The sequence below is a fragment of the Artibeus jamaicensis genome, unplaced genomic scaffold (genome assembly GCF_021234435.1).
Source record: "Artibeus jamaicensis isolate MK-2021 breed Jamaican fruit bat unplaced genomic scaffold, CSHL_Jam_final scaffold_754, whole genome shotgun sequence".
Lineage (NCBI taxonomy): Eukaryota > Metazoa > Chordata > Mammalia > Chiroptera > Phyllostomidae > Artibeus > Artibeus jamaicensis.
Window position 1 is genome coordinate 2,358,202 of NW_026522054.1, and position 53,969 is coordinate 2,412,170.

General features: G+C 52.8%; 1 protein-coding gene across 2 annotated transcripts; it reads left to right on the forward strand.

The window, feature by feature from the left end:
- The first annotated feature begins 12,903 nt into the window (after positions 1 to 12,903).
- Positions 12,904 to 53,581, forward strand: STUM (stum, mechanosensory transduction mediator homolog). 2 transcript variants are annotated; one of them, XR_008390526.1, is made up of 4 exons: positions 12,904 to 13,265; positions 47,530 to 47,709; positions 51,312 to 51,508; positions 52,044 to 53,581. XR_008390526.1 is itself a non-coding variant. In XM_037138764.2 (4 exons), exons 1-3 carry the CDS (start codon positions 13,070 to 13,072, stop codon positions 51,344 to 51,346), a joined length of 411 nt encoding a protein of 136 aa, XP_036994659.1. In that variant the 5' UTR covers positions 12,904 to 13,069; the 3' UTR covers positions 51,347 to 51,371; positions 52,044 to 53,581. The 2 variants fall into 2 exon arrangements, 1 of the variants encoding a protein (XP_036994659.1); XM_037138764.2 differs by having other exon boundaries at positions 51,312 to 51,371.
- Positions 53,582 to 53,969: the final 388 nt, after the last annotated feature.

Sequence of the window (53,969 nt, forward strand, 5' to 3'; positions counted from 1 at the left end):
GAGCACACTAAAGCCCCACAGAGAGGTTAGGAATGTGCCTGAGGCCACACAGCTGGTGAACAGAGGAGAAACATCAACACCAAATAACAATGGTTGCCTGACAGATAACTCTGTGCAAGGCATTTGGGGCTGGCTGTCGTGAACAAGCTGGGCTTTGTGTTTACAGAGATGGTAAACCAGCCTCAAGAGGAGAGAGGCTTGAATACAAACTGTTCTATCATCTGAAAGTACAGGGTAAAATGGTACCAAAGAGGGAAAACAGGAGTCAAGAGGAGGGGCTTTAGGAGGTTTTGATGGGCTCCAAAAGAGAATGTGAATCAGAGGCCCTATCTAAAAGAGACCAGAAACAGACACAAAAATTGCGCTGGCTGCACACTGCTGCACTGAGATTTAGGAAAGGCCAGGGGTGGGAGACAGATTGCCAATAAGAGTCCCGCTTCCTACGCACCTAGTGAGCCAGCTGGTCCAGGAGAGGCCCAGAGTGGCTGTGGGGAGGGGTGGCCGCTCACCACCGCAGGCATCTGGCCGTGTGATCATGTGGAAGGCCTGCAAGGTGGCTCACCAGTCAGTCTCTCCCCTTGAACTGTGAGCTCCCAGAAGGCAAGGACTGTATGTGCTCAGTTAATGCTTTTGGAGTGAACTCAAGAGAGGGAGGCTGGGACAGCATCCATTCTAACATGTCACGTTGATTCTCCCTGTTCAGGATGCTCTTATAACTTACAATGGATCTTGCTGGGTTTTTTTTTTTTTTTCACTTCTAAGTCGTTATTGCTAATGTCCCCCAAACCTCTTCTTTTCCCCTCAAAAAAAAAAACAAAAAACAAACACATCTCTTCCCAAGACACTGGGGATGGCCCATGAGTGGCACCCTCACAGCTTTGGAGAACAATCGGCATATGTAAAGCAGCATTTGAGGCTGTCTGGATGGCGTTTGTAGGGTAATAAAATAAAAAGTAATTTATAAGTGGCAAGGAATTTGAACTGGAGCATGATTCCATCTTTTTGCAGAAAGCCAAGCTGTTCTGCATAATTTGTCATCCAGCCAGGGCTCTCGGACTTGTTCAAGCCAAAGGCTCCTACCTCCTCCTCGTCAGTCACTGGCTCCTTCTAATTTAATTCTAAGTGGCAGGGCTCCCAGTATCCCCAGAGATACATTTGCTCTCTCTCAGCTGAGCCAGCTGGTCTATGCTCTTTGCAAATGGCTGACCTGGGATGAAAAATCTTGGCTATGCTATCCCAGAAACTTGTTTCCCCCAAATTCTATCAGTGGTTTTCAGTTATCTATCTATCTATCTATCTATCTATCTATCTATCTATCTATCTATCTATCTATCCATCTATCCATCCATCCATCCATCCATCTATCTCTGCATAACAACCCACTCCAAAATGTAGTGGCAAGTCCTGGCTAGTGTGGCCAAAAGGGTCACAGGTTCGATTCCCTGTCAGGGCACATGCCTGGGCTGAGGGCCAGGTCCCCATTTGGGGGCATGTAAGAGGTAAACGCACATTGATGTTTCTCTTTCTCCCTTCCCTTTCTCCCTCTCCCTAAAAATAAATAAAATCTTTTAAAAAATGTAGTGGCTTTAAAAAAATCACAATTTATCATTTATCATGGCTCTGTGGGGTGGCTGGGCTCAGCAGGACAGTTATTCTGTGCCATGTGTATGGTTTAGGTCACTCTTGGGGTTGCATTCAGCTGGGAGCCCATCTGTGGTTGGAGCAGCCAAACTGCCCTTTCAGCCTCCAGAGCCTCTCTCCACCTGGCTGCCCATCATTCATTCAGTAGCCCAACTAGCTTCATTTAGCTGGCTTCCCAGAAGGAACATTCTAAGACAGCAAGTGGCAATTTGCAAGTGTTTATCAAACCTCGTGCATGCTAATGAGCAAGTCACATGACCAATAATCCCAAAATCACAGAGAAGAAAACATGCCATTAGCTTCCTTTCAGCTCTGAATCTATTTAAAAGCTCTTCTTGGCTGGCCAAGAACATCTGCCTCCCAGATAGCAAGGTCACACACGGGTCAGGCCGCTTTCCAGGGAGTTTGGTGGGGAGGACCTAGTCTTCCAGGTGGAAATTATCTCGGTGGCTGGATGTTTAGGGCCTCAGTCTCTATAGACTGGGAAGCCTCTTTGTACTTTCCACTGACTGACAGCCACACTGGGAGTGAGAGGGTGGAACTTCCTGCCCAGGCCACCCTGAGGAAGGCAAACAGGAAGCCCTGACTTGCCACGGACAGGAGTGTCTAAACAAGCTTTTAAGAAGCCATTGGGATCCACACAGCCCCTCAGGGGCTTCTGGGGAAGGAGAGAGGCCACCTACCTCCCTGTACTCAATCGCAGCAGCTCTGCTCTTGTGTCCTTGGAGACTGATTTTTCTTGTAGTATTTTTTGTTTGAAGAAAGGGTTCTCGGGCTAAAAATAGATAGATAAATAAATAAATAGCTTAAAAGTCACCCAGAGAGATTCCATCCATAAGAAATGTTTGGTCAGCTCAAGAGCACTACTGCATGTGGGGACAAGGGGAGCGTGGTGTCACACGGTGTCGGGGAGGGGAAAAGGGCCCCACAGGATTTGCCACTAAGGGGTGGGGCCAGCTGGGGTGAGGGGGGAGCAGGCAGCTGCCCACCCAGGGTGCTGGGGCAAGGTCCAGAGTCAGCTCAAGCACCGAGCCCCAAGTCTGCGCCCATTCGTCTGCTGGGACAGCCTGGGGGTGTCTGGCCTAATGAAGCAGGGGTGCCCCCAGGTCCACTTAAAGGTGGCGTGAGACCTGCAGATGGCAGAGCCAGGGGCAGGGGTGCTAGGATGACCACTCCTGAAGGGTGCTGGTCCTGGACGGGATCTGACTGGAAAACCTCTGACTCTTCCTAAGCTCCCAGCAGCCTCAGCTCCGGATGGGCCTGGACACCGGACACTTTGCTACAGAGCAAAAGTCCCACTTGGCCGTGGGACACAAGATGCTGCCTCCCTCATAGCAGCTTCAGGGAACGGCTTTAGGGGTCCGAGGGTTAGGGTCTCACCAGGCTGCAGTCCAGGGGTTAGCTGGCCTCAGTCTCCTGTGGAGGTTCAGCCAGGAAGATCGCCATTCTAAGCTCACTCAGGCTGTGGACAGGGTTTGTCTCCTTGCTGCTATGTGACTGAGGGCTCCTGCTTCCGGCTGGCGTTTGATTGGAGGCTGCCCTTGGGTCCTAGGCTGCCAGCTCCCTGCCCTGTGGGTCCCTTCAACATGGTGGCTGACTTCATCCAGACTGCGAGGACAGCCGTTCACCCCGGGGAGCGCCCAGCCCCTGTTAAGGGCTCTCACCTGAGTAAGTTAAGCCTGCCAGGGATACTCCTTTTAGAGTAACGCACAATCAACTGATTCAGGCCCTTCCTGACACCTGCAGAATCCCTTCACCTTTGTTATATTCCATTGGCTAGAATAAGTCACAGTCCCACCCAGGGTCAAAGGGCAGGACTCATGGAGGCCACCCTGGGGTATGTCCCCACAGCCTCTTTTGAAGATGTTATTTATTTCTTTTTAGAGAGGGTAAGGGAGGGAGGAAAACATCAATGAGTGAGAGAAACATCAATCGGTTGCCTCTCCCATGTAGCCCAAGCAGAGACTGGGCCCGCAACCCAGGCGTGTGCCCTGACTGGGACGAAATGGCGACCTTTTGCTTCATAGAATGATGCTCAACCAACTGAGCCACACTGGTCAGGGACCCCACAGCCTCTTTAAAAATCCCCAGGCCCCAGTACTCTGATCTCTCCCCTTGCTTGCTAATAAGACCTCCAACTCCCAACCCCAACCCGTGCAGGACATTTCCCAGCCCCACCCCCCTATCCCCCATCCCCCAGGCATCTGATGAGGTGGAAATACACAGAGCAAAGCAGTAAGTCCCCTAGAGTGGGCTCGACCTTTGTCTGAGAACGTTGCCTTATCCCAAAGAAGTGGCTAGTTAGTGGTGGACAATTTAGGGATTCAGGACTAGTGAGGGGTAAAAATGGTCTATTTGGATGCTGTGAAGGTCAGTCCTTCATCACTCTGCTTGGATGACCACTTCCCTTGTTGCGCTGTTGGGGCACCTGTTACAGGGTCCTAGGGTCATGTCTTCTTCCTCCCAACAAACCAGAGGACAACGGGCCTGATCAATCACCTAAATTTCGTGTGCTCACGTTTTGCAAAAGGGGTTACTAGAGAAAACTGGTGTCCAGGGAATGGTCCCGGTCTCCTCTGTAGGTGTTAATAAGGATACTGTAATATGTACTGTTTACTGAGCACTTACTATGTGCTCAACTCTATGCTAAGTAGTCTCTGCAGTCCTCCGGCCAACTTCATGAGGCAGGTACTATTGCTATTCCATGTTACCAGTATGGAAACTAAGTCTCTGAGGGTCCGAGTCCCTTGCCCAAGGTCACATAGTTGGTGACTGACAGAGTAGGATTGCCTCTCCGTGGAATGTCAGACTCCAAAGCCCACATGACAGTGCCTCTCAGGGGCCCGAGCACTTCCTGTCCTTGGTATTGCGTGAGCATGTGCCCAGCACACCTCCCTAGGGTGCAGCCACACTGGGGCTCTCTGAGGCAGGCCCCAAGAGCCCTGGAGTGCAGGGGCTGGCAATGGGGCGGGAGGAGCTGGCCCTGGGCATAGGCCTAAGTTCCTTTCAGCGAAAAATAAGGTGGGGGTGGGGTGGTCTCTTTGTAGCACAGCAGCCCTCCTGAAGCCTCGGAGATACCAGCTGAGTGCTGAGTGGTTAAGAGGGAAACAAAACAACCTATGCCCAGGAACTAACGCCGAGAGAGAGACCCCCGTCTTAGTGCCTGCCAGAACAAGAGAGCTTCACGTCCCCATGTGTCATCACAGGAGAACTGAGACCACACAAAAGCTGCCCCAGGGGGGGTCGGGGAGAAGTGGGGCTGAGAAGCTGGGAGCTGGGCCGGCAGGGCTGCTGGGGAGGGGCTGCCAGGCTGGGCCTCCCAGGTTTAGGGGCTGAGGGAGTTCAGTCGGTGGACTTGGCAACAGGTTAGTAAAGAGATGCCGGGTCTCTGCTGTGACCTGTCTTTGGTGATCGAGGACGTCCAGGACAGACAGCTCCTGCCTTCCAGGTTAGTTGGGCTTTGTGGTTGCTTTTCTTCATTTTGTTTTCTAGTGTGTTACTTTCTTGGTTAAACGCCAGAGTCGTGAATATAACGGCAGACGATCCAGCCACGTGCCCAGAGCAGTTACCTTTACGGTAAGAGGGGAGCGTCCTCGGTCTCTGTGTGTCTCTCTCTCCCCTGCTTCTCTTTTGATCTCCCCTGGTTTCTCCCTTCCTCTAGACGAGTCATCAGTTCTAGGACTCCCACTGCTTCCGAAAAGGCAACCGTGATTTGGCTGTCTGGGGCAGCTGAATGACACAAATTACACGTGGAGATGTGGGAATTGATTGGTGCCTGAACGAGTAGGCGAACTCGATTCACATTGATCAAGCACCCAGGAGATGCCAGCCTCTGTGCTCAGCCCGGCGTGGGAGGGTGTTGCAGGGAAGAAGAGCTGGGGGTGGGAGGCGGGGGCTGCGGAAGCCTGAGATTGATGTGAGGCACGTCCTCCGAGGGTAGGAGTAGTCGGCGTCCCTGCCTTGACCGACTTCACTCGGGTCTCTGGAGAGAGAGAGAGAAGGACCGGGAGCTGGAGCTTCCCTTCCCAGGGCACCTTCCCCATCTGTCCTTCTTAGCCACCCCTCCTCCATCTTCGGTCCCCGCCATCATGCCCCCTGCTGCCTGCAGCCCCCTTCTGTTCCCGTGAGAAATGGCCCCAATCGTGTGTAGAGTTTCCAGATTAGGCAGGGGGCACCACCTCTCAGACAGTCCTGCCCTCTCTGCCTCTGTCCCCAGGTGGAGGAAGAGACACCCTGGGAAATGGAAGGGGGGAGACTTGGAGGAGGAGAGGCGTTCGTGAGTGGGATGATCTCGGGGGGATTCTTGCCCACCTCAGAGATCCCTTTTTCCGTGAAGGTCAGGATCTTGACCTCCAGCCCGAGATCAGAGGTCTGTTCTGCCCTCTGCACCCGCAGCCCTGGAGGTACGGTGCTCTGAGGTGACCCTGTTTGTTCTGTCAGTCCTTCAAGTTAATGTTCCAGTTTCCTGCTGCTGCTACAGAGAAGCACAAAACTAATCTCCCCAGGTGTAGTCAGGAGAGCTGATTTATAAATTGATTACAACTTAATAGATTTTCTGTATTAGAGGCTGAGTGGAACCAATGAGTAATTGGCCAAGCGAGGCTGGCCTGTTACACAGGGAGACAGAAAAGAAAAATGAAACGCCAACAGCCAGGGGAGAAAGGGAGGGGGTTTAGGATGGGAGGAGAGATTGGCCGGGGCCCGGGGGGCTGGGAGGCAGGAATCCAAGAAGAAGGAGCGGTGGGCCTGGAGCAGGGAGAGAGGAGGGAGCAAGTGGAATTTAGTGAATACGGGGAGAAAGCTTTTGGGACCAATCTAGTGCAGCTCCTTATTGAACATTTCCGAGCCACATCTTTGCCTGTAAAATGGGCACAATTAGAACCTCCCTCCTGGGGGGCTGTGAGGGTGCAATGAGATTGTGTATGTGAAAGAGCTGAGTATGGCGCCTGCTACATAGAATCGGGTGCAGTGCGTTAAAGGGAAGAGGGAGGAAACAGGAGTGACAGGAGAGAGACGACAGAAATGTCACGAGAAAGAGAACACTGGCAGACACTGATTTCAGCAACACCACAGCTGCCGTGGAAGAAATTGCTACCTGCCCTCAACGTCCACATCCCCTTTTCCATAGTCATCGGCTTTTTATTTTTGACCAGAATAGTTTCCCAGCCTCTCTTGCTGTTAGGTAAGGCCATGTGACAGATTCTGGCCAATGGATGCAGGCCTAGGTGCCGCCTTTGAAAGGAAGGAGTACCTCTCTCCTTCCACCTTCTTCCTGGCTGGGGCACCGTCCTGGACCACGTAGACAAGGAAACACCCAGGGATGAAATGGCAGCGTCGAGATGGAAGGGGGCTGCGTGCCTGCCTCCGAGGACACTGGTCCCGATGACACTGGGGGAACTGAACACCTTTACTGCCCTAGAATTATATGAAGGAGGGAAATAAACCGTTATCTTGGTTAAGCCACTCTGATGTCTCATCATCTTCTTCTTTTTCTTTAGTCCTCACCTAAAGACATATTTATTGATTTTAGAGAGAGGGAGAGGGAGGAAGAGTGGGAGAGAAATGTTGATGTGAGAGAAACAGATTGGTTGCTTCTCATACGTGCCCCAAACCTGGGACTGAACCCACCACCAAGGAATGTGCTCTGACCAGGAATTGAACCCGTGACATTTTGCTTTGCAGGATAACACCCAGCCACCTGAGCCACACTGGTCACGGCTGTTGCATCTTCATAACATGCAGCCCAATCATAACCTAACTCAGTGATGTCTGATCAAACTTTCATACCTGATGAAGTGTTCTGTATCTGCACGGTCCAACATGCTAGCCATAGACACATGTAGCCATTGAGCACTTGAAATCTGACCAGTGCAACTGAGGGACTGAATTTTAAATTTTACTGAGTTTTAACTAACTTTAAGTAGCCACATGTGGCTAATGGCTACGAGATCGGGGACATGGCGACCAGGGTCCCAGATGTGCTCCTGGCTGCGTGGTCTTCTCTGCAGACAACGCTTCTGCCTTTTAGGCTGCTTTCCTATGTTGGGAAGAGGCTGCTGGGGCCGGCTCCTCCTTGCCTTCCCTGTGGCTCGGCCTCTGGCCTGTGCTTTTTAGCAGGGGACTAGGAATCCTTGGTTGTTAAGAGAATGAGATTCTGCTCGGTTTCAGCTGCTTTCAGATCAGAAAGGCCTTTGTGGGCAGAAATCTCCTGTTCTGTCTTAATAGCATTCCAGTTTTCTTGGTAACCTGGTCTGCCACCGCAGCCTCACCAACATCAGAAAAAACGTGCAGCCGCTCGCCTAAGAACTGGGAGTTGCCAAGGTGAAGCCTCCGTCTGAGTGTCCGCTGTGGGACTCAAGGAGACAGTCGTCTCCTCCCTGGCCTTCTAGAGCTCATCAGGACATGTTTTTCCCGGATCACCAACACTCTATCTAAATTCAGTGCGGTAATAATTCTTCCCTTGGTCCTTACAGACTGTGTAGGGCAAGGAGCAAGATTGTTTAACAGTAACCCTGGGAGCTGGCCCTGAAGCGTTGGCTGGGAGTAAAGATTTTGGGCGAGGAGCAGGTCTGGGAATGAAAGCGAGGTCCAGGATGAGCCCTGCGAGTGGGCAGCTGGCTGGAAGGGGAGGCAAGGGTCACAGGGGTTAGAAGTATGGGCAGTTTCATCCTGTTACAGGGTCAGGGGCAGGCTGCAAACCCGTGGCGAGAGCTGACACTTGATGGTCCCAGGTTGCAGCCAGAAAGGAGGGTCCAGAGGGAAAGAACAATGGTTAGTCGAGCAGCTACTTGGCCTGTCCCCCTGGAGACGGCCACGCCTGCTCTAAAGTCGAGCTGAGTAAGGCTGAGTTCTAACTGAGTAAATCGGACCCACCCATGATAATCTGCCATTGATTAACTTAAAATCAACTGATTAGGGACCTTAATCACATCTGAAGAATTCCTTCCTGAAGCACCTAGGTTAGTATTGGATGGAATACCTCTGAGAAAGTGCACATCAGCTACAAGACAACCACTGCCTCCCTTCCATCCATCAGCTCTTGAGGGAGATTATCACCTGCAGCCCACCCTAAGAAAAAATAGATTAGGAAGGGGACCCTGGGGACTGTCATTCAGCCTTGACAAGTTGCTACATCAAAACCCGTCACATCTATAGCTTCCCTTTTTTCTGCATAAGGTAGTTTTGGGTTGGGTTTCTGTCACTTGGGATGAAAAGCCTCCTGACTCAGTTGCCATTTATTGAGTGTCTTTCACACGATATTTCACTTAATCCTTATGTATATGTAAACAAGGTCGACATTGCCGCCAGTTTTGGAGACTGAGGCTCCCAGAGGTGAAGAAATTATTCAGAGACACAGTGCTTTCAGCAAAGTCTGTCTTTCTACTGCCGATTCTTTAGCGCCAGCCTGCCTAAAGGAGCAATCCCTGTCGGTATATGAGTTGCTTTTACAGTTTGGAAGCTGACTGTAACACAATTATTATTTTTTTTCCAGCTAAAAAAGGTCCAAAGCTGAGGTACTTTGTTTGGCTGCTGACAGAACAACAGCAGGATAAACAGACTTTATTTTCATGTCCCGATGCCTGGCTTACATGTGTTGTTTGGCTGATGTAATCGACTGTTCGGTCTGTTTTCCCCTGTCATGTTTGTGTCTGACTGAGGGGGGGGATTAGTTTTTAAGATTTTAACTACTATTCGGAGGTCTCTTCCCACCTGAAATGGCTTAGATCTTAGTCTCCCCTTCAAATATCAGCCACGGTCGCAATGTCAAATGGATGTGGTATAAACTCCTTGCAAGAGTGGCCAAGGAAAGAGAGAAAGCCTGAACGAACAATACCAGGGCTGAAAGAGGAGGCATTGTGACGGACGTGATAGGTTTTAAAAAGATAATTGGAGTCTATTATGACTGATGTTATGGCAACAGAACCGACAACTTCAACCAAATGGATAAATGCCTCGAAAACGGACACGGTGAGACTTCTGCACCGGGACTACAGAGAGCTGATGCTCTTAAGTGCCAAGTCCAGTGGGCACTTTGGGGTCTCATGTGGCTTCTCTGTGGCATTTGACACTGCTGACTGCTGCTTCTTAAAGCCTTCCCCTTCTGGCTCCATGAAACACTCTCAGCGCGCTTCCTTTTAAACCTCTTTGTCCCTCCTCCTTCGTGTCTAATTTACAGCACCCTCTGGGGACTCTCCTGGGCCCTCAAGTCTCTTTATCGCACATTTGTGTGCAGGGCTTTCGCTACCATTTGTGTGCCAATGGCTCCCAAATCTGCAACCCAGATTTCTTTACTAAACCCCAAGCAGACTGACTCTCCAGCTTCTTCTAGGCAATTGCCTATGCTGGCCAGCCTCTGCCTGCCACCCCTTGGATGTCCCTGAACTCTCAGACTCCACCTTTGCTCCTCACTAATAATATCCGGTTTTCATTGGGGAAGTATCCCTCCCCCATTCCTCATCCATGTGGGCCAGGCAGAGTCTCCCTCTTGTGGGACCCAACTCTACCCGCTCTGGTGCATCCTCCCCACGGTTGACTGAGTGGCTTCCCCTCGCAAACCACATCCCTTTTATGGTGGTTTTAAAGGCAGGGTCCAAATTCTTTGATATTGCTCCATTGAGAAGTGTCCTCCGCTTGAATCTGAGCAAGGTTTGCAACTGCTTCAACCAAATAGAGATCACAGAAATGACACTGCGTGACTTCCATGGTCTTGCAAGGCTGGCAGTGGGGGTCCTGGGGCCCCCTCTGGGGAAGTTTCCTCTCAGAACCCTGTCACCACGTAGGGAAAAGTCCAAGTCACACGGAGAGGCCGTGGGTAGGCGCTCTGGCCGACAGTCCCAGTTGAGCCGGCTTTCAAGTTATCCAGGGCAGGCACCAGACCTGGTAATGACTTCGGAAGTGAAGTCTCCCACCCCAGCTGTTGTGGCCACCGCCATTCGAGCCTTTGCAGCTGAGTCTCCAGAGGTGAAGGAGCAAAGAGGAGCTGCCTCAGATGTGCGCCGTCCCTTTTCCAGACCCACAAAGCGGTTGGGCCAAGCCACTAAATTTTAGGTAGTTTGTTACAGAGCGCACAGTAGTGACTGGACCACTTATGCTACACCCCTGCTTAGAGTATTTCAAAGATTCTCCATGTCCCCACAAAAGTAGAGTCCAGTTCCTTTGCCCTTCATTACTCGGCTCCTGCCCCACGCCCCCCAGCGCCCTCTGCTGTCCCTGTGCACATGAGCCCTGGTCCCAGCCATGCTGCCATTCCTGGAATGTTCCCTAGTCCAGGCTTCCATGCCGTTGTACATGCTGCTGCTCTGCCTGGATGTCTTTTGAACCTCCAGGTCAGAACCACCTGGAAAATCGGGGCATGTAAATCTACTTCCTTCCCTGAAGTCCTTCCTTCCTGGAATCATTGAGTCTGTGTGGCCCTCCGACAGTTCGGAGGCTCTGTGAGAGAATATTTTAGAAATTAGGGTTACGACCTAGGTCTCTGAATAGCTAGATAGATTCCGGAGCCAGATTGCCAGCATGCAAATGCCAGCTCTGTCACTTACTAGTGGGTGACTTTGTAGCAAGTTCCTTAGATGCTCTGGGCTCCGTCACCCCCATCTGTGAAATGGGGTAATACGTAATACTTCAGAGAGCCGTGGTAAGGATCAAATGAATTAACACGTGTAAAGTGCTTAGAATGGTGCTTGGGTAAATAGCGTTTCTGTAAAACAAGTCTCCTGCAAAGAGTTAACTCTAGTCACTGCTCAAGTCTCACTCAGCAGCACCACATTCCTTGGAAGGCCCACCCTGCTGCCTCCCCCACTCCAGCTGCCTTTGCAGACAGGTCCCTGTTTTCTCAGCACCTTCAGCTCCTCATAGTCACATCCGTCACTGACTGTAATTCTATCCCTGGGGTTGTTCGTGGCCTTCCTCTGCCAGATCCTTACAGGCAGGGGCTGAGTTTGACTCCTTTCTCTCTCCCCAGCAGCTAAGTCGAATTAGGCCTTCAATAAATGTGTAGTAAATTGAATCTCGCTTGGATTTTTACACAGTAACTCAAGCCCAGAAAAGGCTAAATGAGTTCTTCTTCGTCACACAGGAGGCTGAATAGAGACTAAGACTTTCAGTCCTATTCATTTCTGACTGCCAGACCTAAGCTGGTTATTGCACGTGTGTGTGTGTATGTGTGTACCAGTATCACCACGAACCCCTGCTGACTATCTGCTCTTAAAATTATTAAATCAGACACCCATAAAATAATCCATCATCTTCTGGCATCCTTCCTGTGAGCCCCTGGGCTACCATTCAATCATTCTTACTCCTGGAGAAAGAGGATTACTGGGAAGGAAGTTGATTTACATCCTTCCAATCTTCCCAGGAGCTGCTGAATTTCTGGATAATTCCGTTGCATCGAACCCCTCCCTAAAGTGAAAGGCATTGCTTCCATGGGTTGACTTTCTCCAGATGTGGAGGTGAGGGCGGCATTATTCACAAAATCTAGTTCAATATGGGGCTTCCAGCTGCCACCGGGTTAGACCGATTCCTCTTCTACCAACTGCTGCATTGTCAACACCAGACGGCGCTGTGTCCTCGCTGGCTTTTTAAGCACCACGTCCAGCCCACACAGAAGCCAGGTTTTCCTCCAAGACGGTTCAGGGGTTGGTGCCCAGCTTTACCTCTCCGGTAGCAGGCCCGTTTCCTTTTGCTTTCTGCCTGCGTGTAGGGGAGGGTCCCATTTCAATGTCTAGCAGAGACCTGTTTGAAAAGCTGTCTCCCGCTCTATGCTCTATAACCGAGACTGGGATTGCTTTGGCTCCACAAAACAAGACCTTTTACATCAGAATGAATCGAGGGCCTACTAGGCACCAGGCGTCCTGCCTTCCTCGTCTCCTTCTCCCTAACGTTCAGTACCTCTTCCAGATTAAAGGGCTGGAACTCCAGCCTCTCGCCGACCCTGCCAGCCGAGAACACTCGGCCAATTCTGTGTCCTTGGGGGAGGTTACCGTCCAAGTCACCTGTCTAGGGAGGGCGAAGTATGTCCATCCCTCCCAGTATCTGGATGGACAACGGGCTCCCTCTGTGTTCCTCTTCCACTTTCTTCCCTTCGCCCTGATTTGTAAGTGGTACTTTTAGGGGGGTGGGGTGGGGGGCGGAGAGAAGGGCGGGGAAGGGGCCCGGCGGGGAGGGGCGTCGGAGTGCTGTCACCAAGTGTCACACCGCCCTCTCCGCCCCTCAGCCGGGGGTGTGGGAGCGCAGCTGAGCGCGCGGCAGAGGGCCAGGCGCGTGGGGACGCGGGCGTGCGGGTTCCCTGCCAGCTGCGGGCACCCGGAGCACGCTGGCCGCCTGAGCTCGGCGCAGGGCCCGGAGCCCGGAGCCGGCCGTCCCCTGCCCACTGGGTGCTGGGCAGCAGCCCGGGCTGCGGCAGCCCGGCTCCCGGGGAGCGCGCCCCGCCATGGAGTCTTCGCACAAAGACGCCGAGACGGCGGCAGCGGCGGTGGCAGCAGCGGACCCCCGGGGGGCGTCCTCGTCCAGCGGGGTGGTGGTGCAGGTCCGCGAGAAGAAGGGCCCCCTGCGCGCCGCCATCCCCTACATGCCCTTCCCGGTGGCCGTCATCTGCCTCTTCCTCAACACTTTCGTGCCAGGACTGGGTAAGACTCGGCGACCCCCGCGCCCCGGGCTCCGCCGCAGCAGGGCAGGCAGGGGAGGGGACTGGGAGAGACCCTCAGGTGGCGCCCGCCGCTGCAAGCGCCGGCCCCGCGCTCCCAGCGCCCCCTGGCAGGTGGCAGCAGCGCGTGGAGCAGGCGCCCTGCAGGGCGCAGGGCCGCCCGCCCAGCCTTTCACCTTCTCCCACCTGTTAACGAGGTTGTCCGGCCGAAGAGCCGGAAACTTTGCGGAGAATGTTGCTGCCCGGCGGCGGCGGCCAGAACTGCTCCCCTCCAAGTTCCCCCAAATCCTGCCCCTTCCCTCCCCCACGCACCCTCCCGCGAACCCCTTTCTCCAAGGACCCCCAGGCTGGGGCAGAAGGAGCACTATGGCCACATGCGGCGCTGGCCAAGTCCTGGGAGTCCGAGAAGTCGGCGGAGCTGGGAAAAAGGGGGACAAGTCGGGCTTGGGAGACACCCCGCAGCTCGCGGAGTGCGGACCGTGTGGGGGCGAGAGCTCTTTAGCCAGAAGCTCCTTCCTCCTCTTTCCCATCAGCAGAGATTCTGCCGGCACCGCCCGTGGTGGGTGCGGGGCATGCTTAGTTTGGATACCTGTGGGTTTGGACCACACATGGCCAGAGGTGATCCCAAACTCCCTCCCATCCCTTCCGTTCCTTCGGAGGGGAGAGTGCGCCTGTGAAATTCTGTGCTGGAGTCTGGCCGCCTGGAGGGACTCTGACGGCACCCATGTTCCAAATTTTAACAAGGGCCCATCACAGAGATGGGGGTGAGGAAGGGTGCGCCAGACAGGGGATGAGAAGTTTTCCTGACCCTCATCTATCTCCACTCCCCAAATCTCTGCACGCTCTCTCCCCACTTCCCTGCTTGGCACTCGCTGTTTTCCGTGCTAAGCGGTCCCGCCTCTCCAATTCCGTGCCCGCTCCAGGAGCAGGCCTGCCCCTGCGTGCGAGCCAGTTGCCAGCATCTGGCTCCAAGTTTCCAAGAACCGAGGTCAGCTAGAAGTGGTTTTCTGTTGTACGCTGGCCTTTCTCACAGCCTCGCAGCGCTGAGGAGAGCACACCCACCCACGCAGGACGTGTCCACTTTCCCCTTACTTGTCTTTCTGCCTGCTGGGCTGCGGCGGCCAGAGCAGCACATCTGAGCAGGGGTTAGGTGGTCTTCAGCTGTGCTTCCCCGTTCTGCGATGTCTCCTGCAGCTTAAGCCTGCCTTGTCACACAGGCTGGCTCTCTGCACCTTTAGACGCTGTGAGGTGCGATCTGATGTGGATTTGGCTGTGTCCGCAATTCCCACCTGCTGGAGTGTAAACATATTGCCTGTCCCTCTCTCCGTGTTGTGACGGTCACGAGCAGGGCTGCATCTCGAGTCCATTTTTTTAAAGTGGTGAAGTAAATGCCACCCTCTGGTCCTCTGAGGAAACAAACGAATTGGTGTCAGGTGGGAGGGGCCGTACCAGGGCCCTGCTGAGGGAGGGCGCCGCCCCCAGGAGCCTGCAGCTGCCCACCTGTGCACCTGGGCCCGCCCTCCTGTGTCTCACCTCACTGGGTACCTTTGCTGTCACTGCCCCAGCCCCCAGCCCTCTGTACCCTGCATGCTGGGACCCAGCTTTCCCCTCTCAGAATCCTTAGGATTTTTGTAAGAAACCTTTCTGGGAAGCCAGAAAGTAGGGAAACTACAGAAAAAATAAAACAGGTGAGTCATGGGTGTACGGACTAACGAATTTTCAGGGATTGAATCTATGCATTTTTTTCCCCCATTTTGTCTTGGTTGTCATTGTAGAGTTGACCTGGTGCACAGGCCTCTGTCCCTCCCCGCACTGCAGGGGTCCTGATTCCTGGCAGCGTCTGTCACCTGTGAAGCGGGGACGCCTGTCTCTCTGGGTTACTGGGAGGGTGGAATGAGATTACTTGGAGCTCGCTCAGGGGTCCCGTGCTCTGGGGGTGGTGGATCCCTCTTCGCTTCACCCTGCTGCAGAGCTGACACTGTGTGTGTGTGTGCGCACACGCACATGCCTTTCTGGACCTTTCTCCTGTGTATTTGTTGGTCTCTCGGCTCACCTTGACCTGCATGGGGTCCTGTACAACACACCAGCCCAGGCAAAACTGGCAGGCAGTCCCCTCACCCCGCCCTGCACCTCTCCGGGTCCTCTTGGCTCGTCTGAAGCTCCGGTGAAAACTCAACATTCATGTCTGGCTCTGCCCCTTGAGGAAATGCGGATACTTTGCATCCACTCACTCATTCACGGCACAGACTCAGAGCACCTACCACATGCCAGGCACTGGGGATGTGATGATGAATAAATCAGCCAGGACATCACAGGTTATTGAGAGCAATTGATGGGAACTTTGTTTAAATCTGACAAATGCTGTGATGGTAGCGGGAACAGTGTTTTAGCCACAGTTAATTTCTTCCTCGGTTGGAGGTCAGAGAAAACCTCCCGGAGGAAGTAGTATTAGGTCAGACCTTGCAGGGAAGACCCATCACGTGACCCCAAGCTTTTCCCATCCTCACTGTACCCCTATTCTCTGAAGACCAGGCAGACCTTTGGCCCCCAAAATCTCTTGTTGAAGCTTCCTTCCCTCCTGGGGAGTGGATGGGAAGCAGGCATGATTTATGTTCTCTGACTCCTCATTGGAACAAAATCAAATTTTAAAAGTGGATGATGGTAAAGAGAGTCCCCCCGGTTCCTATTCTGCCGCTAAAGACCACAGTGCCTGTGCTTTCATAGGCCCACAAGTAGGGCTTGCACATACAAGGATATGCAGTTACTCAAATGCACAAGGCAAGTTCATTGCTATGCTCCCAGTCGGCCAGAGAGTTTGTCTATTGGTCAGGGGTAAAATTACACTTTCACGTTTAAAAACTGTATCTATCTTCTTGACTCGGTGCAGTGAACATGTTGATAACTCCGATAGTGTCAGGGAAAGTGGGACGGAGGAGAGCTTCCATTGGCCCGTCAACCATTGCGTCAGACTAATGTTGGCCATTCATCCACTGCTGAATATTCATAACTATTTAATCTATGCCTAATATACCTCCTACTCTTTATAACACTCAACTAAAGCCTCGCTTCCCCAGCAAAAGCGCCACAGGCTGGCTCAGCCTCTCTCTCTCTTTCCTCTAGTCCTACGACTCTGATATTTCCTGTGTCCTCCCTGGTGGCATTTTTTTTTTGTATTGTTGACTTTCTGTTACTGTTTCAAGAGTTTATTCTTTATCTGTAAGTTCCTTCGGAGCAGCAACCATTTAAAATTTCTCCTTGATATTGCATATCATTTGTGAGTACATATGAACTAGAATTATACCCGAGGAACAGGCATCAGAAATCATCTGGTCCAGCAGCTTTATTTGGTATAGAAGTGAGGCAGGCCAGGACCTGGCAGTTTATATCCAGGGAAGGACCGAGGAAGCCTATATCCTACTCAACCTTTTAAAGAAAGTTATTTGAGGATGAATTTTAGCAAGACAACAGTGTAAACCAAGATGGAAGATAAGTGATCCAGGAAATAATATATCCAATTTAGGACGATCCATGAAGGCAACCCCAGGATAAAACTGTTCGCCAGCCTGGAGAGCAGTTAGTCTTCATTAGACCAGGTTTGGGGGGGGGGTTGGGTAGTTTCTAGGAAAGTGGTGTCTGAGGACGGCGTGGGGGGTGGCATTTTGAGAAATCAAAGTTGTGATGGAACGCAGAACACAAGCAAGAGAAACAGAAGGAGATTAAGAACTGTGCTAAAGGCAGAAAGTTCTGCAAATGCATTAGGATCCCAAAGTGAAGGAAGCCGGCCAATGAGACCAGAAAGAAGGTCAGTAGGCTTCAAAAAGAAGAATAGAAAGAAGCCAGACAGCAGAGAGAAAATTGGGAAGATTTTAGGGACATTCTGAAGGCGGCACCTGTTTCTTCTACCAACAAAGGAAAGAAAAGTCAACAGAAACTTCTGGAAACTCCCCCCCCAAAAAAAATTGTCATGAAAGACATGGCTGTCATATGAAGCAAATGAAGATGTGGCCTGATTTTGAGCACGTGGTGGGCTGTGAGAAAGGCTCTTTTAAGTGCGGGGTCCTGTCGCTGGACCAGTGGTGCACACTGTGGGCTCTTAGGTTCTCTTTGGCCCTGCAGCAAAGAACACTTGCTTAGTCATAAAGACATAAAGGCTGCTCAGTGCTTTGCAACTTCTAAAACCGAACGCAAAGCACTGAAGTCTACTTAAAATAGCTATAAAGGAGGGCATAAAGACTTTCCACCTTGACAGTACAAAATGAAAAGCACAGCTTGAGGAAGCTGGCACGTAAAAGACAAGAGAAGGGCAAGCAATTGTGATAGACTGAAGTACTGCTGCCAATTATTCAGTGTCCTCCATGGCTTGGCACGCCCCCTGTGGGCGGGGAGTACTTCCTGCCCTGCCCCTCGGTGTCAGGTTTGGGTGTGGGATTTGCTTCGGCCAATTGAGTGTAAGTGGACGTGAGGTAAGCCATGCCTGAGCAGACACTTCAAGGGGCATAGTTCTGCCATGGTTCTTGTGCTTCTCTCATGAGAGCAGCAGGTCTTGGGTGGGAGCCACCCTTTAGTTGGGTCCCTAACAGTAAGAGGACGCCAGGAGCAGAGCAGGACGTAGTACGGGAATGAGAAATTAGCCTGAGTTGCTGAGAATTTTTTGTTGTGTAGGGTGTTGTTATCGTCTTAGCACACCCACCAAAGCGGACTAAGATGCACAGGGTAGGGGAAGAGGTGTGAATGCCCTCCTCACATGCAGTGGGGGAGCGAGAGATGCTGTCTGTAATCGATAGAGTAAAAAATAAAGGTTGCCGAGGTAATCAGTAGATGCACTGACACAGTGACCTGTTGGGACAATGGGACAATAGCGACTTGCTGGGGTAATGTGGGGACAAGCGTAGAACGGAGCTGGGGGTGAAGGAAGTAGGCTAAGTCATATGATACCGTAGTAGAAAGTCCACATAGGATGCCTAAAGTTGATACAACATGAAAAGGCAATATAAACATCCTTTGGAGATTAGCGCAATAGCCAAAGAATTCCCACCCTCTCTGGCATCATCAATTTTTCTTTGTTTAATAGCTCATCCCCGGAAGCATGCACACAGGCTGAAATTCTCTCCCATCTTTTAAAAATAGTCTCTCTGGACCCTCCACCCGCCTCTGGCCATTGCCCTTTTCTCTTCTCCCCTTTACTGTTGACCTCTTGTCACCAGTCACTATTTTCTGTCTCTTGAACCCACTCTGATCATGTTTTGCCCTATCGTTCACCTAAACTGTGCTCACCAGATGGCCAGTCACCTCCAGGCTGCTAACGTTTCCAGTGGTCAGTTCTCTGTCTCCGTCTTGCTGGACCTCTCAGTGGCACTGGACACAGTACTCGCCTCCTTCTCCCCGAATTGCTGCCTTCACTTGGCTCCTGGAACGCCATTCTCTCCCGGTTTTCTTTGTACTTGATGAACTTGGGAGTCCCCCAGGGCACTTGATCTTTTGATCTTGATCTTCTCTTTGATCTTGATCTCTTCTCCACCTACACACTCCCTTGATGTTAGTGCTCAGTCTCCTGGCTTTCAACTTCTTCCTAATGATGACGACTCCCAGATCCAGATCTCCAGCTCGGACCCCTCCCTCGAACTCTGGAGTGTTCTGTTCAGCCAACTTCTCAACGACTTCCCCTGGAAAGCAAAAGGCATCCCGGAGGTGACTCATCCAAAACCAAACTCCTGATTTTCTTCCTCCAAAATGCTTTGCCCTCATCTTTTTCTGTCACAGCAAATGGTATCCTTTCAGAAGCTCAGGCCGAAAGCTGGGACTCATCCTTGACTCCCCTTTTCCCCACACCCCACACTCAATCTGCCAGGAAAGACTCGCAGCTCTGCTTTCAAAATCCACTCAGTATCTGACCACTTCTCACCACCTCTCCTCTCCCTCACTGGTCCAAGCCTCCATTTTCCGCTGAATGATTTCAGTGGCCTCTTAGATGGTCTGCTTGCCTTTACGGATGTCCCATAGAGTCTGTCCTCCATGTGGCAATGCCAATGATCTTTTTAAAACACGAGTGAGTCAGATCATGTCACTTTTGAGTTGTAAACCCTCCAGTGGCTCCCACGTCCCTCAGAGTAAAAGCTCAGGTCCTTATGATGACCCACAAGGCCCTAGGACAGAACTTTCCAAAAGAAATATAAATGAGCCACAGATGTGATCTAAAATTTCCTAGCACCTGTATTATAAAAAAATAAAAAGGAGCCCTGGCTGGTGTAGCTCAGTGGATTGAGCACGGGCCTGTGAAGCAAAGGGCAGGCCTGTTAAGCAAAGGGTGGCTGGTTTGATTCCCCACCAGGACACATGCCTGGGTTGCAGGCCAGGTCCCTAGTAGGGGACACATAAGAGGCAACCACACATGGATGTTTCTCTACCACTCTTTCTCCTTCCCTTCCCCTCTCTCTAAAAGTAAATAAAAAATATAAAAATATAAAAATAAAAAATAAAAAGGAACAGGTGAAATTAACAGTATACAGGGGTAAGGAAAAGTTTACAGTTGTAATACAAAGAAATAATACAGTAATTCATAAATAATAGTGCAACAATAAACTCTGTTTTGTGTACTCACAACTGTAACCTACTTTTGCCCAACCCTGTATTACACTTAACCCACTGTGTCCAAAATGTTACCATTCAGTGCATATCAATATAAAAATTATTAGGGTGATATTTTATATTCCTTTTTTACGTAGTAATTTTTCGGAATCTGGTGTTTTACACTTACCACCACCCCAGTTTGGACTAACCCCATTCAAGTGCTCACTGGCCGTCCACGCTGCTGTACAGGACAGGGCAGTTCCATAGTGTCTGCCCCCACTGTTTCTGATTTCATCTTTTTTTAAAAAATCCTCACCCAAGACGTTTTCATAGCATTTAGAGAGGGAGGGAGAGAGACAGACAGACAGGCAGACAGACATCAACTGGCTGCCCTCTCGCATGTGCCCTGACTGGGGATTGAACCCACAGCCTGTGTGTGTGTCCTGATAGGGAATCCAACCTGCGACTCCTCAGTCTACAGAGGACGCTCCAACCACCTGAGCCACACCAGCCAGGGCTCTGATTCTATCTTCCGGTCTCCCTTGGGCTCGCTCTGTGCCAGCCCTGCTGGCCTCTTTGCTCGTTCTCGGAAAACATATCAGAGGCGCCTTCTCACCTCCAGGCTTTGCGCTGGCTCCTGCTTGGAGGATGCGTCCTCTAGAGAGCCACGCGGCTCACTCGTTCACACCCTCAGGTCTCTGCTCCAATGTCACCAACCCAGGGAGGCTTTCTGTATCAGTTTGCTCGAGCTGTCACGAAACACCACAGACTTGGTGGCTTTCACAACGGAAATTATTCCCTGATGTGCAGTCCAAGAGCAAGGTGCTGTCGGGGCTGGTTTCTCTGGGGGGGGTCTCTGTTCCAGGCTGCAGATGGCTGTCTTCTCTCTGTGTCTGTGTCCTAATCCCCTCTTCTCATAAGGACACCAGTTCTACTGGGTTAGGGCCAACCCTGAAGACCTCATTTTAACTTACGGCCTCCTTAGAGACCGTATGTCCGAACACAGCGCATTCTGAGGCACTGGGCATCAGGGCTTTGGTGTAGAGGTTTTGAGGGGATATGATTCAGCCTATAGCACTTTCCCAGACAATCTTAAAATTACAGCTCTCCCCTCCTCGCCAAACTCCCTATTTTCTCCACCTCGTCTTCCTCAAGAGCACTCTCACTATCAAGCACACTGAATATTTTACCTTTTTAATCTGGATCCTGTGCCTCACTTGAATGTGTCCCTGCACTCGGGAACAGTGCCTGGTCCCTAATAGGAAATCAATAAGTATAAGTCGGATGGGTCAGTGAATGAATGAGTGAATGAACCAGAGTCAGAAGCCATCGCCCTGGGGAAGGTGTGCTCAGAGCAGGGAGAGCTGGGGCCGGGGGCTATGGCTTTTTGTTAAAAGCCCCCAGTCCCTCTATTTAATTAAAAAACCATGTGCATGCATGACTTAATTTTTTTTAAAGGATAAGAATCAATGCTAGGCAAGGAGAAGAGGGTTTTCACACACTGCTAATACGAGTGTGAATTGGGACATCTTTTCTGGAAAGCAGTTCAGCAATTATATCAAGAGTCTCAAAATATTCCTACACTTTCCCTTGCTGATGTGGCTCAAGTGACTGGAGCATCATCCTGTAACTCAGAGGGTCGCGGGTTCGATCCCCAGTGAGGGCATATACCCAAGTTGCAGGTTTGATCCCCAGTCGGCGTGTATATGAGAAGGCACCCAATCAACGTTTCTCTCTCTCTTCAAAGCAATGAAGAAACACGTTCTCAGGTGAGGATTAAAAAAAAAAAGTTCCTACCTTTTAATTCAGTAATTCCACTTGGAGTTTATCCGAAGGAAATAATCAGAAACATGAGCAAAATTTACGCATAAAGTTGTGCCGTGAATCATTGTTTACAACATTGAAAATCACAAACAAACTCAAACGGTAACAATAGAGCAATGGTTAAAAAAAAAAGGTGGCCATCCTTACACTACAGTGTTCTGCACCCATTAACATTCAAAGAGCATCCACCCGAGTTTCCGAGGATGTGGCCCCGCCCATTTTAGGGTGTAAGCGAAGGACGGTTGAGCATCACGCTGACAGTATGATCTCAGATGGTTTTTATTCCCTTTATTCTAAGGTGCCTCCTTTCCCCCCATTTGGGATGTTTCTGACCTAGAGATGTGTGTTATCATTGATATTGAGAGAAATGATTTGTTTCTTTTATTTTTTCCCTAAAAACTTGTTAAATTAACGGTGCATTTTATGACCAATGGCATCTTAAAATCAAGGAAATATAAGGTAGATGATAGTTTGGTAGATAATATTGGAACAAAATACATTAAAACGTTTACAGGTGGTGAGAATATGGGTAATTATGTTCTTCTTTATACTCTTCTATAGTTTAAAGATTTTCTAAAATGAGCGTAAAAATGTGTGGCTTTTATAACCAGAAAAATGAAATAAGCATTGTTTTGAAAACGCGTCCTCCTCACAGGGTTGCGACTCTAATAAAACTATGGCGGTGTTTGGACCACAGGGCAGTGCCGTGAAGTATCTGTGACTGTCTGTCTGCCCCCACCGTGTCCACACTCCCCATCTATGCGCACATTGCAAGGTCATTCCTAACCCGATGAACACACGTCACTGTGCAGTGTTATCACGCAGTCAGAGCCCCCCTGTCACTCTTGGGAGCCTCTCATGACACCTGCCCAGTGAGGCTCCCAGGGGGTGTGTGCCCCATCATGGGTTGGGTCCCAGTTTGGGCAGCGGCACTTTGAGGGGTGACTGGGTCAGGTTCAATAACACCAACAGCTTCCATGTTTCTCCTGAGGCCTTGCGAGGGACTGAGCTGCTCTGGGGAGTGGGCGTGGCCAGTCAGCAGGTGACACTGGGGAAGTTGGCATCTGGGTCCAGGGTAGGCCAGGTGCTGAGCAGAGCACAGGGGACTTCCCAGTGCCCTCAGAGGCAGGTCACTGACTGTAGGGATGTGCTCTGTGCTCCTGCCGTGTGCCAGGTGTGGGCTGAGCCGAGACACAAAATCAAGGAAGACCTGGTCCCTGCATCCAGGGGCTGACTGTCTGCTGGGCAGGCAGAGTGTGCTTTAGGGAAGAAAGGGGGAGATGGCTGCTGCGGCCCACCCGACGGGTGCGCTGGGGTGACAGAGCGGTTCCGGTGAACAGGGCTCCAGGGGAAAGAGTAGAAGAACCCAGAGGGCACTGGACTAAGTTAGGTTTCCAGTTCTGTGTCAGATTCTCAAAGCCGTATCATGGAAAGTGGGTGGACCAGTGAGCTGGTTTCAGTTCTTCAGTAGCATCGAACCTTGGGCAGGTCACTGAACTTCTCCAGGCCTCAGTCTCCCCATCCATAAAATGGAAACAATAATTCCTGCTCAGCCACCTCGCAAGGTCATCATGTTCTATCAATAGGAACCCCCCACCCCCACTCCCCCGCCACGGTCAGAAAGGGTTATCACTACTGATTAACATCAGCAAAATTTCCTTGTTCTCTTGATCATTTTTGGTGTTTTCCTCGGAGTGGCACCTGGAGTGGGCGGGAGACCAAAATGCACTTCTGCCCCTTGTAGCATCCTGGTCCCACGCAGCTCCCAGAGCTGAGACCCGGGCATTCCTGGGCACTAACCGAAACACACACACCTGACACACACCTCTAGGACTTGGTTTACCACACCAAGCAGGATGCTTGCCATTACGCTTCCCAAACCCTGGGCCTGAGGCACCTCTGAGTGGGAGCAGCAAACTGGGGCATGGTTGTCCCCACAGGATTTACCTCTTGGTTCTTTATGAAAATGAGAGGGCTGTTCCCAGGTCCGTGTCTGACCGGCCCAGCCCCACGAGTCGGCACGTGGTAGTGGTTTATGGCCTTGAAGCCCCGTCACCTGCGCCAGGTGGAGCACGTGTGCTGTGGGCTGCGGGGTGTTCAGCCTGGGGCTTCCCAGTGCGCACGGGCTGCAGGGTCTCGGTGGCCCGGCTGCACAGGCTTTCCCCAGCCACCGTAATTAAGGATGCCCTGTCCAGGGAGGAGCTGGGGCAACGGCAAGGGGGCATTATCTGCCTGATCAAACGGCAGAACTCAGGAATCGATGATGCACTCCTTATAGGAAAGTGCTGAAATTACAGTACAGAAGTCATTGTTTTTGGAAGGAATATAAAAAGGCATGAGACCAGGGCTGTCCTGGAACCTGGGGTGTGTGAGGCCACGACCAGGGCCCCCTGGTGGAGTCAGGAACTCAGTGGACTTCGGTCTTTGCTGACTGAGAAGCTTGACCTGGGGTTAAGGATAATTTGGTATTTGGTACAAGAGCCCGTCGTAAACCCTCAACAAAGAAATGGCCTGTCTATCCCAGGGCCAGGCAGCTTTGGGGTGACTCCAGCCCCTTCATCTGACAGATGTGAGGCCTCCTCTGGCACCCAAGGCTCTGAGTCACAATCTCACCCTCACTCACCCGAGGCTGAGACCTTCCTGCCCGTCACAGCTTCCGGCTGGTACTGGGTGTTTCCTTACAATTCGTTGAACTTAACGAGCAAGCGAACCGGTGTTTTATAGCGACCTCAGAGGGGCGGGCTCAGAGGATGACACGTGACCTCGCAGTGACCTATCAGTGACCGCATCACACCCTGCCAGCTGGACCACCTTCTCACTGCCCGGCCTTGTCTTCCCCAGCTACCAGCTTTACTGAGATATATTTACATACCATAAAAGTCACCTTTTCAAGGTGTAGGGAACTCCTTCCCCTGCCCTGCCTTCCATTCTCGCTACTTGACCCCTTCCTGGACCTCAGAAGCTCAATGTGTGTCACGAACACCGTAGGGCAGGTGCTTTTGGGGAGGAGCGACTGTTTGGGAACCTCTGTGTCGCGGGGGGTCTCAGAGTCCTGCCAGTGCAGGCATCCCCCTTCCAAGTCCCACTCTGGCGCCGCACATGGGCCAGACACAGGCCGCCTGGAGGCTTCCAGAACAAACACTGTTTGGGAGGTTGTCATATTTTATCTTCTGTTTTGTTTTAAAAAGGATTTCACCAAGAAGGAAAACTTTCTCAATGAAACCGTCATAGCATGGCGCCAGGAGCAAGACTTCCACGTGGGGCATTTCCGAGGGGCAGACAGCTGGGCTCTGGCCCTGGCCGTGGGTGCTGCGTTGTTAGGCCAAGCCGTGGCAGGGAGTGGCCTGGGCAGTTCCGACGGGCTCCGTGTGGCTACGGTATTACATTAGTTTTAAGAAATTTCTATGTGAGCAGATTAAGCACCTGTCTGCTTGTGTCTCTGCTGGGACCATTTCATCCTTCCGCTCTGAGACCTTCAGTAGCTTCCCTGTTGTTCTGGAGCTAAATTCATCTTCCATGTTGGTCCCACGAGGATTCGATGAAGTTCACGTACTCTTCGCCTCCCGTTATTTAATCAAACTGGGCAACTGGCTTTTACCAGGTGCTGCAGGCATTTCTGCTCCTGCCCAGAATTCCCTCTCTGACCGTCCTGTCTACATCCCACACCCAACCTTCAAGGCTCATCTCCAAAGTCCCCCTAAGCCTTTCTTGATCAGTGTGGTGAGCTCCTCCTTCCTGGGATCGTCAAGCCACTTGGGACACTTCTCTCGCTGTCCTTAAATCCTGGTTCTTCAGTTGTCTAATCCGATCCTTGAGGGGCTCTGCTTCCCCCACTTCCGCCTCCCCCAGCTCCTGCACCTTCCCAATGGGCACTGGTGGAAGTAAGGATATATACCCTACTGACTTCCGGTGGTGCAGCCAAGAGCGGGTCCTGGTTCCTGTAACCCAGAGAGTCCCCATTCAGAGGACACAGGCTGACATGTTGCTTCTCAGCAACCCTAGCTCAGAGGGAGGGGCAGAGTTCGCAGGGCTGCAGGCAGGATGGGGGCAGGGCTGTAGCACAGCACGTCCGTCCCTGAGGAGTCCTTGGTGTTCTGGTCACTCAGGGGAGGGACACGGGCACAGGGTCTGCACTCTGGGGGGATTTTCTGGCGACAGGCACAGCGGTACTGAGAAGAGCCAGGCCACCATCCCTCTTTTCGAGTTGTGTAGCTAATGACAAGTGGCAGGTGGAGGGGAATGGTGGAGGTGATCAATCTTAGTAAACTGCTTTAATAAAGATTAGTTTGGTCAATAGCCATCAAATTAAATCTAGGGGGAAGTTTTGATGAGGAGTAGGATGCTGGCTGGATCTTAAAGTGTCTTTCCGCAGAATCCTTATAACTTGCAAGGGAAAAAAATCCTACCATGAAGAAACCAGAGAGCACCGTGACCGGGTGGAAAAGCCACCTTTCCTGGACCTTGTGAGCATGGTGCTGGGTGGGAGGGGCCAGTCACAAAAGGCCACATGCTGTGTGATTCCACTGAAATGAAATGTCCAGAATAGGCAAATCGGAAGAGACAGAAAGTGGTTGTGGGGGGCGGGAGTGGGGGAGGAGGGCAGCTGAGTGGACCTGGAGAGCGACTGCTAATGGATACAGGTGTTTTGGGGACTGATGAAAATATTCTAAAATTGACCATGGTCATGGTCACATAACCCTGAATATACTTGAATCCACTGGATTAGTAAATGGGTGAGTGTTACAGTATGTGAATTCTATCTCAAGAAAACTGTTCAAAAATTAGCATCAGTGAGGAGGGACAGACAGACACCACAGACCTCCTGAGGTGGTGTCCTGAGAGGGACACATCCCCCATCTGTGGTCTTCTGGCTGGAGTCACAAAACCTGAACTGATTCATGGAAATATCAGAAGAGCCCAAATTAAGGACATTCTACAAACTGTCTGGCCTGTATTCTTCAAAAATATCATTGTCGTGAAAGATTTTAAAAGACTTAATACATGACAACTAAATGCAAGGCATGACCTTGTATTAGATCCTGTACTGGAGGAAAAATGAATACCGATAAGGACACTCATTGAGATAACTGACAAAATCAGAATATGGACTATAGATTAGATAAAATATTCTATCCAGATCACATCCCTAAGATTCATACTCATACTCTGAATATGGGAGAGAATGCCTTTGTTCTTTGGAAACACACTGCAATATTAAGGGTTGAAGGGCGATGATGTATTCAACCCATTCATAAATGGTGCAGAAAAATAATATGAAGAGAGAAGGAATGATAAAGCTCATGTGAGGTGCAATAATTGGCAATCTAGGTAAAGGGAAGACAGGAGTTCTTTGTATTATTCTCGAAACTTCTCTGTAAGTTTGAAAGCACCCTATTTTGAAATAAAAAGCTACAAAATCATGTGGTTCAAAGCCAAACCCACTCATACAGTTCAGGCATAGCAATGGCACCTGAATCCAAATTACTGCCTCTAAAAGTTACCGTGTTCTTTATCAGATCTACCTACCAGGTCTGATTCACTCAGGGGCCATCTGGAGCCACAGGGAGAAAGTGGTGGTACCAGATTGGCTTGCAGGGCCCGCCCAGACCCCCAAAAGAGATGTTCCCAGGGACCCCGAGTATTAAAAGCCCATGGTGACCGGAGCCCACTGTGGCTGTTCAGGGTTGTGAGCTGCCCTCCTGCTCCATCGGCACAGGCTTCATTACAACGGAAGTGAATTTCCCAGGAGGTTGGAGCCAGTGTCCACAACTCGGTTCCCTTGCAGGGGCTGGTTGGAACTAAATCGCCTGCATCTGTGGTCATCCTTTGGGACCGATCAGGAATTTAAATGCTTCAGCCAGGGCTGGACCAGATCCCAATGCTACAGAGCTATTTGGAGAATTCTTTCTTTTCTTGGTCAGTCCTCTTTTTTTTTTTGACATCTCGGGATGGAATCCCTCAAAGAAACTGACCTCAACCAACAACCAATAACCAGGCCGTGCCAGGCGGGCGTGGCAGAGCCACACCTGAGCCTCGGCTGCTCTGAGGGGTCGAATTGAACATTCAAGTGGAATCTTTCTGTGGCCTGACTCAGAAGGGGAAAAAAAAAACCCATAATCATCTCAGGCTCAAATAATTGCAGTTCTGAGGCTCACAGCAGAAAGTGGGGCAGTGGAGGGTGCACCAAACCATGTAGGTTGGGGCTTGACCAGAAGGTTTGGTTGGTTTTGGGGGTCAGTGCCCAGGGCCAGATGCTGAGTCTGATAGGTCCCGAGAAGACGGGTTTGGGAACTGACCCGGGAGACAGGAAAGCAGAGAAAAGCCCCGGCTTTGGCGAGCTGACTACTTGGGCCCATTCTTGGGCGGGGCTGCTGTGTCTTTTCTTTTTCTCCACTAGCTTCTCACCTAAGCCCAATGCAGCTGATGTGGCAGGATGTTCTCAATCCCCCGGTGCAGGGTCCCTGCAAGACCGGAGAGCTGGGGCTACCTTGTGTCAGGATGCTTTGAGAGTGACCGAAGCACTTCTTCAGGCAGACCGAGGGGAGGGTGAGCGGCGATGTCTGCCCAATGCTGTCTGCATCCCATTACCCCACATTCTGCATGGGGTTCCCCACCTACCACTCCCGGACAACAGGGGTTCGGCACCACCACCAGTCGTGAGAGGAAACACACATGGTTGTTCACATGAGTCTGAAGACAATTAACACCAACTGGGGGAGGGGTGGAGTCATGAGTAGAAGGCGCGCTAAAGCCGGGTGTCTTCTTTGGGGTTATCTGGTCCACCTCCCAGTCTAATTTGGGGTTTTCTAATGTATCATGTGGGTTCATCTTACCTTTTCCACTCCACCTTTTTTGTGCCTTGCCCCAGTGTGCGGGCCAGTGCAGGGCCCTCCGCAGGGTCCCAGCCCCACCTGCTGACCCCTAATGAGCTGGAAAGACGGTGCGGCCTCTGCCAGGCCAAGGTCCACTAACCCGGCTCCTCGTTCCAGCTCTGTCGTGACAGCGTCCTCGGCCCCATGGTGCTGTTTGTCTGCGTCCAGGTTCTACTTTGTACCCACCTGGTTAGTGTTCTTGATTTCATGTTTGTGCTGTAAAAGGAATAAAGTTAAGGTTTTAGGTACCATGCGCCTCTGTGTCAGGAAGGAAGCGGAGGCTCTGCTGCAAGCCACACAGTCTGAAGGAGTGAGTCTTGCCTTGCAAAGGTGGGCAGAAGAGGCCGCTTTTGCCGCCTGTCCCTCCCCTGCCGCCCCCAGCATTCTGCACCCCTCCCCGGCCTGTGCTGTGCCAGGAGGCTCTATGGCCTGCCTCACCTGCTCCAGGTGTGTTGACTAGTGGAAGGCACTGGCAGGATGGGGGGAAGGAGAGAGGTTGGGCGTTAGCTCCTCCAGCTCTTTGACCACGACCGTGGCCTCTGTTCTGCAGCCCCCCTTCCTCCACGCAGCCCTCTGCAGACTCAGACAATACCCACGTTCCTCTCCCTGCCCTCTCAGTTCACCTCCTCACGGGTTCCCTTGGGCCTTCCCGGACCTCTGCCAACAGTCCCTTCGCGAAGCCCTGGGCTCCAGCCTGTCCCCTGCAGCGACCCCCACCGGCACAGAGACCCTTGTTGCCAGCACCCCATGGGCTATGGGGCCCTGCCCCACCTCTTGGCTGCCCCCTCCACCCCACCCGCTGCCCCTTCCCCCTAGTTTTCCTAAAGAAGTTGGTTTCCAGCACAGGCTTCCTCCTGGAAGCTCTGGAACAGCCAGTACACGAGCCAGAGCCTCCTGTCGTCTGAAAAGCGTGGGCGTCCAGCTTCCAAATGGCTCTCAGCGCTCGTGAGATGCCACATTCCCACGTGGGCCGTGGGAGGGGGCCGGGTGGGGGAGGGGCGGGGGCCGGAGACAATGCTGAGCTTGACACGGGGTCCAGACCAGAAACCTTCTTCCTGCGTTTTCTTTTGTGATTTTTCATGTTGTTGCCTAACGACGGGCAGCAGCCCGGCTCCTCGTTGGGCAGCTCTGGCCCCCGGCGCTTGGCTCGGAGACCTCCGGGCTGCCCGCCTGCGCAGCGCGTTTCCCAGCGCTCAGCCAGGGTCTTCTGCCCCTTTGCTCCGCGGGAGCCCCAAGCGCTGCTGCCCTCCCTCCCCTGGCGGCACTGTCTTTTCTTACCTGTTCACTGCTCCGCCCACCTCGCTCGTTCCGCCCCCGCAAGGGGGGACCCACAGACCTGCGAAGAGTCGGGAACTCCCTCGCCATTCTCAAGCGGCTGTGGGATATGTTTTCATCTTTCTGATCATTTTGGAAGATGCACTCTCTGCCCAGCCTGTTTCCTCCTTACCCTTCCTGCGATTAAAAAACAAAACAAAACAAACCACCACTGAAAGCAAGTCACCATCTCAGTCCAGTGTGCTTTTCACTCACTGGGGCCCATCATTCGCTTTTGTGTCCTCCATTTATTATTTCCTCTGCTCCTCCTCCCCTTCCCCGCTTTGGAGATGGAGACCAGCTAAAGAATAAAATGGTCTGTCGTAGTTTGATTATTTTTCTTCCACTCACGACAAGAACCTTCATCGTTTGAGCTGTCAAAGTCCTGATGATTCCTTGACATGAGGACAGTCATCAGAATATGCTGGTAGGTTCTAAGTCTTTACAAAAGACACCCAAAACTAGTGTTTCGTCTACTTCAAAGGGTCCCCTTTGATAGTCATACCAATTAAATTTTTAAAAAGTATGAAAGTTCTAGCTGGAGACTTCTGAATCCGTGGTTTTTTTTTTTTTTGTTTTTTTTTTATTCCTCTCCTGTGTGATTTGTGTGCAGACTTCTGAGAAGCAGGTTTTATAATTAGAGATTCAGCCAGGCTAAAGCACAGCGGCAGAAGCTTACGCAACTGCTAAGAACCTATGAGTTAAAAATGGAATTGTCTTGCAGAGCGGGGAAGGTAATAATATCAGTGATGTGAAAATAGAAAGTAAGAAATTAGTATTTCAGCAACTCAGGTCTCTTACCCACATTTTTCTGCACCAGAAGGTCTCAGTGTCATTTTCCAGACTAAATCAGAAGTGCAATTTCTTATTAGAAAAAGAAAATTCAACTTTCACTTGCACAAAGTCAGCCCTCTGTCCCGTTAATTTGGTGTCAGGAACCCTTTTTCCCGACTTTTGGTCATGCTATCATGAAACACATTTTGTATTTGCTAGAATCCGTATGTTCACTAATGCCCATAAGGAAACAGATTTTATGTTTTTCTAAGTGGGTTTTGGTAATTTGCTATTTTAAAAATACTTCTGAGACCTTTACGGTTGCCATGGCGATATGATTTCCATAAACATGATTTTCGTGGGGCTTTTTGCACAGTGAGGGCTGAGGTGGGTATGCAGAGTTGGGTGGGGAGTAGGCGTTGGGTTTGGCAGTCAGCCCATTGCTGCTTCCCTCAAATGCTGCAAATCTGACTCCAAGAACTCCTGTTTATGGCAGAGACGGGGCTCTCCAAATGACACAACGGACGGGAGGCACTTCTGGGAGGTGGACCTCACTGGGGAGGAGAGGCCACTCTGCTCCCAGGGTGAAGCCAACAGGTGGCGGACTGTGCAAGCCTGCTCCGCTGATCAGGGGCCCCGTCCAGGTCAGAGTGACCTGCAGTCTCTCCCCAAACCTTGGTTTCCCAAAGCCCTGGAGGACCAGACCCGCTGGAGCTGCACAAGTGGTGGCGAAGAGGCTGAGAGTTCTTTTTGCCTTTTATCCAGATTCATCAGGGGAAAAAAAATCCCATTTTAGTGCACAGTACTGCTAGCATGCTGAACATTTGCAGTGGACAGTAATAGGAAGGAAAAACATAACATTAGCCGTTAAACAAGAAAACACGTGTAACAGATAGTTTCATAGCCATCTCGAGTGCTAGGGGTTGAGGGAAAAGAGGTAGAGGACCCGAGGGAGCTGAACTTTCTGTCAACTATGCTAGGTGCTTGTTTTGGCTCACAGAGAGGCTTTGTTTGGCTCACTGTTAAACTTCATTTCCCAGAAAACAGAATATGCAAGGAGATCCAGGGAGAAGCAGAACAAATAAGAGAAAGAATTTTCTAATGACTAACGATGTTTCGGAAAAGCGTTTTGTAGGGATTATGACCAGTAAGAGGAGTTAAAGGCAGAAGGGTGTTCCCGTGAGAGAATTCCACCAAGGGCTGTCGGTGCGTCATTCAGCACCTGGGCACCGTACAGAGGTTTGAATCACACAGAATCATGAATCACAAGGAATAATAATTACTCAAAAGCCATTGTGTTGACTGGTACAATTTACGTAGTGCTGGAAATTCCGACCGGGACACCCAGAGGAGAACAGCCAGACTTGCTGTCTGATGGAGTGCTGATCTCCATTCCTGGAAAGCCAGACTGTGATGCCTGGGAGAGGGTGTGTGTGTGCACATCTGGTGTGTGCACCTGTGAACCTGCACACCTGGTGTATGTATACATGTGTGAGCCTGCATGCTGGGTCTGTGTGTGTGCAGGCGAACCCGCATGTTCCTGTGTCTGCATGTGTGAACTTGCATATATGGCGTGTGTGCACATGTGAGTCTGGAAACCTGTGTGTGCATACATGTGTGAGCTTGCTCTCCTAGTGCCCGTGCACATGTGAGCCTGCACACCCGGTACCCTGAATGTGCCTGGGACAGGGGTGTGTTCAGAGGTTTGCACAAGTCCAAAAGTTACAGAGCGCCAGCTCCGCCACTGACAGTCTCACGCTCCCGCAGTGGGAAAAGGCCAGTGGACTGTCCATTCTGCAGACTCTGTGGCGGCAGCAGCTGTTGCTGACTTATTATTTAAGCGTGTTTATTGAAAGAGAAGGAGTGATGAATGTGAGGCATTAGAGAACATTTTGTGCTTCTAGAGTCAGGAGGCGCTGGGTAAGGCTCATGCCAAGGCTGCGTCCCGAGGGTGCAGAAGGGAAGGTGGGCACCTCTGCTGCCAGGGCTGCCCTGCCTGGGATGGGATGGCTGTCAGCCCTGGCAGGGATGACTTGTCCTGGACCAGGCACCAGACTGTAGTAATGCTTTCCAGGGCTGCTTTGAGGGCTTCCCAGGCATTTATTTTGCCCTGAAATATCCCAGATGAATCTGGCATGGAAAGCTGCCAGAAAGTGGTTCGCTGCCCCGGCCTGGGTGGGAATCAGAACCAGAATGGTGCCTGCAGGACCACTCCAGCCTCTTCCCTTTACACAGGTTTAATTTAAAAGCTTTTTAAAAATAATGCATCAGTAGTAGGCAGCTTGGCTGAGGCTAGTGGGTGGCAAAGAGGAGAGGACAGCAGCCCCAAAACCTGGGGCTTTTCTGCCTGTTGCCCCCTCTGGTGGCCACTGTCCCTGCTCTGGGGGAGGAGCACCTGTCCTTGACCCCTCAGGGCTATGCAGTAAGGCCTAGACGGTCAGCCTGGTGGGGAGCTGTGCCCATGGAGTTCCTCCCTGATATGTCCCTCCATGTTGCATGTGCCAAAGGCTGGGGCTGGCCCTTGCTCGCCCTGCCAGGAATAGGGAGATTTCATTCTCTGGGAGGGAACAATAAGTAGAAGCTGAAACCCCTGCCCCATTGCCCAGAGGCTTCCAGAGCAAAGGACATTTGACTGCATAGAGCCAGGGACCCTGAATTTATTCATTTATTTTTGGGGTGCTTCCCTAAATCCCTGGTGACTTTTTCTGGTTATAACGTCTTTATGTTGCTGAGGGCCTCAATCCCACTGTACTACGTGATAACTGTGACCTTGAGCCAGCTACCTAACCTCTCTGTGCCTCAGTTTCTTCACCAGCAAAACAGGGATAATACTAGTACACACTTCATAGGACTCTTTTGAAAGTTAGATGAGCAATTATACACAAAGTGCTCAGACTAGTGCTTGGAGCATAGTGAGAATTACATTCCCCCCCCCCCCCCCGGTTCTAAAGGATTTTTAAAAAATCTTCCACTTTCCCCAGCCTCTGTTAACCACTGCTATACTCTCTGTTACCGGGAGTTTGGCTTTTTTTTTTTTTTTTTTTTTAAGATTCCACATGCAAGTGAGATTATGTAGTATTTCTCTTTCTGTGTCTTATTTCACTGAGCATTATACCCTCAAGTTCCACCCATGTTGTCACAAGTGGCATGATTCTCTTCTTTTCAAAGGCTGAACTGTATAGATAATAGACCACATTTTAAAATCTATTCATCCATGTAGATCGTTTCCATAGCTTGACTCTAAGGCTGTAATGAACCTGGCAGTGAAGACGGCTCTTCAAGATAGTGGTTCTATTTCCTTTGGATACATCCCAGAAGTGGGATTACTGGATCATCTGGTAGTTCTATTTTTACCTTTTTGAGGAAACTCCATGCTGCTTTGCATAATGGTTGTAACCAATTTGCTTTCCCACCTACAGTGCCCGGGGGTTTCCTTCCTCCCCATCCTGACCAGCACTCGTGAGTTTGTGTCTTTTATGCTGACAGCCATTCTAACAGGTGTGAGGTGGTGTCTCCTTGTGGTTTTGATTTGCATTTCCCCAGTGATGAGCCACGGTGAGCATCTTTTCATGTTCCCGTTGGCCATCTGTCTGTCTTCTTCGAAGGAATGTCTATTCTCTTCCTCTGCTCACTTTTAAATTTAAATAACATATTATTATCATCCTTGGAACTGCTACTGGCGAGAAGCCCACCCTCCCAGTCTAGGTCTAAGAGGAGTCTGCTCAGTCCTGCTCTGCGCCACAAGCACCTCCTGGCTCCTCACAGGCGCTCAGTAATCTGGGGACGGAAAAACCAGCCAGGAACGTGGCTGATGTGTGGTCCAACAACCTCAGTGTGATTTGAATCCCCGGGGCAGCTTGTTAAATGTCAAGTCCACTTCCAACCCTCAGAGAGTCTCATAGAGAGAAAGTGGGGCTGGGGAACTTGTATTTTTTTTAAAAGAACCCCATTTGAGAGAAACTCTCGGGAATCTCACTGTGTGGCACTGTGGTGCCCTGAAGCTGGGGCTGCAGGAGAAGGAACCCAGGAGTGGTTGTTACCAGAGGTGGCCTGCGTACCCAGTTGTCCCTCCCTTTGTGGATCGAGGGGTGGGTGGTGTCCCCCAGAGCCCTTGTGGTATAAACCCCAGGAAGACTGGAGCCTTCTAGGGAGGTAGGTCATGGTTGGATTTGGTCTTGTAGGGGTGCCCAAACTTTTGGCATCTCTAGGCCACGATGGAAGAAAAAGAGTTGTCTTGGGCCACATGTTAAATACATTGCGACAGGTAATCACACAAAGAAAATCTCATAATGTTTTAAGTAGATTTATGAGTTTGTGTTGGGCCGAATTCACAGCCATCCTGGGCCGCAGGTTGGACACCCTGGCATGTCTAACTTGGGGCCCCTCTACAGGAAATAGTGAGGCTAGTGGTCCCTAGAAACCCTAAAAGGAGCCCCCAGGACAGGGCCACAGCTCACAGGTCCCTTGCGGTATCTTGTCCCCTTGGCTTGAGCTGGTCCCTCCTAGGAGACCTCGTTCACAAGCTGCCTGCTCGGAGTCGGCAGGCATCTTTAGCCGGGATGGTGCCCTCCTTTCTGCCCAAGGCCATCACCCCAAGCTCTGTATGGGTCACTGGAGCAGGTCATCAGATTTTCCTGGGGGCTCACATTGAGGCCCTAGGTGGCCCAGGAGAAGACACAATGGAGTTGAGCGAGGAAGAATGTGTTTTTTGTTTAAAGAAACATCTGGGATTTGTTTCTTAGCAACAGGACTCATCCAACACCCACTGGCAGTGTCAGAACATCTGCCGGTGTCCGCAAGCACCACATAAAATACAATAAAAATCTGCGGAGCAGGAGAGACCCTCTGAGCATAGCGCCACCAACAGGTGGAACTTGGAATGAATGCAGGTGGAACTGCTGAATGAATGCAGCAGCCCATGGTTTAGATCGGAGAGCTCCAGGCCAGGAATGTTCTGCCCCAGGTGGGGCAGTTGCTACGCTGCCTCCCTCCACCTGGCTTCCTGTACCTGCAGCCCCAGTGTCTCATCAGATGGCTTTTAGACGAAGCTTGTATCTGATGAGCGGCAGGTCTGAGCCTAGTGGGGACATTAGAGTCAAATCTAGAGATTCTGAGCCTTGTTTCGGTACAATCAGGCCCTTTAGCCGTCTAGTCGTCTTGTATCGCTTCTCAAAATAATACTGTTTTTAATGCATCTAATGCAGAGACTTACACAGAAAACTAAGGATATTGAGAAACAGTTATCAAAATATTTTTTTAAATTTGCATCTAGAAACACTGTGCTTTTGTATTAAATAAGAAGATTCAGCAGTGCGTCTAATTAGTGCTATAATTCTAAAATAGCGACAAGTGTCAACATTTTGAAAAACTGACTCCTCAGCTTCAGCGTGGTGTGGAAATATCTGCAGTTTCTATTGGTGACGCGTGCCAGGTTCTGCTAATGCGATTGTGCTTGTGGCCTACCTCCATGATAAAAGGAAAAGCTAAAACTGGGTTAGGTTGGTGAAAATAAAGAAGTCATTTTTTAAAAATCCCAGTTCATGGATGCCCGGAGGGTTTGTGGATTCCCAGTTAGGACCTCTTCCCTTCTTTATTGTTTACCTGAGGTCTCTTAACCAAAGTTGCCTAAAAACCTATGTGGTCAGAGCTGCTATATGGCTGTGGACAGAACAGAGAGGCAGCAAGACCCTGTGGAACAAGCACAGCCAATGGGTAAGTACTGAAGGGTGCAGAGGTGTTATGGTTGCTGTGAAGGTCGTGACCTGTGTCATCCAAGAATCCCTGTGCCATCACCTTCCTCCACAGAGGAGCATTCGCAAGGAGGGTGATTCTCGAGTCAAGGTCATTGAGATGTAACTTGACCTTGGAAGGATGAGAGCCCTTGGCCGTGAGATTCTTGGGAGACAAGGCTAAGGCTTTTTCAGTCTGTCGAATATCTACGACACTCATTTAACAACATTCAACAAATATGTATAAAGTGTCTAAGATGTAGTAGCCATCTGAACCCAAAGTGGGGAGAGGGTAACAGTTCTGGGCAGCCAGCCAGGTGGCCAGGGAGATGGAAAGCAAGTTGGTCAGGTAGCATAAGGAGCAGAGCTGGCCTCACTGTGGGGCACCCAAGACACTGGCCAGAGGGGAGCCTGCTCTGCTGAGCCCTCCTGAGGGCAGGCCTGCAGGGGTTTAGCTGGGCAAGGAGACCGTCCGGAGATCCCAGAGTTGCTGACTCAGCCACTGGGCAGGATTCCTGGGAGCCAGACTCTCTGGAGGCCTGCCCCAGGGGAAGCTCACACAGGCCGCTCCCCTAGCCCCTGAGCAAACCCCTGGGAGGTCCTGCCCCACCACTGAACAGGAAGTCATGAGCCCCGGGGAGCCGGATCTGGCAGAATGGCTACCTTCTGCCCCACAGGGCCAAGGTCGAAAGGAGTTAGAGATGGAGAGGTTCTTGGGCCACAGGCCGCCCAAGCATCTCATTTTATAGACAAGACACAGAGGCTCACAGGTGAGAGGGCCTCTCCCAGGTCACAGGGTGGTGGCAGAGCTGGGCCAGAGCCAGGCCTCTGGACTATGAACCCTGAGCCATGGGAGGCGACCACTCTTCCCTCTCCCTCCCACGGGGAGGCAGGCTGGAGACATGCCTGAGTGCTGGGCCTGTTCCAGGTTCTGGAGCTTGGCTCCTTGTTGTTTTAATAAGACTCCCTGACCCCCCCCCCCCCCCACCTGACAGAATGCCCACCTCAGGGGTTTTGTAGGGACTCAAGGAGACTTTGCAGGCAGAGCCCAAGAGCAGGGCCGGCACAGGGCCCAGGGCTGGCACCCTCTGGGAGGGTGAGGGTTGTCACGCTGCACTTTGGCTCCCATAGGAAGGGGGAGGTCCAGGGAAGGGAGGCAGAGAGTCAGGAGCCATCTCCACCCGGGAGCCGTGGGCTCCTGGAGAGACAGATGGGCCTGTCTGGCTCTCCAACAGGCCACTTGCTCTCTGGACCCAGAGCGGTGCCCAGCGTGGGTGGTGTGGGAGGTGAGTAGGTTGGAGGTGGGCCAGCTCCCTGAACTCGGCAGCTAGGCCCTGCTGGCCCTGGGTCGTGGGGAGCTGAGTGGGGTGGTTCAGTGGCAGTGGAGATGTGTGGGTGAGAACAGGCAGTGGGCCAACCTCCAACTACACGGTTCTTGCTGGGGACAATGTGGGGGTAGTTCTGGGAACCTATTAGAGGACGCGGTTTCCCAAAGTGCCATTTCTGAGAGGGAAAAACATAACCAACCACATCTACAGAACTGGGAGCCTTCTTCCGCAGTCACCCACTTCCAGGCCCCTTTCAGGCGATTAGAGCCTTCGCAGCCCTCCCAGCACAAATTCGGCTTTCGCGTCTGCAGTCTTCTTGCCCTAATAGGAAATATCTGGTGCTGTCTTTCTCCCCAGAGCCTGCCTTGGCCGCTGGCCTAGGCCCCAGTCCCGCCCTCCCCAGCTCCGAGCCTCCACCTCTCTCCTATTCCTGCTCCTTTGGAGTGCTGGAAAGCAAAGTACTGCCCGGGCTTGCAAAGCCCCAGATAAGCCTTACCTCCACCTAATGAGTTCTGCCTCCAGAAATCCATCAGCTGCAGAAGTGCACTGTTTGACGCTGTAATTCTCTCCCCGGCTCAGTAATCAGCCGAGCGTCCCCAGAAAGGCTCACAGCACCTCTCCCCACCGCTCCCTGCCAGGTGGATTCATGGTCGGGCTTCACTCCGGGTCTCAGAAGCACCTCGTTAGAGGGGACGACACAAAGTCTCCTAAAGCTGTTGGCCAGGTGGCTGCAGGAGTGGAGTTCGAGGGACGGGGATGGCCCCCGGTTCAGGGGTGGGCATGCCGAACGTGTTGGGGTCCCCCGGCCTGAGTGCCCCTAGGGGGCCTGGAGCCCTGATTTGGGCTCACACTACCTTTCTACCGGCTGGATCTCCCGAATCAGCTTGGCAATCAAGTCAGGGAAGGAACAAGGGCTTCTTCCTGGACTTTAACAGCTGCAATGAGTTGAGTTCAGGCACGGAGGGATTATCCGTGATCAGAGATCCCAAGGCTGCTGCCTGGGTGTTACGTCCCAGGTAAAGACTCACCTCTCGCTGAGGTTGCCAATGGCTAGAGGGTTTGTAGACGCCAGAGGTCATTTTCCGTATTGTGGTAAAATATTCACAACATCAAATGTACCATATTCGCTTTCTAAGTGTCCAACTCTGTGGCGTAAGTGTACTCACAATGCTGTACAGTCACCACTCATCTCCGGAAGTTACTCTCCGTCACTTACTGAAACTCTGTGCCCCGGAAACACTAACTCCTGCTACGCCCCACCCCCCACCCCGGTCTCTGGTAACCTCTAGTCTACTTCCTGTCTCTGTGGAATCACACAATATTTGTTCTTTTGTGACTGGCTCATGCAACGTTAGCATAATGTCCTCAAGGCTCATCCATGTTGTAGCACATGCCAGCACTTCCTTTTTCAGGGCAGAATAATATTCCATCACAGGGATACCCCACATTTTGTTTATCCATTCATCTCTTGATGGACACTTGGGTAGGGCATTTTAAAAAGGCAGTGATTGTTCTAAGGGGCCCTAGATGGCTAGCTGTACATCTCATCATGGTCTCTGGGGTTGATTTAGAGCCTCTGGTTGCCTGGGAGGGGGTGTGCCCAGAGGTGATGAGGAGAGAGGCACAGCTCCCTGGTAAGTCTGTGTGTGGTGGGCATTGAGGCTGATTCCCAGCATTCTTTGCACCAGGATGACCAGTGCGAGCCACTCTTGGAACTGCATACCTCTGGTGGGTGACCGGTTCTGACATGACAGGTGACACAGTGGTCAGAGGGTTGTTTCCTTAGGCTTAAAACGGGGCCACGGGAAGATGTTATCTTCATTCTTCCAGACGTTGTCGTGTTGGGATTGAGCTTTCTGGAGCTGCTGTGGCCGGGTGCCAGACCAAGGCCAAAGCCACCGCCAAGAGTGTCAGTGCAGAGACAAAGAGCCCAGGCCCTTGGCGGCCCAACTGACCCGCCCATCAATCTGACCTCTGAACTGCCTTTGGACTTCCTGTCATTGGAGATGGTAGAAGCTTCCTATCCCTTGAGCTACCATAGTTTGAGTTGGTTCTGTGTCCCTTCCAGCCCAAAGCAGCCTAAGAAACATCAGCTAGGAGTAGCTGTGTTCCCTGCTAGACCCTCCAGTGGACCGTCTGTGGGAAAAAAGCATAAAAACCGGGGTAATTTACCAGTCTCGAGAATGACACCAGCCTGCCATTAGTTGTAAGGTAACAAATAACTCACCTGGTACACTTCGTATAGGCCCCGATGTTCCGGGGCCTTGGGTGATGTGCCACAGGCCACCGCTGCCGAGGGCCCCTGGGCGGGCTGCAGGGAGGCACTGTCCTTCCACAGGCCTGGTGTGTGTGGCACCTGGGGACGGCTCCCCACAACACTCTCAGGGATGAGCACCCCCTGGCCTCACACACGTTGGGGGCTGCAGGCCCAGGGACCCTTGTCCCCACAATAAGGAGAGAGTGACACGAGGCCACCAAATGCAGTGCTGAGCACAGGGTAGGTGCTTTGTAAATGTCATTTGTCATGAGGTGATTGAATGAGGGTCACCCGTGAACCCAGAGGTCTCAGTCTAGCCCCCGAGGATGAAGGACACCTGGTGAGGCAAAGTGGGGGACGCAGCACTTGGGGTTCCCGCTCTCCGTTCCTGCAGCCGCCGTCCCCAGGAGCCCCTTTCGGGTTCATTGCCCTGCAGGTTCTCTCCGCGGTGATCTCGGAAAGGCTCCCTGGCGGCTGTGACCTTGGGCAGAGCCCTGCTCAATCTTCATCTCAGTGTCCAGCCACCCGTGGAAATGTCACCTTGCCGGGCTATTGCTTCTCCAGAGATGGAAGCTGTGTCATCTCCTGTAACCAACGTCACCGCTGCTGCCCTTGACCATCGTTCCACCCGAGTGACCACCCTTAGCGCTCGTTCTGTGGAAGGTGGAAGGACAAAGCTCGGGGCCGTCAGTGCCACCCGGGCCCCGCTGCCCTGGTCACTACCCCACGCCCACTTCCTCACTTCACCCTCTGGCATTTTACTGAAGCCCAGGCTCTGCCGTGACGAGGCTCAGAACTGGGAACAGAGAAACTCTGTGTGGTTGCATTTCTGCTCAGTCTCGGGACCCTGGGGAGACCCCGGGCCTCCTCGGCACCCCCCGAGGGCAGACCTGCAGTCCTGGCCCCCCCCAGTCTGGCCAGGGCTGGGAGCACATCTTAGAGCTCGTCGGGGACTTTGCACGGGAGGTGGACAGCAGAGGAGCCTGCCGCAAAGCCCAGCACCGTGAAAACGGGTTCTCAGCTCCAGTGCCCCGGCCTCCCGCAGGATAACCAGTCTGATGTCTCGGGGGAGAGGCGCAGAGGGGGAGCTGCTCTCATTTTCTCTGTCCTCGGAAGCCAGAGTGACAGATGGATTTGTGACAGCCAGGGGGGCTCCCTGCCCTCCTTTCTTTATGCCATGGACCTCTGCGGTTGGAAAAGTTAAGGCCTGCCCCGTGGCGTGGTAGTGACTGAGGACTGTTCCCCACCGAGGCCTCCCTTTAAGCCCCCTCACCTGTTCCAAGACTCCCCGCTACTGTCTTTTCCTGGGTTTCTCAGGCCTCGGATTCCAGGGGGTCCCTCGGTGCTTGCCTGAGACTCAGGGAGGAATACCTCCCGGAGCTGGTACTCTTTGACCGAGGGAGCGGAGAAGAGGGGTCCTGGGCGCAGAGGGGCAGCTGGGGGAGGGGGGACGTGGTTCTGGGGGCTTTCTACCTTCTCTCGTACAGCAGGGGGAGGCAGGCGGAGGGCGACAGGAGCCCACCCGTCGTTATTTTTCTTCATGAAACCCATGCTTGGGAAGATTCAAGTCGTCATCAATTCACAGCCTCATCTCCGATGGATCAAATTGGATAGAGTCCTGGCTGGTGTAGCTCAGTGGACTGAGTGTGGGCTGTGAACCAAAGGATAGCTGGTTCTATTCCCAGTCAGGGCACATGCCTGGGTTGCAGGCTGGGTCCCCAGTGGTGTGCGTTCAAGAGGCAACCACACATTAATGTTTCTCTCCCTCTCTTTTTCTCTTCTCCTCTCTCTAAAAAAATTAAAAAATAAATTAATTTTTTAAAAGGCGGATAAACTGGCCACTAGGACCCCGAGTTACTTACTGCACTGAGATCCTGTGCTCCCTAAACACTTGTGAGCCGGCATTCTGATGGGCTGGCGGGGCCTCGTCAGGGTGGGACCACCATTAGGTGTGCTGTTTGGAAAGATGGAAACAGTTCCCAGACCCCTCGTGCCACTGGTCCAGGACACATGGGTCAAAGGCGCTGGAGGATGTGTTTGGAAGAACTCTGAGAGTGGTCAGGATGACGGAAACACTGGAACCGTGTTTCGGTTTGCACGGCTCTCTCTCGGTTTTGCAGTCTGCCTCCTCTCTGCAAGTTCCTTGCTGGCCAGGACACCTCGGGTCTACAGAACACTTCCCGAACGAGGAGGCAGCCTTGAACCCAACGCTGACCATCCTTGGCTCACACAGATCCCCTTCAGCCTCTAAGATGTACACTCTCCTGCTCATGGTGGTCTAGGCGCTTGTCTTCACCTTCTGCTCCGGAAGTTGTTAGCTGAAAAACTAGACATTGCCTTCTCTCAGCACATGCAAACACGCCGTGTCCGAAACCTCCTCCCCTTCCTCCCACTGCCTAAGGAATCAGAACCGAGGTGCAGCCGCGGCTGAAGGAGCACGCCGAGCCCCATTGAGGACTGAGACCTTATCTTCTCTGGCTCGCTTAGCTATGGGGGTGTCGACTTTCAAACTCTTTAGATTCTTTCTTCCTAAGCCTTTTGTCAACAGCTGCTTGTGAACTTACAGTCACTTCTCTCGGCTTCCTGTTTCCAGTCGAAATAATTGCACAATGATGAAGAGATGATGAATGCACCCTCTGAATTAGAATCTTGGCGTGGTGGGACCTAGCAAGGTGCATTTTTAGCACAATCTCCTCTGCTTTTTGTGCCCCTCTAAGGTCTGAGAACTGTAGCTTCCTGGGCTGAGTCTGACCCTGAATGTGATCTCCCTTACATCATATCGTGGCTCTGAATGAGACAGCAGCTGGCAATGGGACCTGTTTCGTAGGGTGTGGCTTGTCCTTCCCTGTCAGCTGTGAAGTCCTGGCCCAGCCTTCTGTTACGTTTCCTCCCTGTCTCTGAAGCTCACCTTCCTTCAAGGCTGTGCTGGTAAGAAGGCTGTGCTCAACCAGCAGCCCCTGGAGGAGTGACAGAGGGCGTCCAGGCGTAAGTCACTGCCACGGACACGCAGCACACATCTTAATGACTACGGAGCCAGCTGCAGGTGGCATCTGGCTCTGACGTGACGTACTGGCCTGTCCCAGGGGAGGACTTTTTATCGAGAGCAGCTGCTTCAGGAGACAGCTCTGCCCTCCGCCCCGCGAGTTGAGAAGCCTGAGGCTCCCTTTCCAACGCCCTGCCTTCCACAGCTCCCATGTGACTCGTGCCAAAGGCTGCTCCCAGTGGGACCCCTGAAGGACCAGCCCCCAGGCTTGTCTGCCCCCCATTCTGATGTGAGGCTGCACCAGCCCACCTGTGGCTGCTTCTCTCCCAGTGCCCGCCAGAAGCAGGATGTGGGTCAGGAGCCAGGCTGGGGGCGCTCTCCCCAGGGACCTTTCGTAACTTCCAGGACACAAGTGGACAGAGGCTTCCCCGTCCCCACTGCCTGCATTGGGCCCCTTGGGGAAGCCAGGGACCTCAGCAGTGATGGCGGCCAGAGGGGCCTGGGGTTGTTGCAGAGCCTGCTGCTGTCTTTGCTGTAATCTCCATGGTTGGGGGGGGGTTCCTCCTCAGGCCTGTCTTCCTGAGGGTCGTGGGAGGACCCAGACACACCGAGCACACGTCCCTGCCTCAGTTCTAGGTGCCATAACGCGCTGACCTTGGTGGTTGACGGTACAGTGCACTTTCCTTCGTGCCAGTCGGTGTTGGCCGGGCCTTGTCGCACCCGGAAACTTTGTGCTCAGGGCCCGGCCCCCTGCCTGGGCCACAGAGGATCGGCTGCCCGACTCAGCACTGGGTCACGTGGGGGAGGGACGCTGTTGGAGGGAGTGAAAGGCCCGAATCGTGGGCTCGTTTCCCACAGGTTGCATGGTTTTCTGGCTCTGGCTCCGTGAGGCCAACCTCTCTGCTCTCTCTGGATTCGCTCACCTGATTGCATATTAGAATCAGCAATGCTTCTTTTATTTCTAAATAAGCGATCCCTGGGCTCGTCTCTGGGCTTTTGGTGGTCTGGAGGTGGGGCCCTGGAAGTGGAGTTTTTAAAAACCTCAGTCTGAGATTTCTGATGCACAAACCAGTGCGCAAGACCACTGTAGACGTCCCCACCCTTCCCCTTCTCATTTTATCAAGACCCTGGATATCCACTTACCCCTTAACTGCGTATGTCCTTAGGTCCCCTCTCTGCAGCTCCTCCTCAGCGGATAAACGAGCCTCAGTTTCCCCAGGAACTTCTGGGAAGAGCGATGCTCACCACACCCTGGAGTCCACACCTCATTCGCTCCTCTAGTCTCTGACATCCGGCTCCCTCCAGCCCTTCCCTCCTCCCCTCAGTCCGCCCACTCACCTGTGATTCCACCCTGCCCCCCACCATCTCTCAGCAGGTGACCCTGACGGCCACCTTCTCTTCCCCGAGGCTCTCCTGTGTCTGGACGCCTCCCTCACTTCCCTGATTCGTCCCCGCTGCCCCTTTGTAGTCACTTTCTTTGCTCGCCTAAGATCTCAATGTGCCCTGGGGTCTTCCCTTGATTTTGCCTTGAGTTCCATGCCCTTCTGGGGCGTGGACCTGTCCCGAGTCCCTGTCCCCAGCTTGTCTCTCCTCAGCTGAGGGACAGGCCTCTTCAGGTTTTCCACCTGGTTCATGGCTCCACCCTCACCACCGAGCACAAGAACCACACCCAGTCTGTGCTCCTGTCACCTCTTTCCCCGTCACACAGCTGGTGGCCGATCGTGGGGACGTGACCTCCTCTTCCTCCGTGGGGTCCTCCCCCTGCCTCCCCACAGCCATGACTCACTTCCCACCATGTCACCTCCCACGGGAATTTCTGCACTGTCTCTTTTCCCAGCCTCTGCCTCACCCCGTCCGTCCGTCCTCCCCTGGGTGGGGGGTGGGGGGTCACAGCATTGGTTCTAAAAGTCAGACCTGGCTGCCTCATTCCCTGTTGAAACCCTTCCCGGTGGCCCGCGGTTTCCTGGAAGAGGATGCCTGGCTCGTAGGTCCCACTCCAGTCTGACCCCAGCCCACCTCCGCCTCATTCTTTTACTTTGTGGGTTGTCATTTTAAAAACCAAGTATGAGCTACTTTGTTTTTCCTCAGTGTGTCCAGCTGCCCTTTGCCACTTAGTCCCTGGTCACCCTCTGAGCTCCCAGACGGACGTACACACCGGGGTGACTCCGGGCCATCCCCCCCCACCCCCCGTCATTTCCCATTAGCCTTTCATTCCTCTCCCCCCAGTCACTCTTCTGTGAAGCCTTTCCTGATACAACCAAACAGAATTTGTCATTGTCCCCTTTGCAACCCCATGTTCCCTCCAGCACGGGAGCTCTGGGGCGGGGGTGGGTGGAGCCCCCCTGCCCCTGCCTGTCTGGAATCTGTGTTCCCAGGCCCAGCGTGGGCAGGTGCTTGGCTCTCACGGAACTAATCAGAACTAGCACCTTGCTGTTGGGCAAGACTCATTTAAAACCATTAACACCTGCACGTGAAAATGTGCTACAATCATTCTAAAAATTCCTGCTGCACTGATTAAAACGGTGTTTTTATCTCATAAATCTGTGCACATAATCCCTACCTTCTGTGGCGTATGTTACTTTGTGTGGGAAAGGGTCCAATTACGGTCGTTTCCTGATGAGTGAAACGAGGTATCCAAGTTAATGATAACTAATAAATTCTTTCACGCTACTGAATGTGTCTAAATCAATGCAGCGGAAGGTGGTATAGGTACACATCGTACAAGCCAGCGTGCGCACCGTGTGCTTGTATTTTCACACACGTCTCAGAGTTATCATGAGTGTGTCCACACGGGTGGAAGAGGGAGTAGGGACCCAAAGGCCCTCCCACGCCACCCAGGAGCCGAGGCTGTCCCCTCTCACTTAACACACAGGCCGGTCCATCTTGGCCCAGCAGGCGAGCCCAGGTCTCTGCTGACGCCACTGTTCATGCAGCCCTGTGTGTCCACAGAAAAGCGGGTTCCCCGGGCCTTCCTGTCTCTGTGGCAAGCAGGCAGAGCGTGAACAGGCCCACTGGCCTCTAATCAGTTCGGCAGTTCTACTGAGAGTCTGTCTTTTGACAGGGGATGGACCAGATGACCTTCTAACTCTAAGAGTTCAGGAACCGAGTTTCCTCTTTTAAAAAAAAAGTTTTGTTTTTTTTAGATTATTTATTTATTTATCTTTAGAGGGGAAGGGAAAGAGAGAGAGAGAGAGAGAGAAATATCAGTATATGGTTGCCTCTCGTGCGTCCCCTGCTGGGAACCGGCCTGCAACCCAGGCATGTGCCCTGACTAGGAATCGAACTGCGGTTGTTTGGTTAAAAAAAAAAAAAAGTTTTTAAAATGTATTTTTAGACAGAGGGGAAAGGAAGGAGAACAAAAGGGAGAGAAACATCAATGCGTGGTTGCCTCTCATGCATCCCTCGCTAGGGACCTGGCCCGCAACCCAGCCATGTGCCCTGACTGGGACTTGAACTGGTGACCATTTGGTTTGCAGGCTGGCACTCGATCCACTGAGTCACACCAGCCGGGCTGTTTCCAATTCTTTTGGGTACAGACCCAGAATTGGAATTTCTGTATTACATGGTACGTCTATTTTTAATTTTTTGAGGAACCCCCATACCGTTTCCCCCAGAACCTATACCAACTTCTTTAAAAATTTTTAACGTGAGGGTGCAACATCCAGAACTGAAAAGAGCTGAGGCTTCTGAACCCGATGGATCTGGGTTTAAATCTGGGCTGCTCTGCGTGGGCAAGTGATCCAGCCCATCTGCACTTTGCTTGTCCCATCTGTACCCTGGGGTTACTACCAGCCACCTCCAACGGCTGGGGGCCTCGGAGGGGCCGCGGGGAGGGAGGGGCCAGCGCGGGGAAGCACACTGTGGGTGTGTGCGGAGTGGCATCTGTGCTGTTTTATGTAACATTCCGCCCACACGCTCTTGTTCATCTCACACCCTCTCCCCACTTCAGCAGGGCTCTCTCTCCTAACGGAGTCAGTTCGGGTTCATCTCATAGGCCACGTGCGTGATGGGCCAGCCGAGGCCCAGGGTGGTGGTGAACACTTCCTAATGGTCCCCAAGTCCCCTGTTTCTTCCTAGTCTTCTACGGAGCCCCGGGTCCATGTCCCCATCAGCTCTCAGCTGCTGCCCTCTCTGAGTCCATCTTTCTCAGACGCTGGCAGCCCACCCAACACCCTGCCGACAACTCCTCCTAATTAAACCCTGCTTCCGTTGTGTTTCCCTCCTGCTCAGTTCCCTGTAGGGTGGGGAAGCCCCTCACTCAGGCTTTCGAGGCTCTCCACGGAGGCCCTCCCCTCCCCCACGTCACCACTCCCGCCCCAGGCTCCCCTGGCCTGCTCCTTGATGGCAGGAACCATTGCCACGTCATCTGTGTTCCCCTAAAGGCACCTCGGCAGCCCCGAGGTGCCTCCTCCAGCTGGTTCACTGGCCTCTCTAGTGTGGGGACAAGAGGTGGGCCAGGGTCTGCGTGGGAAGGTGCTGGACACAGGCTGCTGCTCTCCAGGCTCCCAGAGAGTGCACACCTGGGCTCCTGGGGTGACGCCTACCTGCCCGCTGCAGCTCCCATCCCCCTAACATGGCTGTCCCCTCCGCCGCTCACAGGGACGTTCGTCTCGGCCTTCACCGTACTGTGTGGGGCCCGCACCGACCTCCCGGACAGGCATGTGTGCTGCGTCTTCTGGCTGAACATCGCGGCGGCCCTCATCCAGATCCTCACGGCCATCGTCATGGTGGGCTGGATCATGAGCATCTTCTGGGGCATGGACATGGTCATCCTTGCCAGTGAGTAGACGCTGGTGCCACGCATCCTTGTGGGGCTGGGGCTGGGATGAGGGGAGTGGAGCTGGAGGAGGAGTGGGGACCAGAATGGTCTGGGCGTTTGTGATCCTGCAGGGCGTGGGCGCTTGGCAGGGAGAACTGCTGGGCCTGCTCCCCCTCCCCCTCCCCTCCCTGAGGGCTCACCTGTGCCCTCCGCACTCGTGTCTGTGGCTGCCCAGCAGAGGGGACCTTCCCTGCTCACCCAGTCGCTATGCCTGCTGGGACTCCTGAGTGCAGAGGGGCAGAGACTGAGCCAGAGAGCGTGAGTGAGAGAGGGAGGGAGCCCCTGGCAGCTCGGACACCTCGGGCATCGCGTCTGTCGAGGAAACGGGCCAGCTGACAACACCGGGTAGCAGGGCGTGGCCCAGGGGGGTCGGGGCCCCTGTGCCCACCATTCCCTGTCCCTCCCTCATGCGCTTTCCAGAAAGGAAAGGCTGCTTCGTATATGTGCCCACAGGAAACCCCGTAACTGTCTTTTTACAGCCAGAGCAGCGTGGTTTCTCCTTCTTTCAAACCAAGCTTAGTCCACGGATGCGAAAGCCTTCCTCCCTAGCTGGTGTTGCGTGGACCTTTGCCAGTCATTTTACACAAACTTGAACTAGACACAGAACTATTTTGTGAAAGGGCTTAACCTTTCAGAATCAAGTTGACCAAAGACGACTTGATTAACATTTTAAAAATAATCTAGCAAGAGCTTGAAATAGGCACCGCCTATGTTGAGCGCCACGCATGTCCTCTGTGCCCCACACATGTCCCCTGTGCCCCACGCATGTCCCCTGAATTCTCACGCACTCTGTCTACACCACGAGGCCACGGCGCCTCACCAACGGGCCACATCTCCTCAGACATTAGTCCTCCCGGTGTCCTACACCCGACAAAACCTTCCCGGGTGCGATCGTCACTGCCAGAGGTTACCTGGTGTGCCAGGTAAGAACAGCAGAGGCCAGAGGGGAAACCCGGAGTTCCAGGAGCCCTAGAATGACCTAGGATGATCTGTAGCTGATTTAGTCTGAGTTCATGATCCTGTGAGGACCCAAGATCAGGGGACACACAGGACCAGGCAAGGCCTTAGGTCAGTGACCGATCGAGTCACAAGCCAGAGGAACTGCAGGTGGCAGAGCCTGAGAGGTCAGTGGAGCTGGTAGACGGTCCTGCCAGGAAGGTCCCAGGTAGGGGAGTGGGTGGGGCTGCTGGACGGCCAGAGCGTCCCAGAGTTAGAGCCTTCCCCGTGGGTCAGAGTCAGCTCTGTGGATGTCCCACACCGGCTCCAGGGCTGCTGTCTTTATGTCAGACTCTCTGGGACACTGTCTGGGGGATGGGCTTGAGGACCTCACTTGAAAATCCATCACCCTTCACTGCTACCCACTCGCCTTACCCGCCGGCCACCAGACTTCCTCACCCATCTCAGCACCAAGGAGCGTTTGCACTTCTTCCAAAAAGTAAACCCAGCTCAAAGGATGAATACTTGCCACTCTTGTGATGGTGCCATGGGCATGGACGGCTCCGAGCGACAGTGGCATGTGTGTCATGGGACGGCCGCCTTGGAGGGAATCGCCACAGTCAGCTCATCTCTCCTGGATGATGGCTGGACAGGGCTCCTCTGTCTGGTCGCTCTGGCCCCGTCCTATAAAAACGAAGGGAACTTTTCAGCTGTAGCCACACAGGATGATTTTCAGCATGGCATTGTGGAGGGTATCAGCCACAATTTGGGGGGAAAAAATCTCAAGAGGGGAATCAGAGAAACAGAGATTAAAGTAGAAGTTAAAATCAGGCACGTGCAAGCACGCTGCTCTATTTATATAGATAGTAAGTGACAGTGCACAGCCTGCTTCGATCAGGGGTCAGTAAATACTTGGTAGTTTTCCAACACCTTTCCACTGCCAGGCACATGGCAGGCATTACTAATCAATTGTGATACTTTCTGCCGAACAGTCTCAGGACAGGGCTTCAGGCAGTCCCTGCCAATGGATCCAAGATGCCTGCAAGACAAATTCTGTTTGCCATCCCTGGGCCTGGGCCTTTTCCAAAGCATTAGGTGGTATAGGCATGGCTACCGTGTGCGTCGGGAGTGACTCCCGGGGAGGGGCCTGCCTTTGCCGTGGGCACACACCTGCGGGACTCGATGCTGGCCGAGTGGTCACTGTGAGCCCTAAGCACCCCTGTTCCGCCTCCTGGGCCCCCCACCACTCCCGGCATCCTCCCTGTTTTATATTTCAGGCACTCCCTCTGTCCTCTGTTTTCAGATTCTTGTCTCTTTTTCTTTCTCTCCTCTTCCTCACACGCTGCCTCGTGTGCTGTGCTGTTCCCAAGTTTCACAAGGTGAGTCTGTGGATGGGGGCCCGGCCCCACCCCTCTGCTGTTCCCACCCCCTCTTTCAGTTAGTCAACTGGCTTCTATTTTTAGCTTTTTGTTTTGGAAAATTTTTCAACATAAATAAACACAGAGGGCTTAGCCTAAACGAGTCTCTAAAAAGCCCAAGTTCAACAGTTGTCAAGTCTCAGTCATTCTGGTCTCATCCAGTACCCCCAACATCTTACCCGAACCCTAGTACTGGGTTATTGGTGCCAAAAATTGATAAAGAATCTGATAAATAAAGAGGAAAAAAACCCCCAGTTAAGTCACTGAAGCTCCTTTTTGGGCTAAGTTACCAGGTAGTAGGAGAAAACAACTCAAAATTCCAGACCATAATTTTATCTTTGTATATTTCAGTAGGTATCTTTTCTTTTTAAGATTTTATTTATTTATTTTTAGGGAGAGGAGAAGGGAAGGAGAGAGGGAAACATCAATGTGTGATTGCCTCTCGAGCGCCCTCTACTGGGCACCTGGCCCACAACCCAGGCATGTGCCCTGACTGGAAATTGAACCACCGACCCTTTGGTTTTCAGTCTGGTGCTCAATCCACTGAGCCACACCAGCCAGGGCGTAGGTATTTTTTAAAAACATAACCACAGTGCCCTTTCATGCCCAAATAAATTAGCAATAATTCTCTAATACCAATAGTGGTCAGTTTTCCCAGTGGCCTCATAATGATCACTAATGTTTTAAAGGCTCAAAACCCTCAGTCACCATTGCCTATGTCACTGCCGTCCAGCTGTGACTGGACAAACACACATGTGGTCATTCCCCTTTATATGCAGCCTTCCTCCTGTCCTCCTTCTTCCTCTCCATGCACATGTCCCGGCTGCCCATCCCTTTGGGCAGCCTGTCTGTCGGGCAGCCTGTCTGGCCCCTTCTTCCCAGGCTCTGCATTGGGAAATCACTGCAGGCCAGTCTGGTGGGGCCACTCTCGTGCAGGCATGTGGCTTCAGGGTGTGTTGATAACCTTCCAACCCCCACCATGCACACCCTCCTCTCCTGCATCCCCAGTAACCCCAGGCTCCACAGTTCTCCACCCATCAGAAAGCCAGTGCCCTTGGGAGAGGGGGACCCAGACTGTAGGAGCCATTCACCTGTCTGTCTGTGTAAGGTCTCCTGAGCAGATTCCAGTCTGGGGGCCGCCAGGGTTCCTGGAGCAACCCCGAAGAAAGTGGGGGTCTCACCATCTCTCCTCTGCTTCTCCCTCACAGGCTACAAGGAGCAGGGCATCCCACAGCAGCTGTGATCCCGGCCAGCCTCCAGGAGTCCAGGTCACCCCGCGAGGGCCCCATCTGGCAACGGCGGGCATGAGGACCTTGCCTGTTGTCTTCTGCTGTTTCCTGGTTTGGAGTGGACGGGGAGGGATCTGAAGATACCATTTACTTTGGAAACGTACCTGCTTTTCTCAGTAGGCTCTGAGGGCTGCCGGCCCCTCCCCTGCTGCATCCAGGAAGCCCTGTGGGCTCAGGCAACCTGAGCCTCTCCAGGGGAGTGGGAAGTAGGGATAGAGTGGCTGGAACGTTCTTGTTCTCTCCCCCCCCCCCCCCCACCTTGCATCCCCCACTGCAAGGGAACACCTGAGCGGTGGGGCCAGGTAGCAGTAGCCCGGTCCAGGTGAGCAGGGGCTCACCAAGGGGCAGGACTGTGGTGGACACTTCCTCTGGGTCCCCAGCCCCTGCCAGAGTGGTCTCCTGGAGGCAGCTCCAGGGTGGCAGTGAGAATGGACAGACTCCAGCCCAGAGTGGCGAGGCCTGCTGTGCCCTCCGCTTTGGTGGCTGGGGACACAGATCCTCAGAGGTGTGACCCGGCCCCACCCTCCCTTATCGCATCCCCCACCTCCTTGTCACTGAAACTGCCAGGCCTGGGGGTGTTTGACCTTTGTTTCCCTGAGGATACGGTCGGTCATCCCTGGGGCCAACTCCTTGATTCTCTTTCTTACCCAGAAAGGCCAAGCCAGCTCTGTGAGGACCCCAGCTGGCCCCCTTCCACAGCTCACTGAACACCGTTTCCGGCCCACAGTCCGTTTTCTGAAGTCCTTGGAATGGATGGGTCTCTGAGTTCAGAGATGTTGGGTCTGAGAAAGAGAGTAGCAGCCATGTGCCCCACGTTTCCTAACGCCCGCAGTCTGGAACAGCGCTCCGCCGTCCAACATGCGACACAGGGATGCCGCCCGCTGCACAGGGGCCGCGGGTCCCTTTAGGACACCTACGGTCGGACCCCACGGTGGGGCAGGGATGAGCCCAAGGCGTCCAGGTGACTGCAGGTCATGTGTCGATCTGAAACAAGGAGGGAGAAGCTCCGAAATGATAGCGACAAGGCAGATGTTTCCAAGTCTGGTTTCATTTTCACTCTAACACAGGAATTGATAATATGGGAGACGGGCTCCTGGCCAAGTTTCCCCCACACTGGACTTTGTGCCGTGGGGCGTGCTTCTCTTTGAGGGGCTGTTTCTGTGGGTCAGAGGCTGTCAGGGTTCAGCTGGGGCTGGAGAAGGGACCTGTCTGTGTCTGCCCATTTTTTTTTCATGCTGCTCAGAGCCCCTGGCTCCATTGAGAGCCCCGTTGGGGGCCACTGTTTGCACAGTCTTTGTTCTTAAACCCCCAGCTGGGGCAGCAGCCCCCCTGCCCCATGCACTGGGCTTTCTAATTACAGTCCCACCAGGGAAGCAGGCCTGGGGGGTCCCTGTGACCTGCACAACTTCCTGGCATTCCCCCCAGATGCTCGCCCACCCCTGCACCCCGATTCGGGGCAGGTTCTCCACTCCTGGCCTGACCTTAGTCGCCTGTCACCCCTTAGTTGTGACGAGCATCTCCTCGAGGCTGCAGGGGCTGGGGTGCCCTTTCTAAAGCCCTGGCACGTCTGTGTCTCTTCCCTCCTCCTCTCTTCCTGACGCTGCCCCGGCCTCTGCTGCTGTTTTCATATTTGGAAGCCGCTGCGTTTTCAAGGCGTGGGGCCAGATTTGGTTTGATCGGAGGGCCGGACCCTTTGTCCAGGCTGAGGAGATGGCCGGCAGGCCCCTGGCTGCTCTCGAGGAAGCGGCGTCTGAGCTTGGAGCCTCCCCTCGAATCAGATAAAACAGCCTCAGCTGATGGGACAACCGCGCAGAAGCCCAGCCACCCCCCCCCCCACGGCCCTCCCCGCAGCAGCTCCCCGAGTTCGCGTGGTCCCCTGGACTGATGACAGGTTCCCCGTGAGGGAGGGTGCGCCCACTGTGGGAGGGGAGGGTGCTGTTCTCCTGGCTGTGGCTGGGGGGCGCTGCTGAGAGGGCACAGAAGAGATAGCGATTTGTGTCGCAGGTTTAGTGACACAATCCAGACAGAGGTGGGATTTTTTTTTTTTGAGTGACAGGAGTCACCATGAGTCCCAGTGTGGAACAGCTTAATGTGGGGGTTAGTGTACTTGGAAGGACGTCCCCAAACTTGGGAAGACATCAGGCTCAGGAGGAAGCTCCTTTGCAGGCAGCGGCCGGTGGAAGAGACCAGGTGGAAGAGACCAGGAGGACCCGCCGGTCTTGAACGGGGAGCCTGTGCGGAGGGCATGTGGGCGGAGTCAGCTCAAAGAGGGTCACATCCTCAGCCCATAGTCTCTCTGTTTGATAAGGCGAGGTGGTCAGTGCACTCCCAGCGTCTGGTCTGGGCGGGCCCCTCGGGCTGTCAGGCGGCCGGAATTCATTGATGAAACCTTTGCCAGCTGAAAAGGAGAAGTCTTGTGCCTGCAAGCGCTTGATTGACACCTTGCCCTTTGGGGACAGAGCTGGGCTTGCCTCAGTGGCTTAGCACGAAGGCGAAGGTCCAGAAGTCACAGGGCACATTTCTCGTTTGGCCTTCCATCAGTCAGAATCCCACAGGACATTCCCTGGTGTTGGGGGG

Excerpts from the sequence above, each read along its gene's own strand:
- STUM (XM_037138764.2), top strand. The coding sequence starts at position 13,070 with ATGGAGTCTTCGCACAAAGACGCCGAGACGGCGGCAGCGGCGGTGGCA. Across the intron at positions 13,266-47,529 it reads CACTTTCGTGCCAGGACTGG|GGACGTTCGTCTCGGCCTTC; the intron begins GTAAGACTCGGC and ends CGCCGCTCACAG. Across the intron at positions 47,710-51,311 it reads GGACATGGTCATCCTTGCCA|GCTACAAGGAGCAGGGCATC; the intron begins GTGAGTAGACGC and ends TCTCCCTCACAG.